General features: G+C 45.6%; 5 protein-coding genes across 8 annotated transcripts; 2 read left to right on the top strand and 3 right to left on the bottom strand.

Annotated features, from left to right (window-relative positions):
• Positions 1-26,222: 26,222 nt before the first annotated feature.
• CALCOCO2 (calcium binding and coiled-coil domain 2) lies at positions 26,223-39,453 on the bottom strand. Its single transcript, XM_032985004.2, has 12 exons — positions 39,137-39,453; positions 36,074-36,262; positions 35,613-35,715; positions 35,129-35,262; positions 34,275-34,400; positions 32,655-32,782; positions 32,453-32,543; positions 31,564-31,686; positions 29,589-29,684; positions 28,774-28,900; positions 28,334-28,371; positions 26,223-27,809 (listed from the first exon to the last, which is right to left on the bottom strand). Exons 2-12 carry the CDS (start codon positions 36,254-36,256, stop codon positions 27,633-27,635), a joined length of 1,326 nt encoding a protein of 441 aa, XP_032840895.2. The 5' UTR covers positions 36,257-36,262; positions 39,137-39,453; the 3' UTR covers positions 26,223-27,632.
• Positions 39,454-39,497: 44 nt separating this feature from the next.
• On the top strand, positions 39,498-42,269 carry ATP5MC1 (ATP synthase membrane subunit c locus 1). Of its 3 annotated transcripts, none has more exons than XM_032985007.2 (5): positions 39,498-39,587; positions 40,339-40,387; positions 40,961-41,038; positions 41,320-41,495; positions 42,049-42,269. In XM_032985007.2, the coding sequence occupies exons 2-5, from the start codon at positions 40,349-40,351 to the stop codon at positions 42,161-42,163; spliced, it is 408 nt and encodes a 135-aa protein (XP_032840898.1). In that variant the 5' UTR covers positions 39,498-39,587; positions 40,339-40,348; the 3' UTR covers positions 42,164-42,269. The 3 variants fall into 3 exon arrangements, with proteins under 3 accessions (XP_032840898.1, XP_032840896.1, XP_032840897.1); XM_032985005.2 differs by lacking the exon at positions 39,498-39,587 and adding an exon at positions 39,757-39,860; XM_032985006.2 differs by lacking the exon at positions 39,498-39,587 and adding an exon at positions 39,843-39,932.
• A 1,768-nt stretch (positions 42,270-44,037) lies between these two features.
• Positions 44,038-55,865, top strand: UBE2Z (ubiquitin conjugating enzyme E2 Z). The gene is made up of 7 exons (XM_032985016.2): positions 44,038-44,393; positions 46,043-46,115; positions 47,918-48,105; positions 50,038-50,149; positions 50,760-50,872; positions 51,389-51,479; positions 53,316-55,865. The coding sequence occupies exons 1-7, from the start codon at positions 44,065-44,067 to the stop codon at positions 53,484-53,486; spliced, it is 1,077 nt and encodes a 358-aa protein (XP_032840907.2). The 5' UTR covers positions 44,038-44,064; the 3' UTR covers positions 53,487-55,865.
• Positions 55,866-56,137: 272 nt separating this feature from the next.
• SNF8 (SNF8 subunit of ESCRT-II) lies at positions 56,138-60,352 on the bottom strand. Of its 2 annotated transcripts, XM_032985014.2 has the most exons (8): positions 60,263-60,352; positions 59,775-59,825; positions 59,074-59,212; positions 58,646-58,750; positions 57,834-57,906; positions 57,065-57,206; positions 56,822-56,896; positions 56,138-56,379 (listed from the first exon to the last, which is right to left on the bottom strand). In XM_032985014.2, the coding sequence occupies exons 1-8, from the start codon at positions 60,314-60,316 to the stop codon at positions 56,242-56,244; spliced, it is 777 nt and encodes a 258-aa protein (XP_032840905.2). In that variant the 5' UTR covers positions 60,317-60,352; the 3' UTR covers positions 56,138-56,241. The 2 variants fall into 2 exon arrangements, with proteins under 2 accessions (XP_032840905.2, XP_032840906.1); XM_032985015.2 differs by lacking the exons at positions 59,775-59,825; positions 60,263-60,352 and adding an exon at positions 59,669-59,766.
• An 830-nt stretch (positions 60,353-61,182) lies between these two features.
• LOC104363373 (gastric inhibitory polypeptide) lies at positions 61,183-66,280 on the bottom strand. The gene is made up of 5 exons (XM_009969810.2): positions 66,210-66,280; positions 64,996-65,142; positions 64,524-64,655; positions 62,286-62,378; positions 61,183-61,259 (listed from the first exon to the last, which is right to left on the bottom strand). Exons 1-5 carry the CDS (start codon positions 66,278-66,280, stop codon positions 61,250-61,252), a joined length of 453 nt encoding a protein of 150 aa, XP_009968112.2. The 3' UTR covers positions 61,183-61,249.
• Positions 66,281-68,653: the final 2,373 nt, after the last annotated feature.

The following is a 68,653-nucleotide window of genomic DNA, read 5'->3' as shown; positions in this document are numbered from 1 at the left end:
ACCACGTGCATGGAGGGGCTAGAGGTGAGTCACATTTTTGGTGCAATCAGAAGGATTTTGAGGCATATTCTCAAATATGTGCCCTGTAGGAGGCAAATCTGGTGGTATCCAGCCAGGGCAGGAGCAGCTCTCCTGTACCAGGCATCTCACTGCCGGGTACCTGGGGTGTGGGGCAGCCTGGAGGTGGGAACCAGAGGAATCCCCTTCCCTCGTTTCATAAAATTATCAGCAAGACTGGACCATGTCTCTGCTTCAGCACAGCTCCTCAGCACTCGATGGGTTATTGCTCTCTGGTTGCTCTGGTAAATCAGAGATTTCTCCCTAGGGCAGAAATCCAAATATGAGACCTTTGTTTTTTGGATCGAGTCATTGATGTGGTGATCTCCACTGAGGGCCAGGCCCTAACTCAGGCGCCTGGTGTGATTCATGCCCTGTGCTCAGGGAAGTCTTGCTGAGCTCAGTAGGATGGATCATGAATCATGGCAAGATGAATGATGGCTGCTCCTTGTCCCAAGCTGGGCGCAGAGGTGCTCAGGCCAGCAGGATGGTGACTGGGTCCCCAGTCCTCCGATAACCACTGCAATGGGAATGATACCTCCTGCTCTTTGTGGCAAAACCTCCCCAGGCCTTTGGGGCCAAGGTCTTCAGAGCAGATATTGGGGATTTGAATCCCCAAATATTGGGGATCTGAACCTCCTCAGGACAGCCACACTGTGGAAATGCCCCGCGGAGGTGTTTGGGATGTAGCATTGTTGCTTTTCCAGCTGAATCTTGTATTTCTCACTTGTACTGCAGGGAGAGATCCGTGTATATGCAAAAAGTGGTCAAGTGCTTCATTCAGGCTTCTTCTGCCTTCCTTAGCCTGGTGATGGATCAATAATGCCTGAGAGGGGTTATCTACAGGCACAGGGCTGGGCTCAGCATTGCCCAGGCAGAGCAGAGACGACAGCAAGTGTGTTGGGAGATTCTGTGATTAATAGATTGGCCAAGGGATGGTCCATGTGTTGCCCTCACTGCTGCCGTTGCCATTGCCACTGCCAGGCCATGTCTGGGGAGGTCTCTCCTGCCTCCCCTGCCCACTGCACTGCAGGCAGGGTGACTCCCAGTGAGCACAGAGGGATGCAGCATGGAAAGGCACTGAGCATCACTCCTGGGCCACCCCAGAGCTCCAGTGTGTCCTAGGATGCAGCATCATGGGGGACAGGGAGAGACATCCCTGTCCTGGTGGGTTTTAATGCATTTTTACACATTTCTACTTATTCTGCAATTCAAGGGTTGAGAGCAGAATCTCTTCCCTGTCCCACTCTCAGCCTTTGAAGCCAGTTTGAGAACCCAGCATAGGAAGAGTGATAGGGAAGGGCTGAAAGCACAACATGAGATGTGTGTTGCTGGAAATGCTCTGAAGCCAAACTGGGTTTGTAAAAATCCCCTTCCATGATGCTGCCCTGGTTTCCTTCACCTCCCCCACTCACCCTGCCAGGGAGGTGCAAAGCCCCCCAGTAAATCAGACAGGGCAGGCAGTGAAGCCCCCCACAGCATCCCCACCAGTGGCTGCGCTTCCCCGGCCTCCGCTTCCCACTGCTCTCCACCATTTGCACCCGGGGGTGCCCCCGGCTCTGCAACCTCCCTCCGGGGGGGCCCTGAGCACCGCCTGCCTCCCCCCCTTCCCCCCCCCCCCCCCGGCTCTGCCCGCAGGACACTCGGGTCCTTGCCGGGCTTGGGCGGGTACCCGGGGAGGGGATGGTGAAAGGGGAGGGGGGTTTCAAAGGTCACTCTTCCCCCCCCCCTCCGCCCCCTTCCTTATTGCAGGGGCGGCGGCCGGGGCCACCCGGTGCGGCGGGGAGGAGGAGGGTGGGGAAGAAGGTGGGAGGAGGCAGGGAGGGAAGGAAGGAGGCGACCGGGGGGAGACACGCAGCCGCCTCCCTCCACCCTCCCCGGGCTGCAGCCGGGACTCGGGGAGCTCGGGGGGTCCGGGGACTTAAACAGCTTTTTAGCCTTAAATAGAAACCGATATCCAAATCCAGGTATTTCCTGGCATTTTCAGAGCTGAATTCACAGCTTCCTCAGCGACACGTTCCCGGCTGTTAGGATTAGCCAGCTGATGCCGAATTAATTTGGTTTGGGGAACAACCGGGTTGCTGTGGATCAATTAAACGCCCAAACGCTACTTGCCAGAATGATGGAAAAAGTAACGCCAAGTGTTAGTCGATGGGCGAGTGAATTGTTTGTTTACAAGAAGTGCGAGAGTGCATAAATCCCACGCGTGAATACAATGGCGGGATTGTTGGTTTACGAGAAGGACAGGGTTGGATGCTTTATATTCTGCTTTGCAGAAACATAATTCCATCCTTTTCCAAAGGGCAAAACACAGATGGAACACCTTACCCCAGTCCGACGTTTACCATCGCTTTTCCTCCCGTTTTTCCCACCCCGGGAGGGAGGATTTGGGCTCCTCTCCCCAGCCCCGCCGGCTCTGGGGCTGAGCGGGGATTTCTCAGGCCGTTTGCACTCAGAGACGGTTCCAAACCCCGCAGGTTTCAGCACACCCCGGGGGGAGCTGGACCAGGAGCTCGGGCCGGGATGGCAGAAGAAGCAATTTCTGTGGATGCAGAAAGAACTGCTTTAGGGCTGAAGAAACCACGTCTGAAAAGTTTACCGCAGTTGTGGTTAAAGAGGAAGCTAGCTGTCCCTGTCTACACGTCTGATAAATAAATCCAGCCACGGAATCGGAGTCGGTCGAGGCACAGGAATTCACATTTCCGTTGCCCCCGAGCCGGGTAAAGGCTTTATTTAATATTCACCGCTCTTAACGTCCTCCGAAGAAATAAGGACCGTGGCAGTGCAGTAAGGACGTTGCACGGCTCAGACCTCGTGGCAACACGAGCACCAATGTCCCGAGCCTTTTTCACTCGTTTTCCCTAAAAAAGCCAGGAAATTCCTTGTATTTTCCCTTCGGCTATACGGTGCAGAATAACACCTCAGGCGAGGTGTGTTGCAAACCAGCCGGAACAATTACTATGGCCAGATATCCATAGATTTTTTTTTTTTTTTTTAAATTTTAAACCGAATATATTTTTTAACCCGACCCAGACCGCCCCCCCCCCCCCCCCCCCAACCCATTCCCCACCTGCTTCCCTCGCCCTGCACTTGCTGGTTTTCCCGGTGCCCGAGACACGGAGCTTCCCACGGGGAAAACCCACTGCCTTCCACTCTGGCCCATGGAGATATCATAATTGAGACTTTCCAATTATAATCAAGACTCGTTATCTCTTTGAGAGCTTCCCTGAGAGGTTTGTGTAACTGAAGTGCATTTATCAATATTTTATATTAATAAATATACGAATAATTTTAAACACCAATAATTAAATTGGTATTGTTAATATTGATACAGTATAACGATATTGCTAAATATTATAGAATTAATTAATTACGTGTATTATAATAATAATAAACAAAAAAATATCATCCCGACGATCTTTTTATTTACTGCCTGTACCCACATACGAGCACATACACAGGAGTGTGTGGGAAGATGCTGTCAGAGCAGCACAGCGTTGCGGGCTCTGAAAGCACCGTGTTACTAAAGTCACAAATACACATTTTCTCTGTGCAATTAATGCAGTGGATTGGAAAGGCTTATTTCTATTCCTCCCCTTAATTTTTTAGTGCGTGGCAAAACGCAAAAAACCCTTCCAAAACAACAAAACCCCCACCTCAAAACCCCAACAACAAAGTACTGAGATAACACTGCAAAACAGAGACGTAATTATAAAATCGGTTAAGATTTGGTAAAACTTTTTTTTCTTACTTAGTCCCTATGTTTCCCGAATTACCCTAATTCCCTCTAAATGGGAGAGGTTTTCCTTTCCTCCAGCTCTGTGATATTCCAGCGTTACCTGTTTTTTAGCTGTCCTGGGAAAACGGTTGACTTTTCCTCTTCCGTTTTGGTGTCACCGACTATGAGGATCCCCCCGGGTCCTTGGCGACCCCCGCTGGGCTTTGGGGGTGCACTCACCCCCGCAAAACCCTCGCCGGGAGGGAAGGGGTCCGCAGCAGGGTCTGATCTGCCGGTGCCCGTTGAGAACCAACTCCTCTCCTCCCTCGGGGGCTGACAAAGGGAACGAGATCCCACCCGCGAGGGCAACTCCTTTGTTTTACATTAATTATCCGGATTATTAAAAATGAGCCAAAACTGAAGGTGCCCTCAAGGTGCCCAAGAGAGGTGCCAATATAGCCATCATCTCGAGGAGAGTTTGTGAATGACTCAGCTGGGACCACCTCCACGGCTAAATTGTGTTTTATTTCGGTTTCATTTTCTTTTCTTTTTCTTCTTCCCTGTAAATTTATCTTGTGGGGTCTGGGGGTCCTTGAAATCCCGTGCGTGAACAGGGGACAGACCCTTGGGTCTGGATGGAAAAATATTAAACTTTCCCTGTTGAATCATTCATGTCCTCATGAAACGTTAATGGAAATGGAATAATGCACCTTTCAGCAACTTTTCCCAACACAGTTTATACATTTTCACATCTTACTTTCCAGGCGATCTCTACAGCTCCTTGTCCTCCAGCAAGAAAAATCAATTTTCTTTCTTAATTATCAAAAAATCAGGATGTAAAAAATTAAACAGATTACAGTACAATCATAAATTAAAAAATAAAACACACGTGCATGGTGCTAGGAATGTTATATGCAAACTACACATTTTTTCTACCATTTTTTTTCTGTCTGCACTTAAGTTATTTTAATTTGCTCCCACATTTCTGTTACCCAGAGAGAGCTTTCTGTGTCTTCATGCCAGATGTTTATGCAGTGTTTGGAGTTGTCTACAGATCATGGTTTCCTATTTTTTTTCACTTGCAAGGTATTCTTAAAAGTCTGGATATTGAAACACCCAGTGCCAAAATTTTCCAAGTGGCTGTAGGCTTGACACATGCCGCCATACACCTGATCTGCCGCCCACCTCCCCGCAGCGACAACTCACAGCCTCCCTGGGAAACCTGTCTGGAGCATTTTGGTGGTCTCAGACCATATTTTTCCTTCTCATTTTAGTCCAGTCCTTCTTGCTGATCAATAAGGTTGGAGAATAACTTGGATTTTCAAATCATAATAGAGGGAAAAAAAGATTCACAATGTCAGGGTTATTCACTGACACACTAGAAAGTCCTTCAGAAAACATTTTCAGTCATTTCCTTTGACAAATATCCTTCCAACATCATCTAGACCAGTTGCTTTATAGCAAAAGAGGTAGACCACATGTGTACACTTGCACACCCACACAGCAGGAGACTGTTGCTGGCTAGTCATTCTCTTCCCATTGCCAAGATAATCTAGGTTTTTTCATACCTGTGCCCACATCATTTTATATTCACCATCAGGAGAGGCAGATCTGGGTTCTCCCTCCTTGCGTCGTGTGTGCACCACATCAGAGCACTTTCCAGGCACCTGTCTGACAGATGGTTCACAATTAATGTTGCCTTTCTACTGTCATTATGTACAACTTCTCCTGCTGACTAGTCACGTACCGCAAGACATCAGGCAGTGCCAGATCATTTTTATGAATGCCAGGCCCAATAAATGCCTCTTTCTGGTCCTCGGTGGTTGTGAGCAATGTTACCACCCGTGTGACTTCATTTAATCCTGTATTTCTGCACCCCGGCCCCAACTGTTAAAAGCAGGTTATGTGACATCACCATCAGTGGCTTCATATTTTCCATTCACTACTGAACACGTCAGAAGCAAAACATTATCAGTTGTTGCTTAAGAAAAGAGATTAAGAAGTAAATATTATTTCCTCGTGGCTGGTTTACTGTAATTATCTCTTCACTTGAGCTCCCCCTTTTTTACTGCTTGTAAAGAAGACATTTTCCTCAGATCATAACAGCTGTCATCCTTTCTAAAGGTAGAGGGGTTTTTTCTTGGATATTCTAAAAAGTCTGTATTGGCTCCCACTGATCCCTACAATTTTTGGGTATAATGACCCAGGGATTTCAGACACAATTACTCTCCTGGCTCTGCTGTGGGGAAGGAAATCTAGAACAGTTTCAGCAGAAAGGAGTCAGAGCACTCCACAAGCTACATCTCTCCCTGTCTCTGCTGGAATATAAATCTTCAGATATATGTTGTAATGAAAGAAGCCATCCCATATGCACTGGAACTAATTAAATCCCAATCCCACGTTCTCAACAGAGGGGATGTGCCTTGGGAGCAGCACAGCTCCTCCGCACACACAAGCAGAGGTTTGTACCTTCCCACACTGGGTGGTAGCTGGAACTACAGGCCCCTGAAAGATGCTGAGCAAATGTTTTGGCTCCTGTCTTGTGTCAAGTCTCTGTTATTCTGTTTTTGCTCCTATTATTACTTGTATTAAAGCTGGGGTGGGTATGGTGGGTATGTCTTCTGCTGCTACACTCACATTTCCATTTGTTACGTGGGTATATCCTGAGAGCCCTGCCCTAATCCGGCAGCAGGTATCCACATTGCTTGTTGAGATTATGGTTATGATAGGACTGAATTAAAATTGAATTAACTGATGGTTGTTTGTAGGATGGAGGAGGATTGACTGTCAGGAGCTGAGCCTTAGCAGATCAGCTGTCTAAGAAGAGGCTCTCTGAACTCAACCCAAAAGGACCAAAATGCCCCTGATGTACCATTTCTTTTGGCGAAGCAGGAAAAATGGAAGCTGAGGTTTGTTGTGCTCTTGAAATGAAGCCTTCAGAGGATGAATATTATCTACACTAGCTGAAAAGCAATATGAATGGAAACTGATGCAATTTTCACATGCAGATAAACCCTTTAATCTCATTTTGCATAATTGTATTGTTGTAAAGGGATTATGCACTATTCAAACTACAGATATTCTCTAGCCTGGATCGTTTCTCAGAGCCTTTAGTTGACAGTATTGCTGTATATAATAATTATAGCTCATGATCATCTTACTTTGCCCAGCTGTTATTGATATAACTCATCAGCCAGGCATTGTTTTAAAAACATAACACTAACAAATGCCACTGAAACTTGCGTATATACAAAATATGATGGAGTACAAAATAATAAACCTGTTACAGTGAATCATCAGAACAAAGCAATAGTCACACTCGGTGAGACCTGAAAGCCTTCAAGGCAGAGATATTTATTGAAATTGCTTCCAAAATACACAATTCAAAGTGGGCAGAACAAAGGAGGTTCAGTTTATCTCAGCAAGGAGCCAATTTATACCAGAGAAATCAAGATGTTATTTGATATTTGTACCCAATAGCATATGTTAGCTGGTTTAGCTGTTTGCACCTCCCCAGCTCCTGAGCTCCAGCAGCACCCAAGGAGGGCTGACAATGTCTCTGTGCTTTATAATAGATGAAGCTGCCACCCTATTCTTGCAAGGACTTTCCCCACCGAAATACCCTTTTCCTAGCTTTCCTGTAACTCCTCTTTGCTCCATTTCACAGGAGTTCAAATGAAAAAATGGCATCAGCTTCCTTCTTCTGCCAATTTGACTGCTAATTGGGAAGTGCTGGAAAGCCAGCACGGTGCTGCCTCCCCCCTGGGATGAGCAGCAGAGAAGTGGCACACGTGCAAGTGCAGATATTGTAAAACATTTCTTCCTAGCCAAATGAAGACAACTGAACCTGTACTTGCCCTTAGCTGAAGGGCAGTGTCAAAACTTCATTTTCTTTTTGATTAACCCTCAGATTAAGTAATTTAAAGAGAAGGAAAGTGATTCTGCTGAGTGACACTAATTTCAGTCTGATTCATTTTACAGTGTTGTAAAAACAATTATGTGCCTGGCACCCTCCAGAACATTGAACACTGTTCAATAGCCATCAGATCTACTGAGATGAAACTGATACAGCTTGTTAGAGCATAAACTTATTGAAAATGTGCTTTGCAGCCAGACCAAGCGGACAGTGGCACTTTTTTTTTTTTTTTTTTTTTTATGAGCTTGGCTGGTTTTCCTCAACTTAAACAAAAAGGTGCAGTTGCTATGGTCACTTTTGATCAGATTTTTAAAGAAGTCTAATTCTCATTTGCACACTGAATTGGATTAATCTGATTTTTCAGAAGTATTAACAATCTGTAGGATTATGTGTTAGGAGCTTTCAAAGGACTAAACTTTTGTAGCAGTTTGGGACAGATTTTTCCGTATTTAGCAATTAGGTAGAAGCTATATGTAGCAGTTATGTAGAAGCTGTGAAATAAAAAAAAATGCATTCCCAGTGAGGTTGCTCACAAGGATATCCCATCCTGCCCTTACTCACTGGTCGGGGCTCATACAGCACACTGAAGAACTCTAAAAAATCCAGTTCTTCTGAAACTAGCTGCTTTGATTTTCTGTTTCCAGACTGCATTTACAAACCTGGACATTTGAATACCGAAACTGATATCACTATTAAACAAAAAAGTGAAAGAATTAGTTCTGTATCCTTTTTCTTTTTTTCACAGTGACACAGGACAGTGATGAACTGTACAGCTCCAAATCTTCCCTTTATAGACATAGATCCTCTTTTATTGAGATTCTGCTATTGAAACAGATCACTTAGAAAAATAATAACTCAATGAAATTCACTTTTTCTGAATTAAAAGGTAAGAGGTGATGAATGGCCTGAATATATGCGACAGCACTATGAAAGTTCACTGTCAAGTCTGAGATGGCCAGAACAAGGCTGTAGGAATGAATGTTATGGGATCTCACCCTTTGCCCAAGAGTCAGTATGGGCTAAAGCCCCTCAGGATTGTCTTGGCTTTCAGCTCCAAGCCTGTGCCATTAACAGCTGGAGCAGGAGCCCAGACCAGGCTGAAGCTATCAGAATGATGTACTCCACATTGAAGAGAATGAAATTTGATTCTGTTCCTCACTCTGTGACCCACAGAGAAAGTTCCAGAGAGGTCTAGTGACGCAGATGATCATGTCTGCCAACTAGCAACAAGCTCGGTGCCTCATTTTCCTTATGCACAATACTGTTGTCATAACCATATTTTCCCAATCCATTAGTGATACTTTGTACCGATAGTGATTCTAATATGCCATGCTTCAGTTCCTTGTGTATATTTGGTTCCAGAACTGAAGGAGGAAGGATAAAAGAAAGAGGTACTGTGCCTTTGCTGCCTCCCAACCTTTAGTTATTGCACTTCTCCCTTCTCCTTTATACTCAGATATTCTTCTAGTGTTTAGAAGGTCTCTGGAAAAAATGAAACTTCTTCCTCCACCTGCAAGCAGATCTGCTTTCAACTCAGAAATCCCCCTACCTTCCACTGTGTGGGTACTCCCACGGCAGTGAATCACTGCACTGAGAATCTAGCTACCCACAAAAGAGCAAGGAGGCAACTCACGACCCCTTGCCAGGCTCACATAATCCTTCTCACAGTGACCTGATTAACTGCATGTCGTATATGTGGTAGTTTCCAGTGACTTACATTGTACTGTATTTCTACATAGGAACAGTCTTGGAGTGGGTAGCTTGATTTCCACCAAAATTTATATTAAAATATATGAAAAGATTAGTATTTTATTGATGTCTTGCATTGGAATGATCTTCCTTAACGCAGACACATCTGTCTCACAAGGCCATATAGCTTGTATCAGGAACTGATTCAAAATCAGATTGATGGTATGAACTAAATTAATTCTTGGTGCAACATTGCTGAGGTCAGTGAAATGCAAAGCATCAGCTCAGTCTGTGTTACAGAATTGACTACTGTTAAAAAATGAGCTAAAAATAAAGTGAGGGTGAGACACCAGTTACCTTTTATTTTTGTTTCATGTTGCTATTCTGCTGGAATAGAGGTTTTTGTCACTTGCTCAGTCAGCTGCTCATTCCCCCCTTCCCTCAGTGACTGCCCACTTCGAATGAAAAGAATTGAACAGTGAACAACTGAACAGAAAACAGTTGAAGAGTGTCTGTAGCTACCTCTGCAGCAGATCTGGACAGTGCTTTTGTTAGAAATCACAAGGAAACAACAGCATTTTAAAAATATAATTCCTCAGGTGAAGTTAAAATATGAGTGCTGAACACTGAACTGGCACAATTAACAGCAGGAGGCTCTGGACACAAGGATGAAGAATCAGGCAGAATGAGGCACTGGGTTATATGTGTTCTGTTACTGGTAGAGGAAACATGGAGCAATAGCCTCAAATCCTTCTTTTATCAAGGAAGATATTACGAGTGCTTTGGAAAGGGACAGTGCCTCCTTATCTACAGTTTTGTTAATATGTAGTAAATAAAGGTACATTTTCTGAAATTGAGCTTGAAAAAGAAATCACTTTATCCAATGAAGCAATTTGTCAGACACATGAGGTCTTTTTGTCTCTAATCAGATGAAAACTAGGCCAAGGAAGGGCATATCTGTGAGTAGTTGAGTGCTTTCTTAACAGGGTTAAGTACAAAACGAATGACTCTCAATGGAGCAATATAAACAACAAGCCCCGCCAAACACCCAGACTTACAAGATCACAGTTGGCGTTCCTCATTTTGGCCTCTTCCACCTTTTACTCTTCATGAGCCTGAGAAGTGGGACTCTGCTGTACCACATTAATGTATTTATTTTTATACTCTTTACAGTCTTACGAAGTGTACATATTTGGTTTAAACCTACTTTGCCCTGTGAATAGAAAATTTCAAGATGTAGTGCAAGCACTCAGCTGTTCAGCTGAAGTTCAGCACAGAGAACTTTTTTCCCTCACTAAGTGTATTCCACTAAGTAAATCAGACACCACACTGGCATTCTTAGCAAAGGATTTTTCGTTGAGCGAAGCAAGAGCTGGAAGCAATCAGATACCATCATAGCAAGCATATATACATCAAGTTCCAGTACAACAGTTTCACATCAGGACACCCACAAACTCCTGACATTTATTTTATAAAGGCAAATTTAATTGGTCATCTATTGATGGACACTACATGCTAGCAAAGCTGTAAAAAAGGAAGCAACTGTCAAAGAGTATATTTAAAAAAAGAAACAACAAAATGGTTCTGTCAGTTGCTAATGAACAACACTGTCTACAGAAGAGAGGATCTCTCTGATTTGGGGACACAAACATTTTGGGAGTAGTTTGCTCAAGCCCCATAAGGAAGGAAATACAGTAATAAGCATATTAATGATATGTCCATACTAAAATTTAAAACTGAAACTTTAAACAACCTAGCTCAGATTCTGGAAGTGATATAGCTAAGGTGGAGTTGCATGTGCGTTGTCAGTTCTCAGTGAAGTAAATTAAAGATAGCTCAGATATTGTTTCACAAGGGGGTTCCTGAATAAACTTGCTTCTCCATGCTGGAAACCTGTATGCAGGAAAATATTTCATTATTTTGTTTGTACTCACTGATCCTCTCCTATGTGCTGTTGCTCACAAAGACATCACAGTCTGAGACCAGCTACTCCATACTACCACTAGAAAACTGCAAAGCAGATACATGCTTTGGAAGCAGGCTGATTGTACAGTGAAAGCAAACACACGTTTCTGCACCCACTTGTGACACTTCTGCAGATTCAGCTAAACCTGCGCTTGGCACTACTGAAAATCTTACAGAACAGATCCTGAAAATCCTCTGCCTGGCAGTATATTTGTCCTGCATTGTCTCCAGTAGCAAAGTGATGGTCAAAGTGAAGGCAGCAGAAGCTAGCACCTTCCTTGTCAAGGTTTTTCCTTCTAAATATAACTTCTATCAAGTCAATATATAATTTCTGAGACAGTTATCATATGCTGAATATTGCTGATTAATCACCTAGCACACAGAGCAAATCAGTTCTCATCTTAGCAGTGTTCAATCCTTCATTCCTGAATCATTTTAAAATCAAAATCAGGAATCTTTTCCTCTTTTGATGCTTTGCTCTATCATCTATAAATAGCATACCGAGGATACAATGCTGAGTCAGAGGAAGAAAAATCACCAGCTGAGTAACTCACATCTCTCCTTACTACAGTGTGAAGTCAAACCTAGCAGGTGACGGGACCCACTATATGCACCATTTTTCCCTGAATGAAGTTCACTCCTAGCTGGCTAGCACCCATTGTTTGCAGAATACTTCTGGAAGGTGATAGTTCTTGAACAGATAGATATTACCACCTAGCTTCTCCTCCTCCTCTTCCTTTTGTCCTCAAATTTATTTGTAGCTTCCTCTGTTTATAATTTAGGCCACACTATGCTGCCACAAGCCATTTAATATCCCCCTATGGAGATCAATGTTTTAGAGGACTGGAATTAAAAACCAGAAAAAATACTGTGAATATAGTCCTTCAAGTGTTTTTTACTTGCTAATCTGACTCTCTGGTCTGTTGCAGGGTGATGACCATATAGTGCATGATTTCTTGGGTCTGGATTGGAGTTGTAGCCATCCAGTGGCTCCAGATCTTACTTGACATTTGCTAAAAATCATACCCAGTCTGGAGCAAGAGACAATATCATTCAGCATATCTGAGCTCACATATGGGCTAAAGAAATGGGTCTATATGACATCCTAGGTGTAATCTCAAGCACCCATACTTGTTGAACTGTATTTGTGCTGTGTGGCTCCAGGAGATGCTAATGGAGGAATTGTGAGCCCTGTCTAACCCTTAGAATGGATTTTTATTTTTTTTTTTTTTTTCCAGAAAGACCCCACAAACGTTTCTGTGTCTGGCCCCGCTGCCTTTATTACTAGAATTGATATGGTACAGCAACTGATGTGAAAGCTCTTGCTAAAAGATCCCTCATCTACCTGCCTCAAACTTCATATAAACCAAATTCCTACGCAATATGGCACCTAGAACACAGTATGTATGCTGTATTAGGAAGTCAAATATATCTTATAGGTGACAGAGATGTATGGAGCCAGGCCAGGGGATGCACTATGCTTGATCCCAGCATCTAAGGGCACAGGTAACACAAGAAATCTGGAGTTTTGCTGCTGGTTTCAAGATAGATTTGTGAACAAATCACTTAATCCGGAAAAATTGTCTTCTTATCCAGTCTGTTCTTGGTAGAGTGATGCCAGCTGTCTTTTATATATATTGCAAAGAGGGAAACAAATAAATAATACAGTTTGAAATTATAGCTTCAGGTTGAACGCAGACCTGATACCAATCTAGTATGTGCTGGGTGTAGGAGAGGAACTGGCATTAATTCGCTGTGCTCTGAGAACCACAGCCTGCCCCTTCCATTACCAAGTAACTTTCATCGAGGGTAATGGATAACTCTGAAATACTTCCGTATGCAAAGAACTGGAGTGAAGCTGGCCACAAAGGTGAGGACTCCTGCAGGCAGGCAACGCTCCCCGCCCGTGGCCGGGAGCACGATCACTGCTTCCCCCCCGATTCGGTGTAGTCTGTCCCCCTCTGCCGGCAACCCGCCCGCCAGCCGGCTCCGGGAACCCCACGGGAGCCCCGCGAAGAGCCAGACCAGCCCGAAACTGGTGGCAGGAGCCCTGCGAAGAGCACAAACAGCCCGAAACTGGTGGCAGGAGCCCCGCGAAGAGCCAAACCAGCCCGAAACTGGTGGCAGGAGCCCTGCGAAGAGCACAAACAGCCCGAAACTGGTAGTAAGAAAGAGGGTGATGATGGCAACCAACAGGCTGGGAAAAAAACCAAACCAAACCAAACCAAACCGACTAGTTAATACCTGATCATGTTGCAGGATCAAGGAGAGACTTTTATCAGGGTCCTCAAGCAAGTGGAGCTTGGATTTGTGATTCAAGATAATATCAAACCTGCATATTTCAGAGTGAGCACTACCCTGGTGTAACTGGGTGAGCAGATGTGACAGTTATGTTTCATAATAGCATGTGCTGTTACCCGTATTTTAATAATAACATCTGCTATATGCAGCCACATCTGGCTCGTATCACAGCCACATTTCTGCATGTGGTTATTCAAAGTGGATAGTTTTCTAGAAAGGGCAGAATACTGGAAACTTTGATAACAAACAAAAATGTAACTGGACTGGTGTATTTCTACCCTAATATTGCAATAGCTCAAGCTCTGTGCTGCTTCTTTGTATCATCATAACTGTATTCATGCCTGGAAACTTTTATTGCTTAAACTATTACTGAGTTAGAGCAATGCCATTTCCTAGTACAGGAAATGATTTAGAAAGTAAAATGTAAAGGGATGAATGCTTCTGGATCATCTTATAAGAGATGCCTTGCACAATCACAGCACTACAGCTGATTCATTTACAAAGAACACAGAAGGAACATTTCAAGAGAAATGCTTGCAATAGGAAAAATATGTCTAGATAAACTCACATGTAACTGCCTATCACAGTTGACAAAGATAAATACAGTGAAGATGTAGAATTGTCGTAGCATGGTGATCTAAGATTACAAGCAAAGTTTGGAAGAAGCAGTAACATCTTATTAGACAAATCTGTGTTCCTAGGAAAAGCAGGCAAGCGTTTAATCTCAAGACAAAAATTCAAACAAATCCAATGTATGCTATCAAGTTGGAGTATAAACTCCCCGCTGTGGAGTTTTCTTCCCAAGTTTGGTGTCCAATTCTGTTATTCATCTGAGTTTCTTCACTTGATTTATTCAACAGCAAAACATACTGTTGCATTAGGGAAACACAAAAAGATGCTTTGAAGACTTATGTCAAGCATATGAAGATGCACAAGAAAAGGTAAACACTACCCCCTCTGGGAGTAGCTTAGAAATGTTCTCTCCTTTTTACCTCTTACTACCAGTGTCTTTTTCTCTGGCAGAATTAACTCTGTTCTTGTTAATGGAATAATTTGTCAGATGCATGCATACATTATCCTGTAAATGAATGAACAAGATGCAGGGTTAGAAAGGTATTAGCCTCCTCCCTTCTTCTCTACATGATCCTGGTCACACTGCATAATGTACAAAGCATCTTAATTAAGTACAGAAGATTTAATGGCACTAAATATGATCAGCCCTATACTGATCCCATTACTCTAAAGAACCCAATAAATGAGGCTCAACAGTTTCAATTTCACTGCACTGCAATCTCATCAGCATTCCAATTCCATCACTTCTGAGAAATCAGCAGTTTCAATGGAAGATAACCCTCTTTCTCAGCCAGGCCCCATTCTACAACCACTTATTAGTAGAGCTAATTCTGTGTTGGAATGATCCAGAACTGCATACCAGAATCTTTTCCAGCCACCAGCTAAGCCACCACTTCTTTTCATAAAGAAGTAAACCAAAATATCATTTAGGACCTTCTTTTCCTTCCAAGATTTCTTAGAACTACTTTTTTTTTTTTTTTTTTTTTTCCCCCCATAATAATGCTTCATGAAAAATAGTACCAGACTAATACAGAAAGTTAATTAGGTATGTATTTATAAAATTACTAACTGTGCCTAAACTTGTATGCAGCACTGATCTGGATAATATAACACATGCTGTATTCTACTACAGAATCTGCTCAAATATTTCATGCATAATTTTGTTTATGGCACTCAGATACTACAAAGGTGAATTACTAGTATTTATGAAGTGCTTAGAGATTCTCAAGAGAAAGATGCTTTGGACAGTCGAACCATTATGACTTCTCTGTATCTCTGGTTGCTGTGTATTGAACTATCATTAACTTCTGCTAATAGGCTTGTTTACTTACCAAGCTATAATGCAAAAGGTCAGAGGATGCTCAAGTAGCAAAATGTGTAAGGCCCTCATTATAGACAAATATCCTCAGTGGGTCACAGGACGCCACCAGCACATAAATCCTCAGATCAAGCTTAAATCTACCAAGAGTAAAAGGCTGGGAAGGAGAACACGAAGCCAATTCCTTCTAAACTTGCTTGAAACACATGAACACCACCAGTAACTCATTAATTGCTATATCAAAGGTGACAAGCCTAGCTGATGTCTCTGCTGATCGACTTTTTATGTCAGGTGTGCTTCTACCATAGTCTAACCTGGTGCTGAGCTGGGAAAGGTACTTTAAAGGTCTTTTACTGGGGTGTATGTCCCTAACACTGATCAAACTAGAGCTTGGGTCTGCACTACAGCAAGTGTTCACAGGTTCTTCACTTAATTTAAAGCTGTAACTGGTCTTCGTACAGCTCAGCAAGTGTTTGAAGTTCATTTCAGGCATGAATGTTTGAAGGAAATAAACACTAACAACTTTAAGAGAGCCTATGGGTCAGTCCACCCTATCTCCTGCTCAAGAGGATCTGGTTTCCTACTTTTTCTCCAAGCCGGAAGCTCCATGTGTCCTCCCTTCCATCTCCTTTTTCCAGATGTTCACAGACTTTCATTTTTTTCTTGTAACTTTCCCTAAAAAATAATAATGAGGTCAATGCAAAGTCAAACAAATTTAGCCCATAAAATAAAGTGTGTTCTAAGGTCAACAATAAACCAAAGTAAATCAAGGTTTTGCTCCTGAAATTATTGAAAGTCTGAACTACTAGAAGCTTACAGAAGTTTTTATATTAGACTTCATTAGGGACATGACTTAAAAACTTCAATCAAAAACACTGGTGAGACACTTGTTTGGAATAGGACAATAAGGCTTAATGGGACCCATGAAAAATGAGTATCTTTTAGGTGCTCATTCACTGATGAGGCATAAAGTTTTCCTTGTTCAATTCATCTATCCTGAATGCCCTGAATTCTTGTCAAGGTAACTCTGTCTCAAAATATTAGAAGTAATTTCTGAGAAAGAGTTTACAGAAGAACAGGTAAAGTAGACATTTTTCTTTTGACAGCAATGAATTCTTTTCACAGTGATGAATCTGAAGAAAATGACCAGTGAATGCTATTTATGGCTGACCGACCACATCAAGGCAAGGCTAAACTGGATATTAAAACACCAGCACAGTGACAAAGCAGCAATCTTGAAACATGGAATGGAGGGATTACCCTTGAGATGTAGAGCTGGCAGATCATGCCCTGTCCAGGTTTTATGGCCTTCTCAGATTTGACAATGAAGATGCCTCTGCCCTGACAGCCAGAGCCAGTTTACAGATTCAAGTCTTGTGTTTCCTTGACCTGCTATTGGGCTACAAATTGTCATAACTGAGGAGGGAAAGAGAACAGAGGGACACTACAAGATTTAAGAAGCAATTGCATTAAAGCTGCTTTCTAATGTAGATTTTGTAGGCCTAGTTTTTCAAGCTGTTGCAAGAATTTTGCAAAAGTGTAACTTTAACTTAACAGCAAATAGGATTGTAAGAATATTGTAAGATTAAAGGATCAAACTAATTCCCTTTGGTCCTTTGCACTTAAAAAACCCCTAAGTGACAATTGCTTATTTTTCCCGATTTCTTTTCCAGCACTAATTTCAAACAAACTATTTGTTTTCCTCTAGCCCAGCATATTCATCTTTACCTAGTATTCAGGAGAGGCTTCTACTATGCTGGAAGCTAGCCCCTTCCGACATGCAAATATTAGAATTGAAATCTGATAGCCAAAAAATAATAGTGCCAAGAAGAAAGTCTGGCTTTAAGAAGGGCTTACTCTGCAGGAAGACACTGAGAAAGAAGTTTAATTCTTTTGAGAGGAGCTTTACCACCCTGCTCATGTTCCTAGCCAACAAATATTTCCTACAGATCTCACTCCTTCCAAGGAAGTGGATAATTTTCTGGGGAACGAAGTCCAGGGGAAAAGGAAACCATAAACAAATATTTTGATCTTCACCTTTTTGATTGCAAAAAAAAATACAGGGATCATCATATGCATATAGCCTAACCAACTCACACTCATAAGTACTTGATTATTTTTTATTTCCATTAACTGTTCTGTTGAGACGGTGTAATCTGCCCAGCATGCTGTTCTCTTGCTCCCCAAAAGCCATCCCCACTAGCAGGTCCACGCGCTGCATCGCAGACCAGAAGCAGTTTCAAGAGAATGCAGATTTGTAATTTCAAACTCTGTTTCGGCTCAGAGGGAGATGTAGAATCGCTGTTCAATTAGACTTCAGCAATCGATCAAGGTGGATTGCTTTTGCTCACTGTGGATGTATTATTTACAAACTGCCTGCTTTAGATCATAATCTGGGCAATTAGTCATAAATGACTACCAAACAAACCGACAGTTTTTGTTTCAGAAGCTTCATACTAGCTAGCAATAACTGCTAGAACAAACAGTCCCATTGATATTTCTGATGAGTGGTGAAAAACAAAGATTCCTGGAATAAAACTCTGAATAATGCTTTATTTGCATTGGGAACAGAGCCATTTACAGTGTTTCATGTTCTTCTCTCAAGGCACTAATCCAGAAAATACTGGCAAGAGCTCACAGACATATTAAGTTTTGACTTCTTGCCTAACTTCAGTCATTGTGGGAGAAATATGTATAATGATCACAAGCTAGTACTTCAGAAAGATTAAACATTGGGGATAGTACATACTCGCAAAGAGCAAGTGTTAGAACAACAGGGGACACTCCGGGGCCAATAAAGAAATACTCTAATGGCTGGTAGCACATGTCTGAAGTCAACTGCGTCAATGGGAGAATTCTGAGACAGGCTGCCAAACTTTCTGCAAAACAAGACACACAGACACTAAGGCTTTTGATTTCTAACAATTCAAGTGCTATGTTAATTCTGTGACCCCTGTGCAAATGTACATTTACTAGCCCTTTAGGGATTGACTACACCACAGTTATTTTGGCTTCCCCAGTCAGGAGGCAGTAGAAATGATCTCCCAACGCTCTGTTCCTGCGCCAGCAGACTCTACAACCCAACAGACTCGTCTACAGCTGCAACACAACTTTTGGGGCACTTTTTTTTTTTTTTTTTTTTTTTTTTTTTTCCCTCCCCCCAAGGTTTACATCCCTGCACTTGTCACACGGGACTTGGAGTTAATCCATACCAGGGGGAGACTCCCCAGGCAGGGACTGGCTGCCGGGAGCAGCCTGACAGAGACCGCCATCTCCCGTCAGGCCCGGAGGCACCGCTGAGCTGGGAGCAAGGGGAGCTCGCACCCCCCCGGGGGCAGCGGCAGGGCCGAGCCGGGAGGGCCGGTGTCTCCACGGCGCTGGCGAGCAGCGCGACCCGCAGCCCGGCCCGGGGTGCCGCTGAGGTAAAACACCAGCGGAAAACCCGCAGGAAGCCGAGGGCGGCAGACCCCAACCCTTCCCCACCTTCTGATTGGGCGAAACGACCTGCATTACCCCCCTCTCTCCCCGCCCCTTTATTAACATATTGCCGCTCCATTGGGCCAAGCGGCCAGAGGGGGCTCTGATTGGATGAAAACCACAAGGGGAGGGGAGGGGGCGGGGGAAGTGTTGTCACGGCAACAAAGGGATGCACTGGCTTCAGGGGCGTGCGCCGGAGTTGCGCATGCGCCTTGTAGCGCTCCCGGCCGCCTTTCCCGCCCCCAAACCAACGGCCGCTAACGGCCCCGCCGGGTCAAGGGGGGGGCGTGGTTTCGCTTGAACGGCCACAGCCAATCGCAGCGGTGAGCACCGGAGTGATTTGAATATTGAAGGCGGGGCGCAAAGGCTGCGCAGGGGGTTCTGGGAGGTGGTGGTGAGGCGCTGGCTGAGGGAGGGCTTTGTGAGGGCTTTGTGAGGGGGGGAGGGAGCGTTTCCTTGTCAGGGTTTGTCGTTTCTCCTCATGGCCGGGCGGGATCCTGTGGTACAAAACCCGTCCCTACCTCAGAGCCCTGCTCCCCCTCTGTGGGCAGGCTTCATGTGGAGGTCTGGCAACGGAGGGCTCTGCCTTTGAGCTGCTGTGGCTTGCGGTTTTGGGGGGGCCAGGAGGAGGGAGGTGAGTGGGTGTGAGGTCTGCAATAGCTTAAGGTGACAGAGTTACTGACAAAGCGAAATGTGGATCCCCAAACAGCAATGGGCATACAGGATCTTCCCATCAAGAATTTATTTGTGAGGCAATAAACCTTGTCGTGAGATCCAGTGCAGCTGGTTGGATGGGATTTCAGGATTTGGTTTTAAACGGCCAGAAGTTTGCAAGTTGCTCTGCACCAGATCCATCCGTGCAACCCTAACTCTGCACTAATGGTAGTACACAGAGCCTAGAGCAACCTTGTCTTAAATGGGCACGAAATTAATCCTAAATAAATGATGAAACAAAATTGCCAGCCTTGGGAAGCTGAAATGAGAATCCAAGGTCTGTTGGTGTTGCTGACACAATGGGTAGTGCCATTTACATCCAGAATTTGCAACAGTTGTAGGAATTCAGTTCCTGCTGCCATGGAAACAGACTGCTAAAAATGGAGCAGGTTGTTCTAAGCTAATTGTTCAACACACACAAAAAAGCTTGGATTCTCTTTTCTTCTTGTGATACTGATTCCTTTAAACTAACCTGCTCCATTTCCATGGCAGCCAGCAGCAGATTTACTAGAATTCATTTTAAATTTTACAATCCTGATGTGTCATAAGGTTAAGAGTTCTCCAACATTTTATATAGAATTAAAGATTCAGTGAGCTCCTCAGATTTATTTGTGCAATCTGTAGCATACTCAATATGATGCATTCAAGTGATATATAGGTATATATAGCTTTTACATTAAAGCAATGTATTCTTCTCTTCTACTGCTTGTAAACACAAGGATTGGAACCTTTACTGAGAGTAAAGTTTTCATTCAAGATCCTGTAATGATGCATCTAGTCTATCTTTTGTCTCTCACTGGGCCACATGTTTTAGGATAAAGTGCAAGAATCTCATGTTTAGGGGTTGTTTTAGAAAAGTTCACTGAGAAATATGATTTAATATCTCTTTGCAAATTAATGTATTTTGCAAAATGTTTGTTAGGACTGTAACTCTGAGTAGTATAAGATTTCTTCCTTTAAGAGCAGAGGGGCATGCTAGTTGGTAGCTTGCAAGAAAGTCTGAGTGTTTCCATTTTGCGTGATTTGTTAAAAAAACCACCAGTGTAAAGCAACAATAACATTTCATAGTTCTAAAAGGACAGAATACAGGTCATTAAAATTATCTTATGCTAACAGAAAAGGAACTTCCTGAGGTGTAAAAAGCACTGAGCTGCCTAAAAAAAATACTAATGTTCTCTGTTTCATATAATGAAGTCCCTCTTCCAAACCTTTCCTACATTTTGGATCAGATCTATCCTAACAATGGCCCTCTTTAAGGAAAGATTGTCAAGTCTAATGACTCCATTAAGGCAAGCGTGGGTTCATATATACTGCTACAACCAAGTAATAACTCTTAGGAATTAAAAATCCATATGGCTCTCTCAGCTGTACTACATAACATGTGCAGCTGCTCACAAAAATATTGTTATTAAAAAAAGAATTAACTACCCTGTATGGCTTACAAAACTGCAACTTATTGTTAAATAGAAACAAATTTAGTGTAAAAAATGTTCAGAATCTTCACGCTGACCATCTTTTTTTGTCTTTTTCATTGTCATTATTTGTTTCTGGTTGCATTTAGATGCTGTAATCATGACCAAGGCCCCACAGGAATACACATTATAAAAGCACATGCAATATTCTAGTCTCATCCTGTTACCAGGGAAAGGAAGCAGGCAGGGGATGAGACGTACAGATGTAAGTGCCTCAGGGCTTGAGTTATCAACTCACTCTCAAAGCAGCTGCTCCCACTGGCGAATCTCTTATGGATCAGTAGAGGAGAAGTACAGCCCGATGAACCCCACCAGGTTTTTGAGGCTGGGAAAACCATTGGGAAGGGTTAAAAACTCCCTGGAGTCTGAAGGGCATCAATCCCTTTTGGCAGCCATCCATTTTTTCTCCATCCTGGCTCACTTCTTGTGCTGTTCAGCTTTTCTCAAAATGAATGTTAAATCTGGTGAGGGAAAGGGGGATTATGCCACAAATTTTCTGAGTGACTTTGGCCAAATTCCTTCATGTCTGCATAACTCTTTCCCTGTCTGTAGCATAAGGGTAATATTTAATTAGAACATAAGTCTCATAAGGCCTCCTTTGGAGCTTGTCATGTGAGGTTGTAATGTGAAAGAAGCTATATTTAATGTCATTAATTTAGGATTTGTGTTGCTGATGGCTTTGCTGTATTTTAGGCTCTCAGCGCCAGACTAGTAATTATTTAAGACTATAAGCCCTGAGCATTCTGAAGCCAGTAGAAGCCTTGTCACCAATGTAATTTTAATTTATATTACATGGTAATCCAAGATGCAAGCCTACATTTAAGCCTAAACTGACCTTGCATACAAATTTTAATGAGCGCTAGCACCTCAGAAGCCGAAGAGTCCACATGATCTCTTAAAATAGGCCCCCGTGCAGTCCTGTCTGCTTTGTGAGTGGAAGGGGCACAAGCATGGCTGTGCCAATCATAATATATTCCATAATATCATATAACCAACGGAGGATGTATAAGTGAGCTCAAGTTCCTTCCGAGAAGGCTTTGCTGGTGCATGCAGCAGGGTGCTGTGATCTGAGCAGGTAGCTGCGCTACAGATACTCAGGGGATGACTAAGTCAAGGGGCATAGTTTGTAGTAACCCACTTGCTGGTCAGATCCAGTGAACTACAGAAACATTGCTGCTTGGATCAGGACACAATGTCAAATTTTCCCTGAAGGTAGTTTGGACTGGCTGGGAAGGTTAAAAAAAATGCATCTTGAAAAGGCAAGTCCTCTTTGCCTGACAGCAAGAGGCAGCCTATGCAGTACCACCGCACTAGCTCTACCACTTAAAATGTGATCAAAACCTAACAAAACCCTCTACTTGCTGAGATTTACTGCTTCACAGACCAACGGAGCGAAATGTAAACTGCGATACATCCGTCTTTATTCCACAAGCATCCCTGGTTCTGTTATTCCCCTCTCCAGTCCCCCCGGATGAATAGCCCTTGCCCCTCGCCACGCTGAATAGGCCAGGTGACTCCGAAACTGGCCACCCAGCAGATGCTTCCGCAGTACCAACTGTTCTGAATCCCCCACCCCATCTCCAGCTTTTTTTTTTTTTTTTTTTTTTCCCCTCCTTCCCCCCGTGTCCTACCAATCTAGGCTGCCTGGCACATGCTGCAAGCTGCAGTCCCACTGGAGTGATATTGTGATGGAAATGAGGGAGGGGATGCAGGCAGAACTGCACAGATTTACAGCACTCTAAGGGTTTCCATTAAAATCCTTGACAACTTGTTATTTATGAGTAGACCAACAGCTCTTCTAATATCCAGGGCCTAGACCCCATTCACTTCAATAATGCTGGTTTGGAATAAATGAGCCAGAGGATGGAAACCAGTTCTGTTAGTATAATGGAGGAGGCTAATAGCTGTTTAGAGAAAACAACTGATGTAATTCTGGGACCCAATCCTTTCACCAACAAAACAATAAGCGTTCGATTCTTCAGTGCATTTCACGTAGTGATTTAATTCAGTACAAACAGGGTGATAAATGGCGGCGTTTGGATTTCGTGCCGTTATATACCCACTAAGCACTCTCTATTTGTACTAGTGCACTAGAGATAAAGGGACTAATTGACTTCTGTGCAAGCAGGGATAGGTCAGTCTGGATCTCCCCAGCAGAACAAAGATAAAGAAGGTGTCCTTACAAAATAATAGGAGCAACAAAACCCCCTTCTGCATAAGAGTAATATCTTCATTTTTCAGTCTCACAGGGGCCTGTGAGCATTTCCTTTTCCCCACCTAAATAATGGTGGCAGTCTGTTTAAGTGTCGTTTTCAAATTTTTTTTTCCACCACTTCCTTCTCTGCTCTCTTCCGCTGCCCAACACTGACATGCCAAATACAGAAGCAGCTCCGCTTACGAAGCACAGGACTGATCCCTGAAATAAGGACTTCAATGATGAAAACACTTTAAACTCTAGATGTGCATTATGCTGCTGTAAAGAATTATTGATCTCTTCCGCCATGTCTTAAAATCAAACTGACAAGTTGATGACCGAGTATATCCGCTCCATTGCTGGCTTGTACATGGATTTCCTTTTCCTTGGTTCACCTGCATCTTGTCTGTTTATGTGCCTTTTCTCAGGAATATTTTTATTTCCTTTCAGCTTCCTCTGCTCTTGACGGGAGCCTCATTGAGATGATGTGGAGAGAAGCAGCAGCAGTGCTCCCAGACTGTGTTCTGCTCCATGCCTCTGCCTCCCCCTTGTCTGCACCCTGAACCTCAGCACTGTGTTTTTGGAGGAGATGGACAATGCTGAAGGTCCAAATTGTTCTGCAGGAAAAGGAAAGAAGACATGAATAGATGAGGAGGAACCAGGAGGAGAACGAGTGGAGGAAAGAGGCTGTTCAAGTGAGGAAGGGGACTGTGGCTGAACAGTTGGGAATTGCTCCCTGAAAGAAGCTGAGCCACCAGTCGGTTATTTCAGCAACCTTTCAGATACTCTGACTTTCAGGGCTGAAATAGTTTGGGAATCTGGAATCTGTAACCACTTCCCTTGTGGCCAACCTCTTTTTTCTGCACCAAAATAACTTTTCCTGGGCAAAACAAACTGACATCAATTGGTATGTGATGCCCTCCGTGACCACAGTGAACAGGCTGTCTTTGCAGCTGAAAGAAGTTATCATCTAGTTTGCATTTTACACATACAAAAACATACCTGTTAATTGGAAAACAATGTGCTGTAGACAGGGACAGATATATTCAAAATATACTCTGTGTGAATAGGAGAGAAAGGGAAGAACCAGCTTCTTGGAAAAGGAAAGCAAGGTGTCTGACAAAAAGTGAGGGAGAAGCAAAAGGACCAAGCAAAGGGTGAAGAGCTCTCTGAGGCTGAATGGTTTTGCCTGGAGAAGGGAACAGAAAATGTTACGCTGCATCTGAGCAGTTATCGCTGATGGAGAGCAAACTGGACCTGTTCCTGAGCTGGACCAAACAGATAAGACCTGTAAAGGTTTAAAAATATGTATATTCACAGAGATTTGGCCCATGAAGTATGACTTCTTCCTTTTAGATACATTTCTAACAAATGCCCATTCAGATGCCATATCAGATTGGGTAGAAATTGTGCCAAACCCTCACTGTCCCCTTTGAAAATTTATTTCAAGGTCCTAATCCACTACATATCAATGTAATATTGGATCTCGTCCAAAGTATAACTATATCTAATTATCAGCCATTTGAGCTACTTCTGTATTAAACCATAAAATTGAGATAGGATTCAAACCTCTTATGATTCCAAAGGCTAAATGCAGCAGTAACATAAATAATGCTGTAAATTACAAGCAAAATGAAAACTTGGTCAGAAAATATATGATGTAATTTGTGCTTACGGGTAAATTGGTCCCTAGATGCCCAGGATAGGGAAGGTATGACCTGCATCAGGCCAAAGGATATGGCTGGGAGTCTGAATCTGTGCCATTATTACAGAAAAAAAATGACATACCTTAAAATACTTCAAAAAGCCAGCATCTTCTTGAGATTTATTGCAGTCTGACCCCCTCTGCTGGTCACCCGCTTGTGTCCCGGAGCCGGCACCTCAGCGTAGGCACCGAGATTTGTAGAAATGCTAGGAGCAGGCAAGTGGAAAGTGATGGGTACCTGTGTAAAAGGGATGGAGAGGCAATTCGGGAACACCGACGCTTGGCACCAGTAGCTCAAGGACATAGATAGCACCGGGACATGGCCAACCCCAGGTGATCGGGTTTGGGTTTAGGATACGAGCTGCTAAAGCCGGTACTAGCAACAGTGTAGAACGGAAGGAGGTCTGATTGATAACTGGCATTTGGGTGAACTACCAGGTTTTTAGTAAAAACTGCTTTTGTGTCTCTCCACATTTGATTTGCTTCTGTCAAGATGCAATGTAGTAAAAAAAGAAAAATGTAATTTACCATGAGGTTGTGGGGGGAAGCATTTTCTTGGAAAACAATGGTACTTTTCCTGAGAAAACAAGTGTTCAGTTAAAAATGAGCCCCATTTTGATGGGATGTTTGATTGTCAAAATTGGGATAAAGCTATGCCAGGAATGTTGATACACTATAGTAATCAATAATATCAAAACATGTACAATACCAAGTATTTTTTTAAATAATGTTTTATCATTCCAACTGAGGAGGTTTTCAGCTTTTTTTTCCTAGCCTTGGGAAAAAAGGTGTTGATGCACCGGACATTCCTATGAGCCAGAAGAAATTCAGCCAACTCTAGGTTTTTAGATCAGCACTACTGGGAACAGATATAAACAGAGATCCCATACAGCTCATTTGACTTTCCTGATTCATTCTCATTATCCCATACTATCTTTGGCCTCTATGATATATTCCCATGCTGTGAGGAGCCACTGAAGATCAACCAGTCAAATATCTGCTTTCTGTTAAACACGCTCTCCCTACCTGTAGGGATATCGTGTTGCATGCTAAAAGTTATTCAGAGAGGTGCTTAAGTACTTGGTTAGAAGCCTCAGCAAGTAATGGAAAGCCTGCAAATAGCTTCAAGACCCCATCAATTCTTTCACTTTATTAAGAATGAACAGACATACACATCTTTTTCAAAGACTTTATCCATACAGCTTTTATTTTTGTTTGCTCTTACTTTCTTTTACAGGTTTTTTAAATAATGCTTACCAGTATGGTACATCTCAAGACAGAAATACTTTATTTAGACCTAGATTGATAAAAAGCTTGTGTAGAATCAAAACAGTAAAATATTTTAAAATCTTTGTTACTCTAAATATTCTTAAAACTCTGTGTAAACTTCTTAGAATTTGCCATTGCTTCAGATATTCAGCAGGAAACACAAACTAATACAGCTGGATAATAAATCTTCCTCCATTTGTGTTTGCATGGAAAAAAAAGAGCTGCTACCATAAATTGAAAATCCCAATGCAGAAATAAAAATAGTAACTGGATAATCTGTGCACAAAGCATTGTAATATCCCAAGGCACCTAGTTTAGAATCACAATGTTTTAGTTTGAGAACAGTCTCTTCTTGTTAAATCAAGAAGGCTTAGGAACATAAAAGAGAAATAATCTAAATTCATAATTTCCTTTAAATGAGGATGCCCAGTTTCTGACTGAGAGGCTATTTATCCTCTGTGCTGCCAAGACAACTCAGCTACTGCCTTCCTGTGGGCCCTATACTATAACGACCTTCCCTGTTTCAGAAATCTCAGGTTTTCCTCATCCTGAGATGGATGAAGAAAACAGTGAAGGTGCCTCACCCTAGGATAAGCTGTGCTGCCTACGTCGCTGGAAGGAGGGCCCTAGACCTTCAGATCTGCAAACAGATATTTGGTTTCTTTATAAATATCTATCTTTCACTTGTTTTACAACTGATGGTAAAAAAAGAAATGTATTTTTATTTAGACTTTTTAAACTTAATAATTAATTCTGCATTCCAAAAGTTAATCAGGACTGCAAATATGATTACACAATGTTTCTGGTCTTTGGTTAGCAATCACAGTGATATATTAAAGAATAAATCCATTAAAATAGAGAGGTATCAGCCAAGTACAGAAAACTGCTACACTACACCCCATCACTTGGATTCCTACCTGAATGAACAGTTACATGGCCAATCCTGTTCTACAGAACTGGTACTGCATTTGACTAAATTACTAATTACAGGGTTTGTAACTCATTTAACAAGCATATGTACTTGGATCCAAGACAGAGAACTTAAGTTTGATGATGGTGATTCAGTTTCAGGATGTGGATGGCTGACCTGATTTACGTGTTAGTCATATGCTGCATGGAACAGAAAGCTCAGAATTATAGTACTAGTGGCATAGTCAGTCTTGTCTGGGTGATCTTAGCATGAATTAAGCCAATACAGTGCTTTTGGTCTATTATATACTGTGGCCTCTGCCAACTATTCTACAGAGCAGATAAAAATGCAGAATTATTCCAGGCCATGACAAAACATATGGTCATCAAACACCTGCTTATTGGACTTATCAAAGGTCTCACTGCAGAGTGGGCACTCCAGAAGATGGCTCTGCACATGGGCCTCATACTGGCTTGTTTCAACATCTTCAGGAAATACTTCATTGCACATGGGGCATTTCCTTAAAGAAGCCTGAAGTACAGAAGAAATGCAAATAAAGTCAGTTAAAAAATTATATTGAAAGGGAAAGAACAGAAAAGTTTAGTAGCCAGGTGTTACCACTTTTGGATAAGTCAGTCTTACTTCTAACACTCAAATTTTCAAATGTCCCCAGGCTTCTCTAAATAGCACTTAAAAGTCAAAAGCTTCTCTAAGGTACTCCAGCTTTCCATCCTACATAGCACATGTCCATGTCTCCAGTATGAAATAAGGTATTCAGCAGCTGCATGCTGCTCATTCTGACATTAGATGCTGCCAAAAGCTGGTCCTTAAAGATTAAAGTCAACAGTTTCCTTTCTCTTCCTTAAGACATACAACTCTTATTAATTCTACCTATTAAACATATATGGCTCCATTTTGTTGTCCACTATCTTACCAGGACTAAACCAGTACATAGATAATTGGCTACAGAGCTGAATTTGGAGCTTTTTATTTCAAACCACTAATTTGTGTCCATAAACCACTAATTCATGACCAGTTGTGTCCACTTTACTTACTATGTCTGCAGCTCTTGCCCCCAGGTTTGCTCCTGCAGCTGGAAAAAGACAAAGTCAATTTAGCCACAGCAAAATGATTAACAATGTAATGTGCTGATAACTAGTAATTCTTGAAACATGAGGATGTGGCTCTGGATCTAAACCTCTATATTTAGGACTATGGAAACTGGACATAAGCCACAGAACTAGCTGTCTCACAGCTGAATAAACTAGCTAATAGGTGTCTCTCTTGGCAGAAAATAAACAGGCAGCTGATCACTTAACTCTTAACACCTGGCAGCATTTTGCAGCTGCCAAGTCATCTGCACATATGCAAAGCTGCACAGAGGTGCTGATAATAATGTCTTTTCTACAGCATTCAATTTGAGAGGGAGGATAATTTGCTGAGACTTTAACTGCCATGTATTTGTGGTTTCAGACCGAATGCCAAGTAATCTCACCACAATATGGATTTCCAAACAGAAGGCCTTCTACTTCAGGAGCTGGAATTGGAGCTTGAGCTTGTGAAGAAACCTTTCTAGCCTGCGAGAGATGTCTCAGGAGTCTGTCATTCTCTTCCCTTAGTTTCTGCAAAGGGACAGAAGGTCAGAATGAATTTCCAGAAGCTCAGGAGCCCATTTCAGAGAAAAGTCATACTTTGCACTAACATAGATGCTTTTGTATCAGAATCAAAATTGCTCTGAACTTCTTTTAGGTAGCTCAGTGTTAGTCCTGCCGGACTGAATGGGAAAGTGAGGTAAGGAAGGGCAAGGATCTATTCTGTGGCCTGCTCGGAGAGGCAGACAAGATGGTCACAACAGAGTAATACCCTTTAAAAGACAGAATACTGTACTGAAGTCACGCAGAGTAAGGAACAAAACTGAGCAGTCATTGTTTAGACCAGACAAAAACACTATGTCCACTTAAATGAATAAGTCCATTCCTTTCAGTGGTGTCAGAATTAAGCTAACATTAGGAGTTTTTGAAAATCCCCACGCTGTTATGGGTCAACTAGTCTGTTCTGTGGTGGGGGAAAAGGTGCAAGTTTTTGGACCCTTCCTCTTAGGCTGTACAGACGTGGCAGCAACAGCATGCTGCAAGTGTACACACACAGTCATCCAAACGTGCTGCAGGCAGCCTGGCTTTAGGTGATGGTCCATGTGCAAGCGTAATTAGTGATCTGTTTAGAAGGGTTATTAGAATTGAACACTAGACTGGGAGGTTAGTGCCATATTCAATACAGGAGAAAGGCGAGGGAGTTGTGCCAGGTTCTCACCTGATTTTGCTCATCAGATTTATTCTTTTTTGCCTGCAAAATCTGAAACAAGTGCTTCTGCTCCTCAAGTTCCTTCATTAAGTCGAGGTTTTGTTGCTATGAAGGAAGAGTGTTATTTGGTAAAACATGGGAAACTGGCAAATAAAACAGTGACAATTCCAGTTCTTAGAGCTGCCTCATGCTGCGTTTGTTACCAACAAATAACCCTTCACTTTCAGTGGGAATCTTACCATTTCATAGTTTGTCACCTAGGATACCTCCAGGTCACCACTCACACTCTGTATTTTCATTACAATGTGTGAGATGACACATGACCTCTGAAGGGGACATATGACAGGTCAAACAAAGAGGGAGGTTGAAGAAAAGGAACACATACAGCTGAAAGATCCACCCTGGCAGGTGAGAGCTATCTGAGTGTGCTGGGTTTCCTGCTGCTGTGAGACTTGCATTGACACTGGAGAGCTAGTACATCCTTAGGAATTAATCTTGTAGCTGACTCTTGAATTCAATCAGTAAATTAGATCAGCTAGAGTACTTAGGGATTCTGCAGTTATTCCCAAAGTATCATTCTGAGAGTCCTGAACATTTGGCATCACAGTGGAGGTAATCACATCATCTATTTTAGGCATCTAATTTTCAATGCCAAAGTGAGAGTAAAGCCTCCAAAAGCTTCCTGAGTAGCACATACAGAGAGAGAAGCACCTTTAGAAGGTCACTCAGGGCAACAGGCTCAAGATAATGTGACAGCCTCCGTCATTGCCAGTGATGGTTTCTTCAGTAGAAAGAAATGCCACAGCATGCTGCCCTTTTATATCTTTCACATTCCTTCAAGGAGAGATTTCCAGTGCTGAGGTTTGTGGATTACTTCTAAAAGGTCGGCAGAAGTTCCCTAAGAAAAGCAAGCCTTCTGCCCGTAAACTTAAATTTGTTATACATATAGTCATCTGCAACACCACAGGGAAACTCTGATGGTTCTGCAAATCGAAAGAAGGTGGAAATGAGTGCTCTGGGTGAATCTCAGCTCCCCTGCACAGGTACCAGCAAGTTCCATACAATACAGCAGAGCTCTGTGCTCAACGCTTTTAGGACCATCTCCCCAGCTGCACGCCCAGAAATGTTGGGCACCTGCTCATTTTGCAGTGGGACAAAGTGAGAGTTTGGCCTCTGACCCCTTCAAGTTTTCCATGCAATGTTCAAGCTCCTGATTTTGCTGCTTCTGCACAGAAATCCCAGATTTTCACAAGTGGAGTTGCAAAGAGGTCGGAGAAGGATGTGGGGAAGAGCATCAAACTACAGAACAGAAACTCTGTGTTGTTTACAGCTTATTTTGGAGAATTCTGAGCATACTGCATCTATTTTAATAAATAGATTATTAAATGCTAAATTTGAGATATTAAAGATGACAAAGAGACAAAAACATCAGAAGGAAGAGAAGAACAGCAAGGTTGCTGCCTCACACCAACTAGTAGTCAGCTTCCTGTTGGAGGTAAAATTAACAGCATATTGTCTGGGCAGATTTAGGGTAACTTGTTTTATTCACCCATAAATTGCAGTCCCGAAACAATTTTGCTGAGATACAACTATTTGCAATGAGACAAATATCAATCCTGAATTCCCACTGATTTACTTTATGCCTTGAGCTGACTCAAGAGAGATCAAGACAGAGACTGAATTTCCCTGCTAAGGAGAATCAGAATTACAATGTCTAGCTATACAGATGTTTCTCCCAAAACTAAAATATATGTGTATGCTACAACAATATACGTATACTATAAGAATCTGTCAGATGGCGTGTTCACAGAACCACTTATGAGGACATCCACACCACCATGGACATTTCTCTTTCTGTCATGGAGTCTGTCGTCTCAGATTCTTGTAAGATTGAGCAACATTTGTACCCGCTCATTGCCAAGAATGCCTCAGGTCTCTCTGCCCTGGCTCCCCCAAGCACTGTGATACTCAGGAAAGGCTTTACCTGTTGAGTTCTAGTCTTTTGTAACTGGCGATTCTCCTCCTTTAAGCTTTCAAGCTGCTTTGTCTTGTCATTGTCCATTTGAGACAGGTTTTCCACTTCTCTCTCATAATTCAACACCCGAGACTAAGGAGAAAGAAGAGTGTGCAAAAAGTGAAAATCAAACAGCACAGGCACCTTTTGCTGCAGAAGGCAAAGCTCCAGAACCTATGGCTGCTTAATTTTTTTTTTTTTCCTGCAATATTTTTCCATTAAAACCTTTTTAGAAACTGAGAATAGTTACATGGGGATATACTGGAGCTGATGTATTCATCAGAACACAGTACTCACTCATACGTTCTCTGAAGAGCTTAATTTCAACATGACACTTCTAGTGTGGGAAGTCAGAGGACAAAGAGAAAAAGAGACTCTTTAGCCAGACAGTTAGGCCATCATTCTGCATCTCCCATGTCCCAGACCTAACAACCAAGCTATTCTCACAGTCTACCTTCACCCTTCACATACCTTCCAGCTAAGAAGTCTTGTTTTCAAAGTATTGAACACAATTTTGGAATGTTTTTTAAAACAGAAGTGTTTTCTGCCTGAATCCTTAGCTAGCAGGAGGTAAACAACAGTCTGATTTTGGTCAATTTAATGAGCATGCAAAGGGGATGTTTTTAGGGAACAAAATCCTTACAGTTTCTCTTAACACATCCCCCTCTCTACCCTTCCTTCCAGAATACAGCTTCCTCAAGGTCTCCTGGAGGTCAAATCAAATCACATCTTCCTAAAGAAGCCATGCAATCAAACAAGAAACTCATACACCACATACTTGCTCAATTCTGTCAGAGGGAAACTGATTCTATCACAGACAGTTCATAAAAGCAAAGGAGGGCTGCTGTATGCTTGCTACCTGCAGCTGATCCAGGTGATCCAGGGCTGTTTTCAGTCTGGTTTCCAGGTGTTCCTTGTCAGAGGTCACACTCCGAATTTGCTCTTTGAGTCTATTCAGAACAAATCAAAACACACCATACTTTCACAGAAGGAAATTTAATCCACAAAGGCAAGGTGCTTACATGAAATCCTGTTTTGAGATATCCTGTAAATACACTTACTGGTGCAGTTCTGCCTCCCTGCAGTCATCCAGCTCCTTTAGATGTTTATTTTCATTTTTCAGGGAATTCAGCTCCAGCTCCAGTTTCTCCGTGTTGCTCCTTAGAGACTCTAAACTGTTCTGCAGCTCCTGAAAATCACAGTGAGGTTGACAGGAGGTAAACAGGACCCAAGCAATAGTCCTGCTCTGCACTGGAGCTGCAAAAACCCTCAAATGCAACACTGCCAGGCAGCCTATGGGGAGGAGGAAAATCTCTCCCTTTGCATGCTGACTACTCTTTTAGACCCCTGTTGTGGTTTGAGCCCTGAAGGCAACTGAGCACCACGCAACCGTTCACTCACCCCTTCCCCCTCAGTGCTGGGAAGGAGAAAATGAAGCCAAAGGTTCCAGAATTGAGATAAGGACAGCAAGGGGTGACTGACAATTACAGTCATGGGCAGAAAACAGACTTGTTAGGGGAAGAAAAAGAACATCACTTTTAATTAAAACACTGACAAAACCCAACGCTTAACAGAGAAGGTGGGACAGTGAGAAGTACCACCACATCCCAAACCCACCTCCCCCCACCCCTCCCTTCTCCTGGGGCTCAGCTCTGCTCCCGATCTACCTCCTCCTCCCCAGCAGTGCAGGGGAAGGGGAATGGGGGGGGTTATAGTCAATCCACTGCTTCTTCCTCCTCAAGAGGGGGAGGGGGCACTCTGCATTTTTTACCCCTGTTCCATGTGACTCCCCTCTCATGGAAGACAGTCCTCCACAAACTTTCTCTGGCATAAGTCCTTCCCACAAGCTGCAGCTGTTCCTGTGCTGATCTGGCATGGGTCACCCCCAGATGTTGCAGTCCTCCCAGCGCTGAACTACACCAGCGAGGGCTTCTTCTCCCCCCAGAGTCCCAGCTTCCTTTAAGCACAGATGCCTGTCCCGGTGTGGGCTCCTCCACAGCCTGGCCCCTGCTCCACTGCAGACCTCCGTGGATGGGGGTGGCTCTGGCCCATCCAGGGGGGTCTCTGCTCTGGCACACCTCCCCCGACATCCTCCTCCTTCTTTCCACTGACCCTGGTGTTTGCATAGGTGTCCTTCTTGTAACTCCTCCTCACAAGTCCCAACCCCTCTCAGGTTCCCCCTCTTAAATATATTATAGCAGAGGTGCAGCCACTGTTGCTGATCAGCTCAGCCCTGGCCAGACGTGGGTCTGACTTGGAGCTGGGGGGAGCTTTTGAAAAGCTTCTCACAGGGGCCACCACTGTAGCCCCTGCTCTCGCTACCAAAAACCCCACCCCACAAACCCAGCACAACCCCACTTCATTTATTTTAATCCCTGAGCAAAACTGAAGAAGGAAAAAATAATGATAATGTGATTTCAGGACAGCCTACAAAACATTTTTGAGCACTCTCCCTCCTGTATGTTCCTGGCTCCTGAGTCTGAAGATGTCTCTTGTTCATCATTATTGTTCTTATTGCAGGAGAGGTGTTGTACAATTTGGTAAAGGATTAAACAGATAATATGGGGAGACACCTCTTTAATTTTCTCCTGGAAGCATACAGTGGAACAAGACCTGACTTGGTCCTTTTTCATCTTTCAGACTTACAGCTTCTGATTTATTATATTAACTTTTTTGTTTACCTGTGTCTTCTTGAGTTCTTCCTGCAGATCCATGTTTTGTTTTTGGAGACCAGCATGGCTTGCTTTCAGCTCCTTATTTTCTTTAAGCAAATTTTTGTTTTGTAGTTCAATCTCTTCCACTTCTCCCTGGCAAGCAACGAAGTTGTTTGGTCATAACAGATGCCCTGAAAAGCTACATTCCAAATAGCACAGTGCAAAGAGCAAAGAAAGATAAGCCCTGCAAAAGGGAACACTGTGTACCTCTTCATGCTTTCACTACTAATGCAGCCCAGACTGCTACTTCCCTCTCCCCAGTCTCCCCAAAGCTAACCATCAGTCCAATTCTTGAACACTGAGCACATACTACCCCGATCTTTGGAGATGCTCAATGCCCTCTGTGTCCACAGAATTCAGCAGAGGCAGAGCGTTGGGGCTTTTTGAAGTTCATTAAATTAGGATCATGTGTACAGCGTAGTCATTGACAAAAGGGCTGCACACAAGACACTGCAAAATAAGGAGTGTTTGGCTTCACAGCACCTCAATTACTGTCCATGTGTGTGTTCTTACTCCCATCTAATGGCAGGCTGTTTCCATGAAAAAGATATTTTCATGTAAAAATATTCAAAATGCCCTGAAACACTATGTATTAAGTCGCTTCCTGTTATAAAAAGCTCACAATCTAAATGATAAATGGCAGGTAGAGAAACAAAGGCTGACCAAATTTGTGTGACAGATCAGTAGCAAAGCCAAGAATAGAACCCAAGTCTGCTGAGTTCTAGCTCGGCATCCAGTTTACCGGATCACTCCATGTGAGCAATGAGCAGATGCCAATAAAAGCAGAGGCAGCAAAAAGCAGGGGAAGAGGGGACACATACCTGTGTGGTAACCACCAGGATGTCATCCTCGGTCTCTGCTCTGAACTGGAAAGGCACACTAGCTCCCCGGACCACACCATCCTGGTCGACATAGCAGAACTGGTAGTATTCATCATCTTTCGGTAGGTAGTAAGCTTCAAAGAAACACAAGAACCCCGTCACATGCAGCTTATAATTATTCAAGTCTCTTAACTATAGCACAGAAAGTGAGAACCTCAGAAAACTGAGACATCCTACTTCAGTATTGTTCCTGCACCGTTAGTAATTCCTTGTGGCAGTGATAAGAACAATACCACTCAGTCAGGATGGCAGAATTTAGCAGGTTAAAAATTTTGTGATTAAGTCTCCCAAGGCATGATCCTACAGATATTCTGTAATTCTGAATGTAATGGTTATTAGTGGCAGCAAAGTGGGAGTCTGCATGTGCATGCCGGTGTGTGCATGTGCACGTACATTCCCTGAGTAACCCAAGATCCCGACTCACCTTTGAACTGGATCTGTTGCTGCACAGCAGTATCGCTGTGGCTATCACCGGGCAGAGGAGCCCACATGAATGTGTAATATTCCCGTGTTGTTTTCCATCCCACCTGCAACAGCAAAATTGTTATATGGCATCACTCGGTTCATGTTTATCCTATGGTAACGGGACCATATTTCCACATAGATCAGTTACTGGGAGGACTTTTGCATCGATATCCTGACTTCTAAGAGTTGTGGTCTATGCATGGAAGAATTATCAGTGTTTGATTAGCCTTGAAGCTGTTCAGATCACAACAGGTCTGGCACTTTGTCTTTAGGCACAATAAAGATGTTCGATTACACAAGGTTATTACCGAAAAAAAAAAAAAAATCCCTAACCCTATTCAATCAAAGCCCAAGCAGTTCGTTTCTGCCCGATGCTGCTTTCTCATACTTGGCACATCTGGCTTCACAGTATTCACTTACCCTGAAGATGCCCACCCAGTCCTTCCCGCGAGGAACTATGTTCTGTGTGAGGGTATAATAACAGGTTATGTCTCCTCCAGGAACATAAAATTTCTCCACATTGTTAAAGACGACCTGGGAGAAGTGGCAGTTGTCTAAGAGGACAGCAGAAGTGGGAGGCTCGTCGGAGGCCTCATCCATCATGGAAGTCTACAAGAGGAAAGAACAAGGGGATTATCTAATTTTCAGATGCTGCCAATGTAGTTGGGTCCCTGAAGGGTATGAAGGGGTATGGCTTGGGAATGACATAGCTGTAAGGTCCAAAACCCTCTACGCACACACCAAGGTTTCTCAGCAAGGCACTCGACCTCACTGGCGTCCCTGCCACTGTGGCCAGGCTGCTCCTGACATCCACGGCAGCCTGCAGATCCTCTTTAGCAGACATGTCTAAGATTCTCTCATCTGACTGCTGCTTCCCAGCCACAGTGCCTGGTGCTCTGAGGCTGCCAGTGTGGCACAGCAGCCTCTCTCCTGCATGGGAGCCCATGAACCAAACCCGCTGACTATCCCACAGATCTGCTATGTGGGAGAGGCAGGGGTGCCTTGCAGCAGCGGGGGCACGCGTGCCTGCTGGTGGGATCCCATGCTTGAAGACCCTGCTGGAACGTCAGCTGTCCCCACGTGCAGCCTCACATCAGGTTTTTAATGCGATTTGCCACTCCCGGCCCATCCCCAGTGTATGTAGTTAATGTGGGGGTGCGTCAGCTCTTCTGAAATCTGGAGGCTAGCATATTGCTTGAGAAGAGAGGTTTTGCTGTATCAGTGAAATGCTCCGACGGTAGTACAAGACAAAAATAGCAGCTTACAATCTATCATGCTAGGAGCTCCGAGCCTCATGCAGTCCCAGCCCTAACACACTCCACCTTCACAGGCCGACCGTGGTGAGACACACAAGACACACTCGTGCTGGTGATAAGCAAACTCAATGACCTCCCTGTCTTCTGCATTCAAATCCAACACAATGACTTGACCTCCAGTTACAGTATCTTTCATCTTCAGCTTCCTTGCTCCAAGGGAAGAGAGGTACCTTGCTAAGCTCTGCTCCCATGGAAGAGCACAAACAGAGGAGATCCTGGTTAAGCAGGTTCTCGTAGTTCTGTCTCACAAGCCTGTGTCGTGAGGCATTTATAGCCTTGCTACTCGTGACTGCTACGCTGAAACTGCAAGACGATTCTCAGTATCGAAATGAATGTGTTGCATGACAGCAGGGTCAACAAATAGCATTCAAGCTTTCTGCATCAGTCATCTATACAGAAAACTTTGCAGTGCATTGTGACAAATCACACAACATAAATCTCTAGTGGGTGCATCGATCAAGAGTATCCAAACCACCAGGAGCCTAGGCAGGACTGGAAACAGAACACTAAATCACGCTCTGTGCCATTACGCCTTGCAGGCAGCCAGGCTGCAGCCCTGGCAAACTGTCAAGGGGCAGATCACTGTGGAGAAAGCCCTGTTGCCAATCCTGGACAATTCAATTCCAGGAATCCAAAGCAAAACCTTCACAGCTGATCTTAGTGACAGCAGCAGCGAGCAAGGACTGACATCAGAACAGAGGGAAAGTTCATCATGAACAACCATCTCACTGGAACATGTCAGGTCATCTCCAATCCAGAAGTTGCACATGGAAATGAAGTCCCTGGAACGGTTTTGGGGTTTTTTGTGTTTTTTCTTTGTTTGTTTGTTTTGTTTTTTTTTCTTTTGGCATCACCCAGGAGATCATCTGTATTCTGTGCCAAAGAATAGCCTGAAATGCAGGCAAAAGTTTAGATGGGGATTGCAGGGCTGTGCTCGGAAAGGAAAAGGTATCCATAGCTGGAAAGAGTGGTGGTAACTGCACTGACACAGGCTGTCTTGGGAGCACAGAGAATTCCTCCTACTAGGAGCAGAAAGCTGGGCAGACCATAAAAATAGATGTGGTGCAATCCTTCAAGCCATCCAGGGCTGCAGTTTCACTTTTACTTATCTCAGTAAAGGATAGGAAATGGCATGTGATTCATCTAAGCCTCAGTCTTTATCTGGCTGATGTCAAACTTTCCTACCCTGATGTGCATTTATGGTTTGCAGTTCCCAAATGGCAGAGACCTCTTGCCAGCCACTAGACAGGAAAAAAACAAAGAAAATAAAGCTTCGGGACAGGACACAAGCCCTTGCTGCCACAATGCTTAAAAGTAACTTGCAAAGAAAATGGAGAGTCAGTGCCTGAATGCAGCAAAACTATGCATTCTGCTGCTGCTGCACACACAAAAAAAAAAAAAAAAAGTTGGTTTTGGTGAAAATACTTGTGATCTTGAAGGAAAACAAACCCAGAGGCCCGGCAGAGTGCGCTGATGGCAAAGTTTGCAATTCACTTCCAGGAAAAGATGACAGGAAGTAGAGGGCGGAGGACATTTTATTAATGTTGATATTTTTGTTACGCGTGCAGCTCGGAAGTGATCTGCGAGGCAGGAGAGGCCCCGGCGAGGCTGCTGCTGCCGGAGAGCCAGGGACAGCTGCACCTCCGGGGTGATGATGATTAAGAGGCAGCTGCAGCCCGGCACCGAGCTAACGAGGAATCGTTCCAGCTCATACAGAATAAATAACGTTTCCTCCGGTGTTCACGGCTCAGCCTCTCTCCGGAGAGATTTTTTATTTTTGTCCTTTTATTTCGCTGTTGCTGTTTCTTCTTTCATTAACCTGCAGCGCCCCGAAGATGCAGAAAACCACAGATTTCCCCCTTTCGCAAGCGAGACCAACTTCCAGCCGCGGTTGGACACCAGATGGAGCGGGCACCGTGTCCTACCGGGGGCCCCGTTTGCATCCCCCGTGGGCGTCGGGTTCCGACGGGTGGCGGGGAGTGGACCGGGCTGTCGTGTGTGTCCCCCTCCCCCCAAGACCGGGAAACGAAAGTGAAAGTGTCACCCCCACTTCGCAGCGAGACATCATCTCCCCTCCTCCCCCCTCCCGTTGAGCCCCAGGGGGGAACATCAGACTCCGGGAGGGAGGGGACGGGACCCAGTCACCGCCACCCCCCACCTCACTCACCGAGAGGAGCTGCTGGAAAGCTCCGAGGCTGCGGGGAGGAGATGGAGGAGCAGGAAAAGGCGGAGCTCCCCCAGGATACCTCCCCCCGCCCGCGCTGCTGGGATTTGTAGGCCGGTGCGGAACTTCAAGTCCCAGGACGGCGTTGCGGCCCTGGGGATGCCCCTCCGGTCGTTCTCCTCCTCCAGTGGGCCCAGCTTCCCTCGGCTCACCCAGCGGCTGAGGCTGCAGGTACCGGGGCACGGAGCCGGGCCTCGCCCCCTCCCCGCGGCAGCGGCACTGAACTAGCGCTGCTCGGCCACCGGACGCTTGAAACAAATCGCGAGAAAACGTTTTAAACGTTCAAATATTAACTTTTAGGAGATAATCGGAGAGGGGGCGGGCGCAGCAGGCGCCGGCGCACTGGGGAGAGCGGCCGGGCCCGCCCCGCCGCCATCACCGCTCCACCTCAATGGTAATCTCTATGGTGCGCGGACCCGCACAGAGCGCCTCACGGTCCTCGGGAAGCCCTCCAACCAATCAGCGAGCACGCAAGGAAAATAACCAACCAATAGCGGCCCGCGTGGCGACACCGCCCTCCCGCCCCCGTTAATCTGTCCCGGGATCGTGGTGGGAGGGCTCTGGTTCGGCCGTAGCCAATGGGGAGAGCGGATGTTGTCCCAGGGTGCCGCGCGCCGTGCGTGGCGGCAGCCAATGAGCGCGGAGGACGCGGGGGGGACACGGCAAGGTGAGCGGGGTGGGGGCGCCGGGCTCCGGGCTCCTCTCACAGCCGCCGGCGCCCCGAGAGCACCCTGAGCAGGTGGGACCCGCTCCCGGCTTCCCCCTCCCCCGGTAGCGGGGGAGGCTCTGCCGGCTGCGGGGCAGCGCTGGGCCTGGCTGCCCAAGTCAAGCGGCGGCGCATCCGTTGCCCCCACACCTCCCGCCCCATACCGGGGCTCGGGCGGGCTCGGTTGGCCCTCGCTGGGGGGTTCGACCCTGTTGGGAAAAGCAACAGAGTGCGGTTCAGAGGCTGGGTTGGAAAAGGCCCGAACGAGGATTAACAGAGGGCGGCGGGGGGGCACACGGAGCCGTGCGTGGGGCCGTGGGGAAAAGCCTTGGGGCCGTGGCTGCAGATGGAGGTGGCAGTCCCGAGAGGGGGGTGTTGGCCTGTGGTAATAGCCTGAGGGTTCTCAATTCCTTTTTTTTTTTTCCTTTATTTGTATTAGGTTAAGCAAAATGCAGGCTCCTTTGGCTCTCCTCAGCTCTCCAGCTCTGGTAAGTTGCCTTTCTTCAGATGAGCAAAACAATTCTTCATGGGGATATGTCATGGTGAAGTCTTTCTCTGTGGTGCTTGGTTCAGAACACTGTCCTGGCCACCCTCAGCAGAGGTGGGATCGTGTGGGTTTGCTTTACTGTGGATTTAACAAGGAGGGGAAACAAGGTGACCTCTGGTGACCAGAGGGTGATGCCAACCATCTTAGTAGATATGCATTGACCTGCAGGCCTAAGGGCTTCTCCCGAGAGAAGTTACCTATCACAGAGACACCCCAGTCTCTGAAGGTGTGCATTAGGAAGAAAATGTATGGAATTGTGGTAATGACTGAGCTGCTGTGCCAGATGTGCCACTCGTGCTGCAGTGTGTGGTCTGTGGTAGGTTTACTCATGGGTCTAATCCAACTGGGGAAAGTAGAAAAAACATAGATTTGCACCTGCCTTTGCTTTTTAGCCTTGTTTCGCTTTTGAGATGTTTTTAATAAATCTAGGGCTGTTCTTTATAAAATAACTGTTCTTTTCTGAGGATTAGTGTGGATGCATCCAATTATAGGCGTTGATTGTGTTTTGTTTCAGTTCCGGTGCTGTTCCAGGGCTCTGGCCAGACCAGTTTCAGTGTCTGTTTTCAGCAGGCCTGAGGTTCAGACTGTACAGGTGAGACTTTTAAGTGGTAAATTGGGTCCTGTATTTCTGTGCTCACTGCCTGTGGTACGTGATGGTTCCTCCTGAGATGGAGGAGTAAGTTTGTATATCAAGAGGATGGCTAATGTCAGGACATAGCTTCTAACTCAGATTGGTGATGGTTTCTCAAGCTTGGCTGATTTGGCTCTGCCTTGAGTTAGAGGATAAATGTTGATAATGTTTTGTTTTTTAAAAAATATGTATATTTATGATTAAAAGTATCATTAGCATGTTTCTTTTCCTGTATCCCACAGCTAGCTGGCGTTTCCCATCCACAGCTGACATGCCGTGAGTTCCAAACCAGTGCTGTTTCCAGGGATATTGATACTGCTGCTAAGTTCATCGGTGCTGGTGCTGCCACGGTCGGGGTGGCTGGTTCAGGAGCGGGTATTGGGACGGTGTTTGGCAGCTTGATCATTGGCTATGCCAGGTAAGTTGCCAGCCTGGTTTGAATTTATTCCCGTCTTCCAGCACTAAATTTAGTAGAGCTTTCTCTGGAATACATGCCTAGCTCTACCTGGATACTGTATACAACCAGATACTGTGTTTAACTGAATATAAAATGGTTGTTATAATCCATTATTGGAATAAATAAGAAAGAATCTGAATTGTTTGAATCCACCCTGTACTTTGAGTGATGCAGCTGCTCTGTGGAGCTCTGACTGCCTCTAGAAGAAATGAAGGACTAGTTAGCAGGAACTGTTGTTTGGTACCACCAGGGCAGGTGGAACTAACCTTTAGGGTTCAACATGTCTGTATCACTAAAACCAGGGAAAAATCATGGCTTTCTCATTCCAGCTGGTGGCTGCCTGCCATGAAACTGGTTTGTGCTCTAAAATCTGTTGCCTGTGTGACATAATCCTGGCTTTCTGTAATACGGGCTTTGGTTGGTTGGTTTTGGTTTTTAATTTTTCTCACTGTGGAACCCTTTCTTTTTTTCCCCTTCTCTCTCTGGTTTGTTCCCCCCCTTGTACAATCTACAGGAATCCATCTCTCAAGCAGCAGCTCTTCTCCTATGCCATCCTGGGCTTTGCCCTGTCCGAGGCCATGGGTCTCTTCTGTTTGATGGTGGCATTCCTTATCCTCTTTGCTATGTGACAACTTCTGGCCCTGGCTGCGGCTTCCATCACTCTGTCCTCTGCGGTTTGAGTCTGCTTCCATCAGAACGTTCCAGACTGACAATTAAAGAAAAGATTTATCTAAATAAACTGGTGGCTTAATTTTTTTTTTTCTTTATTCCTAATTTTTCTCTTTATGTTCTAGTCCAGTGGTGGGGAAGTACCTGGGGAAACTGGCATATTGGTTGAAAAGGGTAATGTCCCAGGTATGGGGGTACTTACTAATAAAGGAGAAGGGAAATATGAAATGGTGGTAGGAGGGGAGAAAAACTAATGTGAGTCAGCTAGATAAGAGAGGATGTCCTTGAACAGCTCAAATCTATTTAAAAAATCCCAACAAGCCTTACATTAGCAAGGCAAATACTTCTAGATGAGCTCACAAAGCATTGTGTTTTCCCACGTACTGGTGTTGAAAATGCTATGCCTTTTTTTTTTTTCATCTGACAGTATGTAGAAAAGGTGATGAGTACAGGTGAATGCGCCACCTAGAAGTGTATTAATGGTGTTTGTGTAACTAAATTACCAGTAAGTACATAAGGGTATGTGCTACCATATCATCTGCATTTTCTTTCACAAAGAAGAGCTGGTTTCAAGGTCACAGTATTCATGTGCCTCCTCAAAGCATCAGTTTACACAAAGAACTACAGCAGAGTTATTTCTCCTTACCACCAGGTATGTGCTTCAGCTGTTTAGAGATTGGAGTAAACTAGGGAGGAGAAATGCTAAAATCTAACCTGCACCTTGGACCTTGTGCCTTTAAGGAAGGTAGGAAGGGACATTGGGGGAGCTTGTCTTGTTATCTGCTTTAGATAATTGAATTAATGCAGCTACTGTGTGTGCTTAAAGCCTCTGAAGCATGATTGTGACCTCTCTGGGACTGGGAAGGGGATACAGGAGCTGTTCTGTTTGGTTGTAATAGCTGCTTACACCCTGTGAGGGGAAGGGAGGCTGAGAAGAATTTGACTCAAAAAAACTGTCCCTGACACTTGGAGAAATGTGGCTCTGAAACAAAAAAGAACTCAAGGGAGACTTTTTGGCTGAGCTAGAGAAGAAAAAGTATTGAGGGCAGGTTGGAGCCACCTGCGTGTCAGGCACTCAACACTTAATGTTTCAGGAAAACAACATTGTGTCTAAGCTAGTTGCATGTATTCTCCCTTACACATGTGAAAGTGCATAAATAACTTCTTGTATCCCTGGTAACGCAAAAGTGACCTTGGAACTAAAATCCCTCCCTTGCAGTCGCACACTTACTGTGAGTAACCGAGCGCTTCTGGGCAGCTCCGGCAGGTGTTGTAGGGGTGAGGTGGTCTGTGTAGGCCAGGAGCAGAGCTGTCGGTTTCCTGCAAGCTGCAGTAACGGCTTCCCTCCCCTCGCACCGCTCTGCACAGGCCCTTCTGCCTCCTGAGGCTGGGCACCCGGGGAAGAGCTTTGGGTGCTGCCTGAGGCTGAGGCTAGGCCTCGCTCCGGCCTGAAACGCTGTCCTGCCGCGTCTCCGCAGGCTGAAGCGTCCTCAGAGCGAGTCTGTTGCCGCAGCCGCTTCCCAACAAAGCTTTTTCCCACCCAAAAAGCCCCGAATTTCTGATTTCTGCTGCCTCCAGCCCGGGAGACCCCTGCCGCGGCAGGGGGCGCGCTGCTCCCAGTGATACACTCTAGCCTAGGATGAGGCGTCTCTGTGGAAGGGGCGCTCTGGCGCCGGGAGGGGGGCGGGGGGAGACTCGGTGGTGGTGGTGGGGAGTCTGTGGCGGGAGTGGGAGGGGGGAGAGGGGGAGGTGGCGCTCTGGCCGCCGCTCGGTGGTGGAGGCGAGGGGCGGGGGCCGCTCTGGCCGGCGGACTCGTTGGTGCGGAGTCCCGGAAGCGGCGTTCCCCGAGGCCGGGCGCGGAATGGCGGAGAGTCCGGCCGCCGAGGAGGCGGCTCCGGCCGCGGTGCTGGCGGCGGCGGGCGGCGGCGGCGGCGGCGCTTCGGCCGGCCCGGCCGGCGGCGCGGGGAACCCCGGCGTCTTCATCCCCGCCGAGCTGTGGGCGGCGGCGGGCTTCGGCGCTGCGACGCCGGGCGCCGGGGTCGCCCCGGGGAGCGGCGGGGCCCCCATCGCGGCGGCGGCGGCGGCGGCGGGGGCCGCGCTCCTCACGCACTCCGCTTTCTGGGACCCCACGGTCAGCGGCGACTGGGACAGCGAGCGGCCCAGCCCGGCCTGCCTCCTGCGGATCAAACGGTGAGAAAGGAAAGCCGCCCTACCCGGGAGCGGCGGAGCCTTCCGGGCCCGGGGGGGGGGGGCCGAGCGGCGCTCCCGGAGCTCCGGTCCTCGCCTCTGCCGACCTCGCGGAGCTCCTCTGGGCCCGGGGACCCCCGGCGGCTGTGGCGGGGGGCGCTGCCCGGGCGGAAAGTGGGTGGCAGAGGCGTTTGGCTCGGCCCCGGCGCCCTCGAGGTGGTGCCTGGGCCTGGGGACAGGCCCCGTTCCCTCCCTGCGTCCCAGGGCTTTCCTGGGGACACACCCCGGTTCCCTCCGTGCCCCGGGACTCGCCTTGGCCCGGGGCTTGGGTGAGGATGGGGTCTCACCCCTCGCCTACCCTGTACCACCATCCAGGGTCGCTTTCTCTGTCTGCTGTTGCTGAGGCATTTGGCAGCAGAGCTCCTCGGGGCACGGTGCTAATCCTGCCCTCGAGATCGCTGGCTGCTCCTCGGAGGTGCTGTTAAATGGGGAGGGGAGCAAGCTTCTCAGTCCCCATCAGCAGTCAGGATATTTATCCTAAACCTGCTTGTAGTGATCCTCCTTCCTGGTGGTGCCCACCCATTTGGCTGCTCTGACGTTTTAAAGGATCATTTGGTTAAAGCTGGTGTGTCAATAGCCTTTGATATAACAAGCAATATGGTTTTGTATTGTTAGACATGCTGGCACTGTTTCAACAAGTTCTTCTTCTTCCTTTGGAGCAAGTATCACTGCCTGCCAGGTTCTTGCTCATCCTTGTTCTAGAGCTTGTATAACGTCTTCCAAAGATGGCACCAGATATTTGGGTACTTTCCAATCCAAACGCCAAAAGCTCTGACTTTGTAACTGGAGGCAGGAAGGCGAGGCGCTCCTGTTGCTCTTGCACTTGTTCTCACCCAGAAACCTCTCTGAACTCCAGTTGCTTCCCAAATGGGAAGGTCGAGTGGGAGCCTGTGCTGGAGCTTGGCAGAGCTGCTGTTAGGGGAGGGAGGTTTTTTGGCGGTGCAAGGTAGTGGGTGCCATTTGGTTTATCTGTAAACTGTTGTAGCTGGTTTGTTATTTTTCAGTTTGTGTAGTCCACATTCCTAAGGAAACAAAGGTATTGTAATCGGGTCTCAGTGTCATCCTAACTACTATTGAAGCTGCTACCTGATTAAAAAAATAAAAGTAACTGGGTATATGAAAGAGTCCTGTAAATAGTCGTGAGTCTGAAGAAGGAAAACATGGGGTGGAAAAGTCATCCTTCAAACAACAAGATTCACCTAACAGAATTTTTAAGCAACTACCTTAGGGAAGTGTTTATTGTTGGGGAAGTTTATGGTTGAAGTTATATGCACTGGAGCCAATCTGTGGTAAAATACGAGGCAGCAGGTAGTCAAGCTGCACTTGGTCAGTTGTCTTATGTATTGATTTATTGAATGCTGCTTGTGCTCTTGAAATGCTCCAACTATTTTTGGGGATAAGTTGAAAGAGCTCAGCCAGAAAACAGTCAGAGGCAAAAGAAAAATGTCTCACTCTTTATGAGTTGCAAGTTTCTATCTTAAAAGTCTGTCCCTTTGCATCCATGCACAGATTTGTCATCTAGAATATTCTGTGCCTCAAGGGCAGATGAATGCCAAGGGAGATCTTGACTGATTTCTGTTTCCTTTGTTCAGGGATATCATGTCCATTTATAAGGAACCACCCCCGGGAATGTTTGTTGTGCCTGATCCCCATGACATGACCAAGGTAAGAGAAGATTTGGAGCTGGTTCAACTTTCCGCTTCTCTCTATGTTGCTGTTGATGGCTGCTTTAAGGGTTTGCCCAAATGGAGTATTCCTTTAATGTTTTGAGGGAAGTCAGGATGAGTCTTGCAAGAACATAGTGAGGCTGTAGTTTTCTTGGTGACATTGTGATGGGCTGAATTTAAAAAGGGAGGAGACTTTTGAGGAAACTGCCTCTGGAGTGATACCATTGCAGGGATCTGAGGAGCTTCCACAGATGAAGCTAGCTCTGCATTAGTGGCCCTGTGAACCTGTGGGGTGCAGATCCAGCTCATTTCATCCAACTGATGGTTAAAAACAACCAGTAGAGTAGCTTGAAGAAGAGAAAGCTCCATGGAAAGCTACTGGCCACGGAGGGATTCTCAGAGAGGCTAGAAATTAGGAACGTCCAGTAGCCACAGGCAGTGCTGGAGTGTCTTTAATCTGCCTGTGGAAACTGGAGATGTTTAATTGTTGTGAGCTGGTAGAGAGACGTGTCCCTGCACCCGGGCACTGTCCTGCTGTGGAGCTGCCCGCCAGGTTCTCACAGGCACTGGGGTTGCATTGCAGGTCTGACCCACACAGCTGCTCCCACCCCATGGCCTGCAGCAGACCTCCTCTCTAGAGACACACACGTGGCTACTGCTTCTCCTGCCCCGGTTCTTCCTCTCCTGGCTCTCGGGGTTTTCCAGTACTGGGAATTTCTGATTATGTCAGAGAGCATGCAGTGTGTTGGGAGTCTCAAATGGTGTTCTTGACCCAGTGTGTTTCTTGGCTGATGCAGCCCCTGTTACCTGGTCTGGCTGTGCTGGTTTCTTAGAGTTGTGTGTGAGTGTGTGTGTGAGGTCGCTTTGATTTTCCTCTGCTGCACACTTCTCCCACCCCCCTGACAAACGTGGCATTCCCCAGATTCCCCCCAATTCCCTCCGTGTAAGCACCTGCCTGACTTAGGGCCCCTGGGTTTTTGGAGGTAGCACAAAGGGAGTGTCTCTGCACAGCCAGCTCCAACCTGGGGCACTTAGCTGCAGCTCTGGCTTCCCTCAGCCTGGGTAGCTGAAAGTGCCAAAACGCCCTTCAACGGGAAATGTGGGTTTGTAGAACACCAGCCTTGGGGCTTTTAACTGAAATCCTGAGGAGGTAAGAGGATCGTTAAAGGAAACTGCTCGGATCACTTGGGGAGTAAGCTTCCTTAATAGCCCAAAGGGAGTAGGTTTCCTGATGTACAATTGGGATCTATGAGGGTAATTAGCATGGAGAGAATAGGGTCTTAATTTCAGATCCTGGCAGAGGAAATGGAGTGATTGGTTTTAATAAGACCGAATCAGCACGAGACCGTAAAATTGAGGAATGCTTTAGTTTTGGCAGAAATTCTGAATTTTTTTTCTTTCTAAAATTAGATTTTTTTTTTCATATTTGAAATCTTTCTCTTTTTTTTTTTTTTTTTTTTTTTTTTTTTTTAAGCAGAGCTTACCAGCTGAACTGTGATTCAGCCTGGTTTGGACTGTATAGGGATGTATGGGAGGCAGCTGTTGTGGACTCTGGCCAAACCTTGCATTGGAAACCTGCTTTGCACGTTGAGTGTGGTAGAGGGGAGAGAAGTGCGCAGCAGTGGCTCTGGTGAAGGAGGGAGGGTTGAGTATGGCCTGCACATGGCGTGTGCTTGTAGAAAACGCTGCCTCCGTGCTGCTGCCTGGGTGGAGATTTCTTGCCTTCGCTTGGCTTTGTTGAGGATTTGACGGTGCTGCACAATTTTGAAGTGGTGCGCAAGACGGGCTTTTGTTTTCCAGATTCATGCATTGATCACAGGCCCATTTGACACGCCTTATGAAGGGGGTTTCTTCTTGTTCCTGTTTCGCTGTCCTCCAGATTATCCCATCCACCCACCAAGGGTCAAACTGATGACAACGGGAAATAACACAGTGAGGTTTAACCCCAACTTCTACCGCAATGGGAAAGTCTGCCTGAGTATTCTAGGGTAAGAGGAGACTTTGGCTGTTTTGGTGGGAAATCAGGAGGTGGCTGCAGGCTGTATTCCGCCTCACGCATCCTTCTCAGCGCTTTGTGCCCTGATCTTGCCCCAGACGTGCTTGGATGCACCTTTATGCTTCTGTGAAGTCATGTGCAGAATCAGAGACGTAAAGCAGCACAAATTCCTCTACTGAAATAAGAGTCTAACTTGTCTTTAAAAGCAACTGAGAGTGGAGCAGGGGAAGCACGAAGTTCAGCGGACACTGCTGCTTTTCTCCTGCTTCCCCTTGCAAAGCCTTGGACCAAGCACCGCGTTTCTTCCGCTTTTGCGCTTTGCAGCCTGATCCATAATGTTGTTTGAATGTAGGTTTCTGTGGTTTTAATTTCCTCTCTCTGTGTGGGTTTAAAAATAAATAAATAAAATTAAAAGCCACTAAGAACTTCCTTGAGAGCCATTTGACTGCTCTGGGCTTCCACCTACACATAGTATGTGGGGCTGAGCGGTGGGTGTAATGATTTACAAGCACTGCTCCCATGCTGCCTGTTCAAACAGGCTCCACTGCTGCAAATGCTCGTTATTCACCTGTTTGGATTTTTAAACATGTGAAAGTCCTGATGGATTGAATGGCTCTTACGGCCAGAGGAACGTTGGCTGTGGTGTGATATTCCCAACTGCAGCTGTGACGGGTTCAGTTGCCAGTAAAGAAAGGCTTTTGCTGAGACTCTGGACTGGTACAGCTGGGTTGTTAGTACCTGGTTCTTTCTGCTGCAGAGAGGTAGTAGCAGCAGCCAGGTGAGGAAGGAGCAGTGATGGCTTGAATTACTGTAGGGGTTTGATCAACCAGCATGAGTCTGAGCATGGATGTGGTTATAAAACGTCCTTTGCTGGGATGGTTTGAGCAGTGCTGTGCAGGTGCCACTTACACCAAAGTTGGTCCAAGTAGCTGATACCCGTCAGCTGATAGATCCTGGCCCAGGGCTGGTGGAGAGATGCACTGTGCTGAGAAACACCTTCCTCAGCATAGGAGTCTTCCAGTGAATCCAGGGAGCTGGGTCCCAATGCCTGCAAAGCCCTGTGATGTGTAGGGCATGTCCGTATCTCAGGGGTCTGAATGCCCAGCAGCTCCCACACAAGCTGCCTTGTTGCTCATGCAATTGTAGCCCTGGCATGGAACTAAATTATTGAAGAGTGAACAAAGAGCCTCGTCCTTAGCAGAAATGGGAAGAGCAGAGGGAGCTGTCATTGAAAGGATTTAGGAAGAGCATATGTGGGTCAGCACATCCTTGTTCAGCTCACAGGGAGACAAGTCTGTATTTGGAATTAGGATATTAAGGGCAGGCAGCAGAACAGCTTTTTCTCCTTATGATGTTCTGTGCAAAGGTTTTTGCTACCCTGGGTGTATGAAATGGGCACCTTATTTCTATAGCAGAGCATCTGCTGGTGCTTTTGATGGCGGCCCTTGTGCTGAGTGAGACTGCACAAGTGGTGTCCTTGTTTGAGTCTTGAAAATCAGATTTCAGTTCTTCAGAGTTGTTTCTGACTTACAGTGGTGCTGGTAGCTTGTGTTGCTCCAGGCTGCTGTGTGAGATGATAGCCATAGCTTTAAAGTTCCCTGCAAAATGCTTGGAAAAGTTACTTTTCCGCAACTTGTGTGTGATACCCTGTGTGTGTTAGCTGTGGAGTGAGGTTTACCAGCCTCTCTCGTCTTGCTGAAGCTGAAGTACTCATTTGGTTGAGAGAATAAACTACTTTGACCTGGAAAACTTTCTTAGTATCCAGTGCATTCTATATCTGCAGCAGCTGTGTCTCTTCCTGTCGCATTTCTGTAAGGTATAGATGTGCTTTCTCAAGCTTTCTGATCTTTGGTACTTGGAGGGATGGTGCTCACTGGGCCAGTCCTGTGTTGTTAATTGATGCTTTTCTGTTTTGATGCCTCAGCACTTGGACCGGGCCTGCATGGAGCCCAGCACAGAGTATCTCTTCAGTCCTCATCTCCATCCAGTCTCTGATGACTGAAAACCCCTATCACAATGAACCCGGCTTTGAGCAGGTGAGAGTTTGAGGTGGATCATCTCTGGTTATGCAGCTATTTTTCTTTTCCCTCCACATCTTGCTCCTGGTGGCAAATCCCGTTCTGAAAATGGGGACAAAAGTAGGTTATGTCACTTGGCTTTTTTCCGATTTTTTTCTGCCTCTAGTCAGAGCTTGAGGGGGAGTTGCAAGCCAGCTCTGAACCAGAGGCTGCTTAACTCACATATGTGTAAGGTAACAGAAGAACACGAGGCATTCGAGAAGTTGCTGGGGAGATGGGAAGGCTCTTTGTTTCTCTGCTACATGACTCCTGAAATGGCTTCTTTGGGACATACTGTCACACAGGAACCAAACTGCTCAGATTTTCATGGTCTCCAGCATCTTGTAGAGAGGCAGGTTCCTGTGCTAACTTTATCAGTTCACCTGTCTCCACAGCTGTGTGAGTCCGAGGCTCTGGAGATGTGTGAAATCTTGCCAGCTTTTCATTCGCAGTATAAATTAGCTCAGCGTACACAAAACAGTTGAAGCCATAGTGGGTTCATGCACCAATGAAATTCATCAGGCCGTGGAGGGAGAGACGAAGAGCCATCGCAGTTGTGTGGACTCACTGGCCCAAATTCTGATTCCAGGAGAGGCACCCCGGGGACAGCAAGAACTATAATGAGTGCATTCGGCATGAGACCATCCGAGTAGCAGTGTGTGACATGCTGGAAGGAAAGTGTCCCTGTCCTGAGCCATTACGGTATGGAAAAGAGGCATGGAGGCAGTATAATAAAGTGGGTGTGTATAAGCAGGATAGACTTCTCTGGCTGCTGATCCTGAGAGTTACTTCAGGGAAGAGCAAATCTTAAGCTCTCCCTGGTCCAGTGAAGAGTCATTTTGTTTCCCCTGAAGCGGATGGCTGCATCTGTGTGGTGCCCAGGAGCTGTGCATTGACAAAGGCTGTGTTAATGTGCACAGTGGCTGCATCCTCTGACTTGTAGTTGAGAATAAATGTGCCTTGTCTTGTGGGGAGAAAAAAAAAAAATATCTCGGAGGGAGGGGAGCACAGCTGTTGTGGAAGCATGTGCAGAATCTCTTCAGCTGCAGTGATGCTGCAGTTTGTGTTGCTCTGTGTCCTGCCTCGCTGTACCCTGTTAGGTGCCTGGGATGCCGTGCTGACTACATGAACTGGAGTTCAGTGGGATGGGGTGACCCTGGGTGATGTGACCGTTGTATCACTGTTGTTTTGTGTTTGTTGCTCTCTCGTTGTGTTCAGGGGAGTAATGGAGAAATCCTTCATGGAATACTATGACTTCTATGAAGGGGTGTGTAAAGAGAGACTTTATCTCCAAGGACAGACAATGCAGGTGAGTGGCAGACAATTTTCTTGTTGATAATAAACTGCCTTAGATGGGGATGCGTGGTTAGTGACAACAGTGTGTAGCACCTAGAGGTACATGGGGTGCATTTGGATCTTTTCTATGAAATGTACATTCCAACTTTGAATCAACCATGAAACTGAGAGACGTGAGGCGTTTCTGTGGATAAAACACTGCCATCCCCAAGTTCAGAGTATACACATAATATTTTCAAGGCTGTTAGATTTTTGACTGCTGGACCCGAGACTCTCCAGGCAAGCAGGTACTTTCAGCAGTGGAACTGGTACGGTGCTTTCGTGTGGATTCGGTGTTAAGCAGGGAGGACACATGCAGGTTATCCAGTGCTGGTGGCAACTGAACTCCATTGCAGTATTTTCCTGCTGGGTCACTGCTAGAGTTTCTCTTTTTCTCAGGTTTCTTTGCTCATACAGCAGATAGGAACCTTTCTCTGACACTGCTTGTTCTGTCAGATGAGATTGAAAGTGGCTGACTGAGTCAGAAGTTACTGGGCAAGGAAGGGATGGAGCAACAGTGAAAATATGGCAGACGCATCTAGACAGGTTGAATACAGGTGCTTGTTTCTGCAGGAAAGTAGACTTTAAAGAATAGATTACAAGGCTATTTGCATATGAACAGATGTGTCTTCCTCCCTCATCAGCCACCTCTTGTCTGACTCATTGAGAAATTCCCCTGCTAGAAAAAGATGGAGGTGGTTGATTTAATGATCTTGTGTCTCTGAGCCCTTTTTTCCTGTCAGTGCTGTCAATGGTTGTGTAATTCATAAATTGAAAGCACTCCCAAAGCAGGAGAGTTCATGTTTGGAGCAAGAAATTCCCATAAGGAATGTCTGTGCCTGACATACAGCTGCAGAGAGCACTGAACTGAGGACAGTGTGGTGAAGTTTGGTGACATTAGAGAATTGTCAGGTGCGGCCCACTCTTGTTTCTTCTTCAAGGAGCCAGGGCTCTGTTGCTTTCCCCAGGGTTTATGAAGATCACTGTGTTGTGTTTGGTTCCCAGAGGTAATGACTGCCATGGTTGGTTTTCTGTTCACTTGTAAATAGTGGTGTACAAGCATGAACACAATGTGCTGAAGAGATGGTGTTTTTGTCTTCATTACTCTGCATTTAAAATGAAGTCACTCCAGGCTCAGTATCAGTCGAGTGCTTGCCAGATGTGCTGTCTTGTTAACTCTGGGGCCATATGTTGGTTTGCACCAAAGATTCCCATCAGTTAGGACAGTGTAAACTCTACCACTGCCTCATATAGCCCTGGCAATGTGTTTTCAACCTGGGATGAGGATAAAAGCTGCAAATGTTAAATAATCTCCAAAGACTTTCTGCCTCTGACTTGGCCACATCTCAGCTGGGGGCCTTGGTTTAAAATGAGAATACCGATGCTTTCATTTGGAAAGGGTCTGTAGCACTGATATAAAGTTTGGTTAAGTCTCTGGCCTCTGGATTTTAGAGACTTACATTTGTAATGTTTTCCCTGCCTCCCTGGAGTGATGCTGAGACCAAATCTCTGAAATAGTTTACTTTCTCAAAGCTGGTAATAGAAATTCAACCCATGTCTGCTTGGTCTTTCATCTGTTTTTGAAGTTTGATGGGGTTTGTAAGGTTTCCCAAAAGAGACTCCAGACAGAAATTATCACCAGTTTTCAACCTCTGCCACGACAGTGGGAAGCTAAGGGGCCTCTCCATCAGATTTAACTCTTAAGTCTTTCACTATTTGTTGCCCAATTACAATGCAGCTTGCTTCTTTCTGCTTCTTGCTGGAAGGATAATGGTCTATATTAATAGGCTTATCTATGGTTTTCTTCTAGGATCCTTTTGGTGAAAAACGAGGCCACTTTGACTATCAGTCCTTATTAGTGCGTTTGCAAGGAATTCGGCAGAAGGTGCAAGAGAAACACCAGCAGGAGAATACAGAAATAGACTCTGAGAGCAGCTCCTCCGAGACAGAGACAGACACTCAAGGTTGCTCTAAAGCTTAGAGCTGCGTTAACAGTGGAGAGGCCAAGCCGTGGGGATGTTCTGTCTTCACACTCTAGAGTACCCCTGACAGACTCGACAACCAAACCACTGCCAGAGCGGAGAAAACTGCAGAATATCTTCTGTCTCATTTTACTGCTCTGGTGGATAATGCTGAACGAGAAGACTTCATGCTAGACAAAGCCAAGCTTGTGACAGGCTACTCTTAAAAGGTACTTACTATGCTAGAAAGCCAGAGCATGTGGCATCAGGTTATTTTTTGGAAACACCTACACTGGTTGGTTTTTTTTCCGTTTTTTTTTTGTTTTTTTTTTTTTTTCCATTTGATTAAAGAATGAGATCTAGACTGCGAATCCTCTTTACAGCTTTTCTGTTCCTAGACAGTGAGCCCTTCCCTCGGGCCATGCTGAACGTGGAGCTGTAGCTGTGGGAGCGCTTTGATGAGTCCAGGGTATGACAGGGCCCACGCACCGTGTACCCAGGCGAAACCTTTTTGTGTGGGTTGGGAGATGGAGCCTCCCTGCTCTGTGGAGCCCATCTACCTGGTGTCTTTCTTCTAGACACTGTTCTAGACAGACCAAAGATAAAGAGCAGTGGTGGAATCTGGGCTCCTTTCTGAAAGCTTTACTCAAGCCCTGGGTGACTTCGTCCACTGAGACTTCAGGCGCAGAGGGGCGGATGAAAAGTGGAAACTGCAGGAATCCATAAATCGAGTGGAGGTGTGTTCATCCTGGCGTTTTGGGGAAGGGAGGGTGAGAAAATAATTGGTCAGAGATGGGGGGAGCATTTAAAAATAAGTCTAGTTTGTGTATTATTTTTTAAGGTATTGATTTGAATTTAGCATTCTAGAAATACTTTATTCTGGCTGCTCTGAACGGAGCTGTTTTGTTTCCTTAACTGAAGTACTCTGCTTTCCACCTCTCTAGTCAGTGTAATATTTTCCTCCCTTCTTCCTCCTGCCATCTCGCTCCCCACGGCTACCTTGATCCATTGATTGAAAACCTAGAATAAGGGGCAATTCTAGCTAAGAAAGCCACTGTTTCTGGGTGGAGTTCTTCAGAGGTGTACGCCTTGTTACTGACAAATTCCTTTGCCAAACTTGGCTGAGTGCAAGCTAGCCGAGTGTCGTAAAGTTTAACACTTCAGTGCTTTGAACGTTATAAACAGCAGCTTTTTACTGTGAGCGAAGGCCGGCCTCTTGGAGAGGCATCTGCTGGCTGCGAGTGCCATTACATTGAAGATGTGTTCAGTGTAACTTGGGTGCAGGTGAAATACCCACTTTCTCCAGGTAAACGAACCTGGTGATGATTGATTGGAGCAGTATAATGTTGTGTTGATAAAGAGCTTGATCTACTTTTTTTATTTTTACGGGAGCTTTGATAGAAAGCTAAGCACAAAGTTGCACATTGTCCTGGGCCCTCTCCCAGTTTCCTTAAACACCTTCCTACCAGCTTGGCCCGGTTTCAGACTCCTGATGGTGGTGGGAGAACTTCCAACGCAGTCATCTTTGTTCTAAAAAAAAAGCGCAGAAAGAGGGGCCAAAAGACCCCTGCCGTGTGCTGTACAGAAAGGCAATGCCCCATGCGTCACTGAATTATTTTCAGTCTCTGTGATTTATATCAACTCTTGCAGAACTCAGAAGCCTGCACACTGCTGCGAAAGCAGCTCTGAAAAACTGAAAGGTGGAAACATTTCTGAATTGTTAAGGTGCCGTTTAACAGCTTGGGAACCTTTTTTCCCTTTAACAAGCAAACTTCCCTAGGTCTGTCATTGGCTTGATTTAGACTTAAACCCTGTCTTCCCTCGAGGGAAAGCTGAACTTACATAGGACTCACTCAACACACACACCAGATGAGAGTAAATAAAGCGGTGTTCACCTTGAAATGAGGTCCTGGGGAGGCAGCAGGGTCTCCCGAGAAGTCAGGAGCTGTGTGCTACTTCACCGCCTCTTTAATCCCCTTGTAAATGTCACGTTGTTTTTCACCATTCAGTAGCATTGTGGGTAGAGCTGTGACTCTGCTGCCTTTCCGAGGCAGAGCTGGTTCTGAAATCTGTTTGTGATGCATGTGGCGTTACCATCCACCGATACAACGAAACAAGAAAATGCCTTATTGTGGACACTATTCACATAACTAGCATGTGGCTGTAAAAGAGTATTAGTTTTATAGCTCTAATGTTGTCTGTCCTACCATTTCTGAATGTTTCCATTTCAAAGTGACAATCCTCAAATGACTGCTCTAGGCAGAGATGTTTTAGCAACAGATTTTTAGACCTAATTGAGTTGAAAATATATGCACAAGAGTCACTCTAAGATACCTTGTTTATATACTATTGTACATAAGATTTTTTTTGTGCAATAAAGTTTGTTTTGGCAGAATCTAGACTGTGGTACTCCTTAGTGGAACAACGACTCATTCACAGAGCAGAGAGGACTAGAGAACAGTTTCTCAGTGTCACTGCTGGCTCCAGGATTCTTTAGCCAGAGTCCCATTTGCATCCTCCAAGACAGTTGCAATAGCAGCTTAGATAATTTTCCTCTTGCTGTGACAAGGTAATTAGTTTTCTGTAATAAGTGGCATTTCCACCCACAACAGAGGAGGAAGTTCAGAGGTAAGCAAGTATGAATTAGTCCTATTAAACTTTTCAAGCTAGACACTTTTTACAAAACTTTTATTTCAAGTCCACTGTCCTGTGTTTCAGGTGATAGGCAAATAACCTCACAAGAAGAATTATATACAGGCACAGAAAATGTAGCAGTCAAGGTATTGCCTCCTTGGCTTCCTCTGGAGTGATTTCCTGAGAGTACAGCTCTGTAAAGAGAGCAGGCAGCCAGTACTGAGGTTCTCCTGCTGCCTGCGTGTCCAGCCAGGCCATTCCTTCCTTCAGCAAGTGTTCCTATACAAACAGAGCGGAAACTGTGAGTGAAACTTAACTAAATAGCTGAGAAGCCATTCACAACAGAGGCCTGACCCCACATTTATTCTAGGGGTAAAGGAGGGTATAGAACCTGGGCTACAATCATTTTTACCCAACTTGACCAGGAGAAATACAGTTTAGACATTCAGCCTTGCCTGCCCCGCATGTTTATGTGGGACCTGAGCTAACAGGATTCAAGTTTTAATGGAGATTAATGAAGCCACAGGAGTATCTGCAGCTTCTGAGATTCTGCTTTCCTCAATCTGTGTTTACACAGTGTGTACTCTGCCATTAGTCTGCCAGCTAGCTTAGGCTCCCCTGTGCGTGCCGTGATAACACAGCCCCAGCCAAGTATCTGCTGCAGGAGCAGTCACTACGCTGTCACTGAACTCCACTGTGCACGTGACACCTTCATACATACCAGCACTTGCTTTGCACGTTCCGTCTCCCACTTCAGACTGGACCTGATCTCACTGACTGTTACATAGCCCTTTTTCTGAAATGAGAGGAAAAATACTGTGTGCTTATAGTCAAGACTTAAGTCCATAGTTTAGAAGAGTGTGGACAGCTTTGCCTACAGGCCTGGTCTAATCACAGTTCCCTGTCATGGAGGCAATAAGGTTCTTTCAGGGTGGTTGTGTTTTAAAATCTCCTGGCTCAATACCTCTGCCAGCTGCAAGACGACAGTGTGATCCATGTTCAGTTCAGCTGGTACCGACTGGATCAGATACGTTCCACCAACAGGGATAATCCCAAAGCCATTCCCCAAGACCTTCAGTTTCTTGATTGCACGAAGGAGATCATCCCTGAGAAGCAGAGGTCAATGCAAGGGTTTAAAGCAAGAGCCTCTCTCAAGCTGCACACTACATTCTGGAAATGAGGAAGACTTGGATGTGCAGAAGCTGTGAGCAAGAGCAGCTCCCTGGAGCTTGCTGCAAATTCAGGTGCTGAAAAAAACTTTTATAAAGCAATTTAGAATTAGTTTGCATATCTGCACCCCCCTTCAGAAGTGCAGACTTGTAGCACCTGAGCTGCAACTGCTAAACATTTAAGATTCAGCCCCAATTAGTGATCATGGCGAGTTGTCCCCTAAACTCTGCTTCTGTAATAACACCTATCAGTCCCTTCCTTACAGCGCAGGAGGCCACAGCAACTTCAGCAGACTGTGGCAGAAAGAGAACTGGATTTGCAGGGAACTGTTTCCAGCTCAAGGCAACAGCTCTTTATGCCTCAGAGCTCCCAGAGAAAGTACACTGTTGCTTTCTGAAATGGTCAAGTCATTAATTGTGAATCACATGTAAGTGGCTCCATTGCTAGAAGTCAAATTTGGAGGCCAATTAACAGCAGCACCTTCAAGTGCTGCTGAGATCAGTCACCCCATTTTCTTCCCCAAATGCTACTTCATTCCCCTTCCCGGTAACACAGACACTCACTGGCTGACATCCTGAGCAAACTTCCCCCTTCCCTTCAGCACTTGCTGATGAAGTTCTTCCAGTGTTATCAGACCTAGGAGGCAACAAAAGGGGACAGGAAAGCATTACTGCACAGTAACAAAATTACTCCAGCAAGAGCAGTCAAGGATCCTTTGTGTGTTTGTCACTGGCTCACCCCTGCCTTCCATTTTACAAGCGGCTGTTCATTGTTCCCAGTATCCAGGCTTGGGTGAGATAAGCATCGAGTCACTTCTGTTCCCAGAACTAACATGCAGTCAGCTGTTGCCTTCTCCCACAAATGTATCGGACTCAAGTTTCAAGTGGCTTTGCTGTAGCCCATTCCTGGTCTCAGATTGCTCTTTTGGAGTGAAGAACATCTACTGTCTTTTCATTAGGCGCTTATCACTGGTATTCCAACTCTTTGGGATATTGCTGTGATCCTTTAGACAATCTCACTGCCAGGCTCAATGCAGTAACTTAACAGTTTTGTACTCCTTCAAGATTGTCACTGATCCCTGCTCCCTCCCCACGATACTGCAAGTTACTGTTTTGTTACCTAAACGGGGCAGAGTTGGTTGAAATAAAGAGTTGGCAGGAAATAAAGCAGGGTGATTACCAGTGCTATAGCTGTAACATGTTATAGAAACAAAACAAGGCTTTTTGGGGACAATGAAGACTTAACTGCCATCTCATTAATTTGTGAAATCTGGTAAAGAACGCTACATTGAGCTATGCAACTCATTTTTGACAGGGAAAAGTTATTCCTCCCATTAGCTCTATCTCCCAGAAACCAGACACGGTGGGATCCTCACCTCCGTTCCTGTGTTTCAGAGCCAGGCAAACTTCAATGATCTGCACACCCAGTTCATAGTAAAAGTCTCCAACTCCCAGCATCTCTGACCAGAATCCTTTACCAGCTGTGAAGTGTGAAAGGGGAAAGCGATTGGACTATTGGCAAAAATATCCTTCCTTAACAGTTACCGGTGTGACGCAGACTGCACACAAACCTCGCAGGGAGGACTCTCAGATCTGTCAGTGAAGAGTCTCCATTTTGGTTACTGTTTTCCCCCACCCTTTTAAGTAAATAACACCCAATGGTACGTTACACCGCTTCACAAACCCCAGGAATCAAAACACCATCAGCTCTCCTCAAGGAAACTCCAGCTTCACTGCGAGCTGTTTACAGTATGAGAACAGTGAGATGAATCCTCAGGCATTAACCCCGGTGCCTGTTCCTCACATGCCAAAGGATCCACTCCAATTGTTGCACACATATCCTGGAACTGGACCCGGAACTCGGGGTTTTTACGGATCTCTTGCTTGTGTTTGCTGGCGAACTCTTCTAAGTTGGTCTTAAACATGTCCAGCTGTTTAGACATCTGAAAGAGAATCGCAGAGAAAGGTTTCTGTCTCAACACTTATTTCATGCAGTTTTTGCACAAACACAGCCCCCGACAGGCACTATGTGAGCTGAGTCCTGAAGAAACACTCAGGTCTCTGATGTGCTGCCTACCCAGTGACGATGGCCCCAGTGGTCTTAAAGGAAGGAAACATGATAAATTTGCTTGATGAAGTCAGAATTTTCCAAGCTTTTAACATTGAATTCAAACCAGTATCAGACCACAGTGGAGATAAGGCACAGCAAAGGGCTGTTCTGAACCAAGAGACAGGCTCAGAAGGGGGGCAGCAGTTATTCTGTGATGTACACGGGGGAGAAACAGTTCTACAGAAATGAGATATTGTTGAGGTCTGGAGAAGGGAGGCAGGGCGAGACCTGTAGCCAACACAGCCCTCTGATGGCAAGGCAGCCGAATGGGTGCCATCGTTAGCCACACCTCTCGCGGAAAATGCTGCAGGTGCTGAAGAAGAGGAGGAAACGAAGCCCAGGTTTGCTCACAACCGCGGTTATTCCCGCTGCCAGGGTGGGCATGAATCTCCCACCTGGGCCAGCTGGTCTTCGGCCAAGACCGTCCCTCGCTCCTTGTACTTCGCCTGCAGGAGGGAAACAGGATGATGGAGACAGTGCTGAAGGGCAGATGGCCCAGGGACCGAAAGCGGACAAGGGGGCCACCTTTCGGGGGGGGGGCTGGAGCCGGAGGGCAGGCGGCCCGGGGCGAGCAGGGAGGCTGCCGGGACGCTCGGGGCACCCTGGGCTTGGAGCAGCGCTGGCGCCGGCCGGGATGGCCCCACCGCGAGCCTGGCACCCCCCGCCACGGGCCCGAAGGGGCCCGGCCCCCCCTCACACGGGGCCGATGGGGTTTGGCGGCTCCCCCCACCCGAGACTGAGGGACCTGACACACACACACACACACACACACACACACACACACACACCCCGGGCCTGGCACCCCTCGCAGCTCCACCCACCCGAGACTGGGGGACCTGACACCCACCGCCCCCCCGCGCCGCGGGGTCCCACCGCCCCTCACCTCCGCGAGTTTTTTCTTGGCGATGGCGCCCGCGCCCACCCCCCGCCGGTGCATCCCGGCGCCGCCGCCCGCCGCGCTCCGCCTGACGTCATCTCCCCGCGACGGGCGGCAGGGGGTGGGGCCGCCCTCCCGGGTACCCGTCGTTGCCCCCCCCCCCCCCCCTTGCTTAGACGGGGATCCCCGCCCCCCCCCCCGGGAACCTGGGGGGGGGGGGGGGCGGAACGGGACACTGAGGGACCTCAGACGCGCGGGGGGTCCTTATGTGTGTGTATATTGGGGGGGGAGGTCCTTTTTGAGGGGGGGTGTGGGTCCCCTCTGTAGGAACGTGACACCCCCCCCCCCCGCGGTGGAGGGCAGCCCTCACTGAAGGGTACAGTCCCCCCTGGGGTGGAGGGAGCCCCGCTTTGGGTGAGGGTGACCCCCCACAGATGGAGGTAAGGCCCTGTTTGTGAGACAGGGTCCTCTCGGGGGGAGGGGGGTGTGTGTGCGTGTCAGGAGGGCGGGTGAGCCCTCAGGACTGCCGTGGAAGAGCGGGCTGGCTCCGGGGCAGGTTTCAGCAGGGCCAGCCCTCAGCCAGGGTTTTTTTTCCCCTGTAGCCCAGGCTGAACTTCACCGCCCAGAGCTGATGCCAACATCATTTTTTTTGAGTCATCGCCCCGTGGCTGGTCCTAAAGGACTGAAAAACCTGCGGTCAGGTCTTCCAGCCTTACGGTTCAGTCAGCTGTGGGCCAGTTCACTGACACCTGTCCTGTGGCCCTTATGAGCATTTTTGGGAAGGATGCTTATAGTTCTAGCAGTTTAGTAATATTTTATCGCCTATCCCCTAATCCCGTCTTATCTGAATCTTCTTTCAGTTTCAGAGTAAACTCTTTATTGCTTGCATTAGCAAAAAAGACAACATGCACAGAACAGAGTGAATATAAGACAGCTTCCTCCTCCTCGTGTGTCTTGATAGGGTGAAGAGAGCTCCTCAGAAAGGTCCTGGAGTTACCCAGTCCTAGCAAAGCAGAAGGGGGAGCGAAAGCATAAATTCCTGTGGTACTGCACTTAACCCATTTTCATATGGTTCCTATAGGAAACAAGGCGTAAGTCATGGTCTTCCCTACCCTGCAGCCCCCTCTGATACCTTGCAAATCTATTTTGATAGCAAGACAAGTACCACAGTTAGTATCTAATAGTAAGTACCTACAAGTTTTGAGGCAAATCAGCAACTGGTTAGAGGAGAGATGCAAATAAGTGTTTCTCCGCAGGAAAGGCTGCAGTATGAGCTCAACAGTTATTTGTTTTCTCTGGCCTGCTGGCTGGCCGCTCGGCTCACATTGTCTGACCAAGCTGCATGGAATTGTCTGTAGCACAGAGCTGCCTCTTATTTCCAACCTACATTTATTCATGGCCAGTTCATCCCTTTTTGTTCTTGTGCCAACTTTTGCCATTAGCATAAACAGCTCTTTTCTTGCTCTGTGTTTTTTTTTTTTTTTTTTTTTTTTTTTTTATGGATGGTGACTTTGTCTCTCCCAGCCTTCGTTTTACTCAGCTAAATATAGGATGGGCTCACCATTCCCTTGAGCCTCCTCGGGGCCCTCCCCTGCACCTTTTGCGTCCTAGTTTCTTGTGTTTCTCTCTCAATGCCTTTCATAGCCATGTACAATGCACAGGAAAAAAAAAAAATTTCCTGTAAGTGTTCTGATGAACACCTCCTCTTCTCATCAAAAAGAGGGAAAAAGAATTTACTAACCCCCCTTCTCTAGACAGTAAATTTAAAAAAAAAATTAAAAATTTGTCTTCCCCCCATCTTTGTTGTATTGATGGTCTGATGATACTTTTGCAGAACCAAACTCTAGCCAGAGCTCTTAACTCTCCAGTCAAATCCAGCTGAGCTGTGCCTTGTAAGCACTCAGTGGTTATCTACAGAAGTCCTAAATTCATTGGTTGAACACCGCAGCAAGTACCTCTGGGGACAAGGGCTGGGAAAGAATCTGTAGGGGTGCTTGTAACAACAGGAATAGGTAGAACAGCCACTCACATTGGTCTGCAGAGATCAGTCAACATCAGCCATGTTAGAAAATCCTGGTTCAAAACATCCTTCAAACCTTCTGAACCTTCCAGAGAAGTAAAACTGCAAGAAATGTGCCATGCCATAAAGACAGAGGAGAGGCAGCAATCCAGATGGTGTATATAACAGCCTCTTATCCCCATCCCCTCAAGCTCACAGGGATATTTTATTTTCCTTTTCTTCTAATATCTTTGACTCAGATAAACCCACAAAAAGCTTTAACCTCTGTTTGACATGGTGAGCTCCTTGCACACGACAGTGCCTTAATCTTGGCACGTTTGGGCTGCCCAGCAGTGAACATGTCTGTCAGGCTTGGAGGACGAGAAGGAATAGTCCAGTGACAACCCCCCCCCCCCGCACCCCACCTCCTCTTAGACCCAGCAGGCATCAAAACAAAGGCAGAGCGTGGGTGAAGCAGCATCTACGCTCCAAACCCACAAAGGAAACTCTTTGTTTCCAAGAAGGACTTTCCTCTACAAGTCGCATTTTTTATTTGCAATTAAGGAGATTAAGGGAGACACTAGAAAACATTTTTTTTTTTTTTTTTAAATGAAGCTAATCAAGCTGATTAATCTCTAGCATCAAAGGTTTCCCTTCCCCCCTCTACCCCACCCCCAGAACAGGTTAGACAAACATCTGTCAGGAACAGTTTAGGGTGCATTGATCCTGCCTTGGAGCAGAGGTCAGACTAAATGACCTCCTGAGATCCCTCAAAGCCCTCGTTTCTTTGATTTTGTATTTTCTGTATGACTAGCAATTCTCGGTGTCTGATTTTCTGAGTGCTTGGCCTGAGACACCTCTGTGAACCATAACTGTGCTCATTTCCCCCACCCCGGGTCATCCCCCGCACCCTGGTTTCTAAAGCAGTTTTCATGCAAAGGCTGTAAAAGACAACAAATGCCCCCAGATTCTTGTTCTGGGTGACTGTCCCATGACTCCCTGTAGTTAGAAATTCCATTTTTTTTTGCCAGAGGATACTCGGATTGCGCCTGAGGGATGTGGGCTGTGTGCGGTAAGTGCTTTTTTTCCTTCTTGCCACCATTTTAGGACTAAGCACAGCAACCTGTTAGGTTTTGTAAAATCCCTTTCATATTAAAGAAAGGAAATGTATCCCTCATTCATTTGCTGGTGGGTTTTTTAAATATAGAAAGTGCCTGAGAACAGATTTTTCTCCGGACTCGTGTCTAATTTGCTTTTTGAACATTTGTGACATAAGCTAAGACTGGGGGAGGTGAAACAGGCTATTGACAGGCTGTGGATATGCTGACACAGCACAAAGCCACGCAGCGCTGAGATACACAAGTGTGCTCTCAGCCAGATGGCTTGGGAAACGGAGGCACGAGCTGCAGCAAGAGAGAGCTCCATATGGACTAGGTTACCTTGCCCAGAGGTACCTGTTCCAAGTGAGCTCGTGTCTCCATCATTACCGTGATCATGATTTTAAGATGATTACACCTTAAAAATCTGTCCCCTTTACAGGGGACACTCAGATATAAACTGGGAAATTCCTCCTGGGTCAGGCAGGCATCTCTCCTGCTTGGTTTCACATTTAGATGACAGGCTTTTCGTAATAAGAGCTTGTAACAGCGATAGGATGAAATAACTGTGTTGTTTCTTTTTTTTTTAAAAAAAAAATTAACTGATCAACATGCTGAGAGTGTCAACGGGTAGGATTTTATTTTATCCCCGTGTGGGTTGATTTGATCAAATCAAAATGTTTTGCAGGAATGTATCAATTTCATTTCATTTTCGCTGGGGAGTTTTCTTTTGAGAGGGCTTTGTTTTGATTAGGTCAAAGCACTTCATTTTGGCTTCTCCGTTACGGTGATGTTGGGATGTTAGAGGAATGGATGCGCTTCAACCCTGTCAAAAGTCCATGCTTTGACCTTATCAAAGCTCTCGATTTTGATGAGGCTGTGCTGACATTTGCAAAACCAAAAAAGACCCTGATTGTCTATATTTTTGAAATTTGTATTTTGTGAGAGATTTCTAAGTTAAAGAAGCATTTTTTGTCTGTGTTCTTTTCCTCACTCATGAGACAGAATTGTAAAATGTGAACTTTCCTTTTTGAAATTAAAATCTTCTTCGTTTCCTACATGAAGTTGTTACCATAGATTCCTGCCCCAAAACATTCATTCGAAAGTTAAACACCTGACGACCTCATCCTTCCCTGCGACCAGACTTTGTTTTTGTATTCTCCCATCTCACCTCTGATTTTTCTTGGCTTTTAGAAGCCAGGTGAAGAAGTCTTTGGCTTCCTGAATGCCCAGGTCCAATCTCTGGCCATTTGCAGCTGATACTTGGGGCTCAGCTTCCCGCTTGTACGGCTCGATGATGTTGCTAGAAAGGCAAAATGGGAAGAAATCAGGCCGAGATGCCACAAGAGGGTGCCAAAATGCTGCTTTTCCACAAAAACCAGCTCCCTCCCACCCCATCTGCCAGCAGCCAGAGAAGAAGGCGGTCTTGGACAGGGAGAGAGGTAGTTGTGCTGTGTGCCGACAGACCAGAAACATTTCTAGGACTTAGAAAAATAAAAGAAAAAAAGAACACCAACTCCCTGGAGAATCACTGCTGCAGTCCAAGAAAAATATCCTCGGCTCTACATTCTTCTGTAGCCATCAGTTGGCTGACGACAGCTGTAAGTTTGGATCGTAGGAGCATTGAAAGTCTACACACTTACTCGCTTTTCTTTTCCCGCCTGGCTAGCAACCATTCCACAAAGTTCTTCTTCAGCATGTTATCCATCGTGCGGCTGTAATCGCTTGCCAGGGTGGCCTCAGAGTAGCGTCTTTGTACTGGTCTGGCACTGGGAGTCCTTATGCTTACGCTGGTGTAAGAGCACAGAGACAGTGAGTCCTGCACAGAGCGGGAGCACGTGCTGTGCAGAGTTTTGCTTGGGTTGCACGTGGTGGCCCACGCGGTCCCTACCGTCAGCAAGGTTTTGTGATCACTCTTAATCTCTCTTGGTACAGGTGACCATTCCTGCACCGTAACGCGAGGAGATGGCCAGAGAAGGGGCTAGCATGCTCCTCATCCATTTCACTGGCTGCTAATTGCAGCTCAGATTGGAGAACCTGGGGGCAGATGAGCTCTGGATATTTGCTGACAGTCTGGAGTCAGTGTGGTTTTCCCTGCCGTAGCCTGATTCACATGGACTTTGGCTCCAAGCTAAGGCACCAAGTGTGCTCAGGCTCCCTCCTCCAGTGAGCTGTGCACCTAGGGCCAAGGAAGCCTTCTCCTGCGTCCTTGAGAGGCTCAGGGGTGGATGGCAGGAGACAAGGGCTGACCTTGAGACCAGTGCTGATCTGACAGTGTAGGCATAGTTGGTGGCTACCTAAGTTAGCAATGGATTTCAAGGCTGATCCTTTTTTAGTACTGCTATCTGGGATTGCAGCAACTCCTACTGCTCTAGTAAGGATTGTTTTGGATCTTCTCGGGTGGTAGTTGGAAATTTTGCATCAGGAGTCAGGGAAAGAGAGGGAAAGTCTATTATATACCTGCTTTACGTAACTGGTCATATTTTCAGAGGCTTCCAAATACTGGATGCCCCCTAGCCTCATTCATGAGAGATGATTACATCTTGTTTCTAGTTCTCAGCCAACCTTCTTCTCTTCCTGGTTGACTTCCAGCTTGTTCCTCCTAACCCAGAGCCATGAAATTTGTAGGGAAAACTTGGGAGTTCCTGGCTCTGGCTCAAAGGCTCAGGGCTTTAGTTTGATCTTTCTCTTATCATTTACTCATCTCTGTACACTTGGCTGTCTCTATTATCTGAGATCTACCTCAGGACTCATGTTCTCACCTACTTACCAAGATGCCAATAGAAAAAATCCATTTGCCTCCAGTGGGGAGCTGGAAAAGGCTCAAAATACACCGTGAGCTTTCCAAAACACTTACCCTGAGATGTTTTCTTCCATCAAAACAAAACCCAGAGAAGCGAAGAGCAGAGAGAGAACTTTGAAAGACATCATTTTCTTGGCTGGTTTCTCTGTTCTAAAGCAGAGGGCAATCCAGATGTCCAGCCCCTATAACACGTGGGACACAGAAGGGACAGGACAGAGAACCCAGAGGCATGTGCGGTGGTCGGGCACGTGCCTGTGCTTGTAAATTTGTTTCTGCAGTCCTTGTGCTTCAAACAGCCTTCTCCATCCTACAAAGCCCTCTTCTGCTGCTCCCAGTTAAATTACTTTTTCAATGCCAATGCTCTTTCCCACCGTGGTGTCTTTTAATGTTTGTTCCCTATACTTTTATTGTAACCATCAAATTCATTGTGGGTTGCACATTCCTGGAGGCAAGGGCTTTGTCTTCCTCCATGTTTACAAGCTGACCCTGTGGGTACCTCATTGTGCTTTAAGGGTCGATTCAATCTTGAGTATGTGAACGGGAACGTACGTTGGATCAGGCAATTCAGTAGCAATGGCATCCTGCTTATCCCACAGTGCAGTTCTGCAGGATTTAGGAGCCTGATCTAATTTCTGGGAGATTTTCTGTTGGGATGGATAATGCCTTATGTAGGGACTGGAGCCACAGTCAGTGAATATCAGTTATGAAAAATATCCCATGGACAGTGACAGGATCAGATTCCAAGATTTATTAGTTTCAAGCTGTCCTCATGTCCACAGTTCAGCTCAATAGTCCTTGGACATTTGAGCTCTTTTAATTACTATTCCAGCTCTGCAAACTCCATACAAAAATGGTTTTGATCATGGCTCACAGATATATTTTGTTGTCCCTCACCTCATTCTTTGTTTTATAGCTATTTCTAGAAACTGCATTGCAATGGCGAGCTGCTGTTAACAGCAATAACACAGTAACAAAAAGAAAAAGGTCTAGATCAGGATTAAGTATCCCATCCTTCAAAAATTTATTCATACACTGATAGAACTTTACTCCTCTAAGTAGTTATTTATACTCTTATAATAGCCCAATTATTGTTTTAGAGAGAATAAGAATTTGCAAGTTTGGATGTTGTTTGTAATCGTGGCTTTTTTTCCCCCCTCTGGAAAATTGTGACATCTTTTACAAATGTTTTCAGCCCTTCCTATTAAGTGAGAAAAAATATTAACTGTGTTACATTATCTCAGATACATCAAGCTCTGAGGATTGCTTTCTAAAGCAAAGGTGTAATATTCTGAACACTGGCAAAATCCTCAAAACATTTAGTCTGAAAGCAATAAAAGACAGTTACAGAGTGTGTTCACAGCAGAAGTAAATTCCATTCTACAAAAAGCTGAGGAGTATTTAAAATGAACAGAATAAAAATGTTGCGATTAAATAACTGAGGTTTTCCTTCTTATTTGCTTTTCATTTCATATATTGGTGGTATAACTGTGGATACGATGATGGATCTGAAAATAGACAAGTTGCGCAAGAATATTGTTCCACTAAGGGTAATTATTTATGATGGTAGGAGAAGAAATGCATGGTAGCCTTAATTTTAAGAAAAGGCAGTACCTTCTCTGCAGAATTTACCCAAACAGGTAAGAAAAGCAGTCCATATTTTCAGAGACTGTTGAAAAAAACATTTTTTAATTAATACGAGACCCCTTTGCCTGTGTGACACCGAAGTGGAGCAGCCGAGCTCTGCTAGCCCCGTCTGGCACAGAGTTTGTTGCGATACCTACACTGTTTTGATCCTGTGAATTGACTTCTTCACAAAAAGAGGAGCAACCAGTGGGATCTTTGCAATGTGAAGGTCTTCTAGTCCCCTGTGCAATATTATCTGCTTTGGAAGAAGCATCATTGCTGTTTTATCCATAGTTGGGAAGTCCTAAAAAGCAACTAAGAACGCGTTTCTCCTGATTTCCCTGTGTAGGTGCAAATCCCAACCTGATATTTGCCATGTATTGAATCCTCCTCTGAAATAACAGCCTTTCCCTTTGCAACCCGACATGTGCGCTGTTGCAGGTCTTTTCTGCCAAAGCTGCCAAGAAAACAGCCAGTCTTGTACCACTTTGGGAAAAAGTCAGCCAAAGGTACCGGCTGTTCCTGCTCTGCTATGGCTACTGCCTGACACTCTCAAACTCTGTTCACTCCCACTGTTATTGTAGGAAAAAAAGGGGTAAGAAAAGTTAAAATGAGAGACTAACATAGAGTTTCTTACCTTTCTCCTCCTCTGAAGCTGCCCAGAGGATTTCAGCTAGCTCTGGTGCTGACAAGACCTTTCAGAGCTTTTATATACGTTAGCTGTGCAGGACCAAACCCACTCTTACGAGGTAAACAGGAAATCAAGCACCTAATCAAAGCAATTCAAACCCACTTAGAGCTGCTTCATTAGGTCCATTGACCTACAGAGCAGGAAAATAACCTTTTAAAATATGTTTACATTAATGGCAATTAAA

Source organism: Tyto alba, unplaced genomic scaffold, assembly GCF_018691265.1.
Source record: "Tyto alba isolate M040663 unplaced genomic scaffold, T.alba_DEE_v4.0 Super-Scaffold_12, whole genome shotgun sequence".
Lineage (NCBI taxonomy): Eukaryota > Metazoa > Chordata > Aves > Strigiformes > Tytonidae > Tyto > Tyto alba.
The sequence above is the reverse complement of the archived record's forward strand: the minus strand, read 5'-3'. Positions and strand labels throughout refer to the sequence as shown.

Bases quoted from the DNA above. Each gene is read 5' to 3' on its own strand.
- CALCOCO2 (XM_032985004.2), bottom strand. From the start codon at position 36,256: ATGATGGATGAGGCCTCCGACGAGCCTCCCACTTCTGCTGTCCTCTTA. The intron at 32,783-34,274 runs GTAAACAAAAAA...TGTGATTTTCAG, and splicing joins AAGAACTCAAGAAGACACAG to GAGCTGCAGAACAGTTTAGA. The intron at 28,901-29,588 runs GTGAGAACCTGG...GTCCCTTTGCAG, and splicing joins AATCTGATGAGCAAAATCAG to AAACTAAGGGAAGAGAATGA.
- SNF8 (XM_032985014.2), bottom strand. From the start codon at position 60,316: ATGCACCGGCGGGGGGTGGGCGCGGGCGCCATCGCCAAGAAAAAACTC. The intron at 59,826-60,262 runs GTGAGGGGCGGT...TCCCTCCTGCAG, and splicing joins CCAAGAAAAAACTCGCGGAG to GCGAAGTACAAGGAGCGAGG. The intron at 56,897-57,064 runs GTATTGAGCCAG...CTCTCATTTCAG, and splicing joins TCGTCTTGCAGCTGGCAGAG to AAAAAGGGCTATGTAACAGT.
- LOC104363373 (XM_009969810.2), bottom strand. From the start codon at position 66,280: ATGTCTTTCAAAGTTCTCTCTCTGCTCTTCGCTTCTCTGGGTTTTGTT. The intron at 65,143-66,209 runs GTAAGTGTTTTG...CTCTTACACCAG, and splicing joins ATGGAAGAAAACATCTCAGG to CGTAAGCATAAGGACTCCCA. The intron at 64,656-64,995 runs GTAAGTGTGTAG...TTGCCTTTCTAG, and splicing joins AGGCGGGAAAAGAAAAGCGA to CAACATCATCGAGCCGTACA.
- UBE2Z (XM_032985016.2), top strand. From the start codon at position 44,065: ATGGCGGAGAGTCCGGCCGCCGAGGAGGCGGCTCCGGCCGCGGTGCTG. The intron at 50,150-50,759 runs GTGAGAGTTTGA...TTCTGATTCCAG, and splicing joins ATGAACCCGGCTTTGAGCAG to GAGAGGCACCCCGGGGACAG. The intron at 50,873-51,388 runs GTATGGAAAAGA...CGTTGTGTTCAG, and splicing joins CCCTGTCCTGAGCCATTACG to GGGAGTAATGGAGAAATCCT.
- ATP5MC1 (XM_032985005.2), top strand. From the start codon at position 39,772: ATGGGGAGAGCGGATGTTGTCCCAGGGTGCCGCGCGCCGTGCGTGGCG. The intron at 40,388-40,960 runs GTAAGTTGCCTT...GTTTTGTTTCAG, and splicing joins TCCTCAGCTCTCCAGCTCTG to TTCCGGTGCTGTTCCAGGGC. The intron at 41,496-42,048 runs GTAAGTTGCCAG...TACAATCTACAG, and splicing joins TTGATCATTGGCTATGCCAG to GAATCCATCTCTCAAGCAGC.